The 72,089-nt window shown below is 33.0% G+C and overlaps 1 protein-coding gene and 1 long non-coding RNA gene across 2 annotated transcripts in view; both read left to right on the top strand.

Annotated features, from left to right (window-relative positions):
- Positions 1-37, top strand: part of LOC126742434 (KRAB-A domain-containing protein 2-like) — a 1,038-nt gene extending 1,001 nt beyond the window's left edge. Inside the window, exon 1 of the mRNA XM_050449084.1 lies at positions 1-37. This exon is cut by the window's left edge and continues 1,001 nt beyond it. Within this exon, the coding sequence (XP_050305041.1) occupies positions 1-37 (37 nt within the window).
- Positions 38-1,047: 1,010 nt separating this feature from the next.
- On the top strand, positions 1,048-1,889 carry LOC126742398 (uncharacterized). Its single transcript, XR_007662551.1, has 2 exons — positions 1,048-1,182; positions 1,741-1,889. It is a non-coding gene; the product is annotated as an uncharacterized LOC126742398 (long non-coding RNA).
- The last annotated feature ends 70,200 nt before the right edge of the window (positions 1,890-72,089 follow it).

The following is a 72,089-nucleotide window of genomic DNA, read 5'->3' as shown; positions in this document are numbered from 1 at the left end:
TATAAATGACTCTGGACTTTATCAGCTTGGTAGGTAATAAATACATAAAATAAGCTATTTAATATAATGTTTTATCAATTTTCACGAACGAAAGATGGAACTTTGCAATCGCTGTATAGCCGTAATGAGTTTACCTTAGCCGACTCCGACTTTATTGATATTTCAACAGTCCCGTCAACGTCTGTATCTTTTCGAACTGCTTCTGGCTTAGCATCTGGATCGAAACAAGGCTTTATACAGTGCAATTGCAAACGATATTGCATCGACAGAAAATGTGCGTGTAGGGCCAAGCAAGTAGTGTGTAACAGTAAATGTCACCGCAACAGTTCATGTAAAAATAAGTAAGCCCTTAAGGTTCCAAAAGTTTTACGTATTTTGATTTTCTCTGTTTCTTATTTATTTATTTCTTTTACAATGAGTAAAGTTTGCAAAAATTTAAAAATAGAACAAGTTCATTCCACCGCATACCATCACGAAAGCATAGGGTCATTGGAAAATTCACACAAGGCTTTAGGAGCATATTTAAGAATTCAGTCAGAAAACCATGTCGCAGCTTGGAGTTCATGGATTCCGTACTGGTGTTTTGTGTATAATACGGCAGTTCACACTGAAACTAAATATACTCCTTTTGAGCTTGTTTTTGGAAAAAAATGTCAGATACCAAGTAATTAAAAAAAAATATCGTGGAACCTATTTACAATTTTGATAGTTATCCAATTGAATTGAAATACAGGTTACAGAAAGCTCATGATGAAGCAAGAAATAATATTTTACTTTCAAAAGAAAAAAGAAAAATATCTTATGATAAAAATATAAATCCCATTGAATATAAGAAAGGAGATTTAATTTGTAAGACCCTGTTTATTTTCTAAAGAATTGAAATATTTTTCTTAGTCATTAAGATGAAATTTATCAGTCTGACCGAAAAGAGGTCCAGGATATTTACAAAACTAAAGCTAGCTCAGCGGTACCGTAAGTAACCAAATACGGTTTACACTTAGCGTTTCCCCTCGGGAATTATTTTTATGGGTTTCGATAAAAGATTGAGATAAATATTTGGTTTATAAAATTCATTTGAGTTTTGGTCACTAAAGAGTGAAGTTATTTAATAAAAACAATAAAGGGTGTTGCGACATGAAATAAGCTGTGTTGGTTTGGTGTAGTGTTTTACTACAAGAAAGGGTGAGTGTTATCACAGAGTATGCTTATTTCTATCTTATTGATTACACCGATATTTTACCTTTTTAATTAAAAATGTGCTCATTGTATTTAACAAGGCTTTGTATCTGGAGAGGACCCTCGCGTTTTGGTGTCCATTGCACCCCTCAGTACAAAGTGTGTTATCGTCAAGTGGTCTAGATTGGAGATTGCTGTCTCAATCTCATGTTTTATGATAATGTTTTTGGTAGCATTTTGGCTACGGTTTGTGAGTAATGTAGTGCTCACGTTTTGGCATATTGAACGATTGTATATCATTCAATATCAGTACGTTGTTGTTACTGGGACATTTAACAATCGGATAAAAATAATAAGTTGGTGAATAATGAATTTTGGGATATTTAAGTTAAGTGGTTAAATGTTGGTGAACATGAATTAAATGGTTATCGTAAAAGTACAATCACTGAGCAAGTTTAAAACATATTAATTCATATTTTTCATATTAATGAGTTTTGCTTAATATTTTTATTATTAATTAATTTTACGGGAATAAGTGTGCTCAGGTTACTTTTATTATTTCAGGTCTACACGTCACCATCTCTACTTTGGAGTCGCCCAAGCGCCCAGTTGTTTTACAAGGTGTTTATTCTATTTTTATGATTTATTTTGATTATTTTGGACTATTTTGAATTTATTTAACGTATTAAAAATTATAAAATTATTTAAATGACGCTCACAGGTTTTAATTATTATAAATTCTCTTTAAAAATGAATATAATGGTAATAAAATTGCCAATTCTTGTTTCCTGAGGCCGTATGTAGTCGTTCAGGATCAATCTCCTAATGTAAAAATTGTAAAAGAAAATAAAGAGATTCTAATCCATAAAAATAGAACTAAATTATATCATAAGTAAGTAATTAGTGCATAAAGGGCCCTGCGCATAGTTAGGTAATAATTAATTAATTTACTAGTTTGGTGTATTATTAGTTAACGTTTTGTAAAAAAGAAAAAAAAAAGGAAAAGAGGGGTTATTTAGGTAAAAAGTTGACATTTTCAAAATTACTGGATATTAATTGAATGTATGTATATAATTTTAGGAATATGTTAAGAAGAGTTGTTACTTTTATAGTATATATATCCGGAATTTTCAATTTAAAAGAAATATGTAAATTCCTTAAATTTCCTGGGGAGGTGTAGTATGGAAGTATCACCCAGTATAACAAATATTGTGTAAATAGGAATTTACTATATTGTAATAATACATTAATTAATTCTATATAGCAAAACATTATAATGTCTAGTAAGCATTATCATAAACCAGGTCAACGGGAAGTTCAACGATCCTTGGATGTAGCTTTTTGATATTTTATTATAAATCCTACTTAACCCTAAGAAGGTTGTTTCATTTTAACCCTACGTCTTAAATCATAATGGCTTAAATCATAATTTACTACACTAAGAAATAGATGGATCAAGCTTATAATATGATGATCAATATATCTGCAAGATGTGAGCCAGATGAAGTTGATTTATTCTGTGAACTTCTTTCAAAAAAAAAATAAAAAAGTTTAATGAAGCAAGTCAAGAAGAAATCATGGATGAAATAGTTGCACTAATGTTTAATAAAAAAAGATATGTTAGTCGCAGATAGAACTGTATACAGCACCATCTCCTCAGAGTGGATCATCTACGTCGTCAGTATATAGTCGAAATGAATTTTATGTAACACCCTCTCCTCAGAGTATGTCAGCTCCTCCGCCGGTATCAGTACCACAACCTTTGCCATCACCATCATTAACAGATTGTAGTCCATCACACACGTATCAAAACGATATTTATATTTTGCAACCAAAACCAAAAGCGCATATTATTCAAAATGACCTAGTGCGCAAAGCTTTTGATATGGCGCACACACAATGATTTAAATTCATAAACAAAATGTTCGAAATAAATGTTGTTAAAAAATTTATATCTACAGGATTTTATGTTTACGTTATTTTGGTATGTATTATGTAGCTCAGTATAAAAACTTGTAATAGATATTTAATAAACAAACCTATCTATATCAACCTACCTTTACATAACCTTTTAATGCCTTACATATAGGGCTTCGCAAACTTCGGGTACTATTATCGAAATAACTTGGCTTGAGATTTTAAAAAGAAAATGAAGGCTTTTAAAGCTATCTCCTGTCGCAAGAAATCGCAGTGTAACTGCCAATCGTACTTTTGCAGGGATAGCTTTTCTCCACAAAGTATCTTTTTTCTTTATTTCAGGTTCAATCAATCGCAGAAGATACTCAAAATCTACTGGAGACATACGGCAAAAATAATTAAATTCTCCTGAAGGTTCTTGATTTAAGTTATTTATTAAATGCCGTCCATCATATCTAAAAAAAAAAATAGAAATTAAGATACTCGTAATATGCAGTAGGTGTGTACATAGGCACTATAAAATAATTATAATTTAATCATTATTATTTTATTACTTACTGATTACGTAACCTATGAAGAGTTGTAACCCACCATCTTCTTTTACGAGGTCTTTTTTTTTGCAGGATAAAAATTTATAATATAGTCATTAGCAGTCATCCCTGCAAACGCACACCACGCAATTTCTTTTTCACGCTCAGCCCCAGACATAGTAACGTTGGCCCTGTGCACAAAGGAATAAGCTTGGTGCTAATGTGTGGCCACTCTTCATATTTCGAACGCTATTGGCCCCAATATTGGGCTCCAACATTGGCTCCAATGTGTGGAGCCGGCGTTACAACTTTAACTCATTGTCTCTGATGAAGTAAAATATTAACTTTAATAAGCACCCTATTTAAATTAAATTATGGTGTTTTACTACTGAGTGAGTGAGTGTGACTGAGACAACTGACCATACAGAGAACCCACGAAGCCGGCCTGATAGGTTCTTTTCTTTTCATCATTTAAATTTAACGGGGTTTCTGGAACCTATCAGATCTAGGGAGTTATTCTTGTTGTTTGGAACTTTTAAATTAAGACTGTCAAACAAACTCAACTCCCTAGAAATAGTCCCTGTAAACCGGTTAGTCTTGCTGGACTATTATTGATAGCATAACATCCCTTTGGCTACTCACCTTCCAAACACCCTGTATATCCTCGAGAAAAGTCATTTTGATTAACTATTTTCGACATAATTACTTTAAGTTATAACATAAATTAAAACTTTAAAATAAAAAAAGTAATGCCACGTTGTTACTAATTTTTATTCCTTATAACCATTCTAGTTTTTTTGTATTTATATTTAAAAGTCAGTAATAACTTTGATATATTTTTTGCGTTTAACAGATTTTTGTACTATTTTTAAAAGTTTTAAGTTGAATTTAATTATCTTTAAACAAAAAACATACTGTATAACAGAATGTACATTTTTGTCCCGTAGTTAATTTTTTTTAATAATTGGACTATTATAATCAATTGATTTTAAATATCCTTTAATGTAAAAGAAGTCCATGGGATTTAAATTTGAATATCGCGCCTATCAAAGCAAAATTCCTTTATGGGAAATCAATATTCTAAAAGTGAAAAATATCGTAACTACCCCTCTCTATTATTAAAACGAAAACTTTTTGATAAAAATGCACTAAAACATGACACTTTAATATCCTAAATCCATATTATAAAAGTAAATTAAAAGACGAAAAACTGGATAAAAGTTGAATATTTTATCTGAGGATAATAAGAATAGTTGCCTTTATTTTATGGTCTGTGTCGGCAGTTTTCGTATATTGACAGTTTTCTCATTTAATTTGATTCCATCTGAAATATTCTCTAGTGTGGATTTAAACAGCTCCTCCCAGAAAACATTTAAAAGGACCAGTGATATTATGCATTCCTGTCACATTCCTTTAGAGATCTCTATTTTCTTATTAATTGGATATCCTTTTCATCAATTCCGACGCTTACAAGGGAGTTTAGTAGGCCTGCATGTATAACTCTGTCAAGTGCCTTTTGGAAATCAACAAAGGCTTATGTCTCTCTTTTGCTGGTGCATGCATTTCTGAGCCAAAATTTGTAATATTATATATAAATATTAGTGTAAAAATGTTATTACTGCAAAAATATGAGAGTAATCAGAGGGCTTCCTATTAGAATATACTATATTTATGTTTGACATTTAAATACTATCTTATTATTTTGATGAAAAAATGACAATAATATTAAAATTTAGTTTTCTCAATGGTTCGTGAACGGTGCAAGCTACGTGGTCTGGAAAATAAAGCTTTATAAAGCCGAAATTCCTAATTCCCTCCAAAAAGTAATAAACTACTAAATCTTTTAAACTTTTGTTCTAACTTCCGAAGAATGGAACTGAGTAAAAGGCAAAATTTCAAATTTCATAATAATACTTACTGCCTGAATTGCCCGATATTTTAGTTTTAGACTCGACCATACGACTGTATCTTTAGTTTTGTATCCGCAGTCCGGATTTCGGTTTTGGCTGAAAACTTTCTTAACGGAAAGAACTTTGTCTGCGGGATGGCTGGAGGTTGTCTGAGGATTACTTCCGAAATGAAAATATACAAGAAACTCTGGAATTTATTGTTTTTTTATTAGAAATATTTAACTCGCCTAGAATCCCTAAAATCAAGGAGTAAATTGATGAAATTGTGGGTAATATAAACACAAATGCGTTGTTAGCAATGTGGCGGTCATCGTATAGGGACAATTTGCCCTTTGGATTTGCCAAAACCGCGGTCGACACATGTCTTTCTGCTAATACCCTGGACCCAGATCCCCAGGAATTCCGTTATGGCTCTCTAATAATGGAATTTAAATGGATGTGATCTATTTCATCATTTTATCCTCAGTTTATATCTGAGATTTGGGTTTTGTTTGTTTTAAGGTTTATAATACGAGTAAGTCTAAATTTAATAATTCGAAAAAAAAAAGATTAACATTGTAAAATTGTAAAAATGTTTTTAAATCGGTTTCTAAAAATATAAAGTTCAAAATTTAAAAAATCTATGATACCTAATACTAGAAATATCGTCAATACTTTGTGAATTTTTAATAACAAAGACTTTTATATACAGTGTGTGTCAGCCAATTGGACTAAATTAGCTAATAAATAGATGGGATCGGGTTGGAAAAAACGCTTGAACACGTCGATTGGTTTTTATAGTTGCGCATTTTTTTTCATAAAAACTTTTTATGCAGGGTGTATCAGATAACGGTCGTCAATGCCAATTTGCTTAGTTTAAACATAACACTCTGTATGTTAATTAATTTTTATTATGTTTGTGTTTTTTTTTTGATGTAATGATTTTTAGATTTTTTTTATAAAAAGTATTATTGCAGTCAAACTGCGCATGACAAAGCAGCCATATTTAGCGCGTATACTAGGTAGCCTAAGGCGGTCTTAAAAATAAAATAAAAAGAATGTAATTTCATTTAAAAAAACGCTGCTTAGTTTGCCCTACTTTTTTGAAGCACCCTGTATACTTCAAAATATTTTTCAGATATGCGCATCAGGTCTCAAAATTTTTTTAAAAGGTTAGAAAATTTTAACCTAATTTTTTTAGGCTTTATGGAAGACCGACGCACTGTTGCAGGACCCTGTTTATGTAGGGTAAAAGGAGGAGAGATGGACCACATTTTAAAAAATTAAACGTGCTTCTTTAATAAAAAAATAACAAAATTGAAAAAAAAAATATATATAACATAACATAACATTGGTATTCTTTTGGTATAATTAGGAATTTAAAATATTAATTCTAGGCACTAAAAAATATACATGACAGTATGCCATTGGTCCATCTATCCTGCTCTGTGGAGATGAGATGGACCACTAGGGGTAGGATAGAGGGACCATGCTATACTTTCTTTTTTTTGGTGGCTACAGTCTTTCCACACTTATTGCAAAGATTAACGAAGCCAGAACAAGTTTCATGTAACCAACGTTTACAAATGATACATTGCAGCCATTTGTCTTTTTTAGACGTTTGGTTATAGTCCTCCTTGCAACCGACACATTCATTTTCTAAATAACTAAAGTTTTCTTGACCACTGGAACTGTCGTCAAGAGTAACGTCATCTTCAGACACTGAAGATTCACTCACTTTTCTCTTACTTTTTAATTTTCTTACAGGTTTTACGTTCTTTTTGAGTTGTGCATCTTTCTTATTTTTTATAAATTCCTTAGCTGTTATCTCTCCTTATATTTTTTTACGAACTCTGTTCACTGCTGCAGATAAAACAGATACAGGCGTTACTTCATCAAGAGTCTTTCCGGGAGTTATATCTTCATCAGGTACTGATGACTTGTTAGGGTTGATGTGTAATGCTTTTAGATTTTGAATTCCGGAGGGGCCTGGTTGAGGAAACTCAGCTCTAACTGATAAGTTATTCGTGTGGACCGTCTGTAATGTTTCTGTTTCAGGACTTTCAAGGGGTGTCTGTATTAAAAAAACATATTCCGGGATAATTAACCGATTAAATGGATAAATCCCAGTGGATTTAATTGCAGAGGCCGCATTTTAAACAGTTGCTGAGTTTCCCCATGCTCGAGCAGCTTACCAAATTGAAGACGATTAAGGACCCTGTTTGGGTTATTTTGAACCATAAAACGGCATTCAGCGTAGAAGTTGCTTTTAAGAGATTTAAAGAAGGCGCGATCTAGAGGCTGCAGGTAGTGAGTGGTATGCGATGGTAAACAAAACAAAATTATATCATTTTGCTCAACAAATTCTAGTAGGTCCAGGTTGGTCGTATGGGACGTGTGGCCATCTACTATTAGTAATAAAAATTAGTATAAGTTTTACCCGAGGGCTTTCTTGGTAGAAAATGTATTAGTAACCATTCTAAAAAAATATCGCTATTAACGTAAGCAGATTTTTCCGACATTCTAATTTTAGAAGCCGGTGGCATACCTTCATGCCAGTCTTCTTTTTTATTTTTTTTTTTAAATACAATATGGGGGGATAAAAGTGCCTTCTGCGCTACAACATGCTATGACACTAATTGTCTCACCCTTTGCCCCAGGGCTTACGCTTGGAACACATTTTGATCCTTTTTCGGCTAGTATCTGACCAGCCCTTATGTTTAGCTGTAATCTTGTTTCATCTGTATTGAATATATGCCCGGGTTTATCATAAAAATTGTGTTCAGTCATAGTTCTCTGTAAATCCGAAAAGTAATTATTAACGGTTTCTCTTGACATTCCTAAAGCTCGCGCAATTGAGGTGTTCTCGCATTTTCTGATTGAAATTTCAGGTCTTCGCTTTAAAAACAGTTCTAACCATTTTTGGCCAGCTTTACCTAAAAAAGACGATAATAAATTAGCAATGTGGTTTTTATTTTTATTTTAATATACCTTCTTTTTTATTAAATTTATTTGGAATCCCCAATCGTTCAGCTAAATTAAACGCCATGATTCTTACTTCTGTTCTGGTGGGTGCAAAGCCTGCCTTTTGCAGTTTTTTATGTGACTGACTATTTTTGTTTCGACGTTCGAGCCCAAAGAACAATCTGGCCCCAGACGATTAAAGCTATCGATGTTATATGCTTTTAATCTGCGCTTAAAAGTTGTTTTTGGGATCCCAAATGCTTTCACGGCTTCGTTATTGCCCATACCGCCATTCTTCACAGCATCAACTGCATCACCTAAGGCTCTAGCCGTCCCAGAACCTCTTTTAGGTGCGTTTTGTTTTTGGATATATTTATTGGGCATAATCCTAAAACAAAATAGGCTGGTCCAACTCTCCTCCACTTAAGTGGGTCATCTATCCTCAAATAGGAGGATAGATGGACCAGTGTCTAGCTTCTAAAATATTCTGATTAGAGCTACGATTGGTGCTCTCTAGTACACCTTGTATATGGTATCTAAACATTAATCCAACAAAAATCGACTAAACTTACCTGATTAAAAAAAAATAAGATTCTCAAAACTGATATAAAATTTTTGCACGTGGTGATTTCAACTATCGTAAATAACATTCGCGAAGGTGCGTTATAATGCATTCCAGTCGCCGTCTCAAAGGCAACTGACGCTAAGAAACAGAACGGGACATTAGCGTCTGCCGCCTGGAAATCACTGTGCCTCTGCAGTCAGATATCTGGTACTACGTTGCCGCTATTCATATTAAAATACCGACTGCATATGTTGCGCGCCGCGCCGGCAGCTCTCAAACATAGATGTAAATAGCTCCGCACTAAAGCCTCTGACAGTTTCAAAACCTTATCAGTGTTGGGATCTTTAAATGTGCCATTTCTTTTATCAATAATACCCAATCTACATGTCTCACTTAAGTTGTACAGCATTCCCTGATGTCTATCAAAGTAACAAGGAAGCAGAGGATTAATATTAAAGTTCCTTATAGCTTCATGTAGTGTCACTTTTCTGTCAGTCGAAGGATCAAGAATTTTACCAGTATTTTCGTCATACAATCCTTGATGAATGGCTCTCTGTAATGTCAATGCAGCCTTATTATCTACTAATATCCCCAAATCAAAAGCCTTTTGCAAAAACACTTCATAACCTTCCCCTTTAGAGAAATCCTTAACTTGTCCAGTGTTACGATCAATATAGTTGTTGTGTATCGCATCAATCAGTGGCATCTTCCTCCAAATTCCCACTCTAGTATCTTTAACACTAACAGATTCTGCGTCAATCAAAGAAATCTTAATTGCCTCGATTAGTGTTAAGTATTGCCCAGTCTGCGGATCCAAGAACAGCTGAGATTCTTCGTCATAAAGTCCTTTGACTATAGCCTCACTTAAAGGTACCGGAGGTCGGATTTCTACCAACAAGCCACGCTCAAATGCCTCATTGAAATTAACTGGCTCATTGTAACTCATAATAATACCCTCGTTCGTGTCAATTATGCCATCGGAAACTGCTTGTTCAAAAGTAACAACCTCTTCATCAATTGTAACAAGAGTTCCAGAAGCATCTACGTAACCTCTGTTATTAGCACTCGAGGCTTTCAGCCGTTCTTTGTTTTTCGGATTAATGAATTTACCAGTGGCTGGATCGTTCAATCAAAAGCCTTTGAAAACTGCTTCCGGTAGAGTTATTTGAGTTTTGTAAGGTACTATCAATCCTCGTTCTTGCGCCTTAACTAGATTCATCTCTACGTTCGTCGTTGGATCATAGGCTTGCCCCTTTATAGGGTTAATCAACTTAGCTTTAATAGCCTCATTTAGAGTGATAATGTCTCCAGACTTAGGATCCTTCACTGTTAGTACATTGGGATTCACAATACCTCCCTCAATAGCTTGACTGATTGTAACATTTGAGTCATTAAATATAATTTGACCAGTGGTGGAATCATACACATTTTGCGCCAAAGTTTCTTGCAATGACCAAGGTAATACTGTACTTAGGATATAGCCTTTTAAATAAGCTTGATCTAAAGTTAACGGAGGATTAGTTAGAAGCCCCTTTTCGGGATCTATGAGTTTTTGTTCAATGGCTTCATGTATTTCAACGATTCTGCCGCGTCTATCGTCCTTGATTCTTGTTGTCACTGGATCTACCAGTTTATACTCAATAGCTTTCGCCAAGGTAATTTCATCCCCAGTAATAGGGTTCAGTATTAGGCCAGTTTGGGGAGAATAGTAATTAGCTAAGCTGATTTGGAGCAAGTTAAACACTAACAATTTAGTTCTAATCATTTGTTGATCCAGAGCTTGATCAAGAGGCACCAGCTGACCCGATGTTGTGTTCTTAATCTGCCCAGATTCTATAATATTTTTTAAAATAGCTTCCTCCAGTGTTATATAAGTATTTTCCTGAACATCTTTGATCTCACTAATCTTGTCATCTACAATATGTCTTTCAATACTTTCTTTTACTGTTAAATATTGTTTCGTTAAAGGATCTTTAATCTTAAGGGTTTCTGTATCATACATGCCTTTATGTACAACAGCTTGTAAAGATATTGGCCTTGGGGTGGCAAGCTCGTTCTTGCCACTAAGAAAAGCTTTAGTGAAAGAAATGTTTTTCTGTGTGGCAGTATTCAAAACAAGACCTCTTTGTGGATCTACAATATGTTTATCAATAGCTTCATAATAAGGTACTAGTTGTATATTTTTGGAGTCTCTAATAGTGACTGACTTGGGGTCAACTAGATTGGAATTTAAAGCTTTAATAAGAGGCACATTTTCTTTGTCAGTTTTAACCTCTACCTTAACGAGATCAAAGTTATCAGTATTGGCAATTTCTTAAAGAGTTAGAGGCTTAAATTTCTCTTTAGGTTTATCTCCGCATAGTGCGGAGCTATTTACATCTGTGCTCTGAAAGATATTTTTTAAGGTGGTAGTTGGTTAAAAATAAAATAGTTTTGTGTTAAATGGAGGATTCTTTTATTAATTATTTTTTTAAAGGTTATATCGCTACGAACAGGGTACAGTAATAGGACATTATGTACCTATTTAAGTACCTATACCTAATTTATATGGATTTTTCAGTTTTGGTTATATTAATGTTAAATAGTTGTCCTTCCTTATGTACTAAAATGGGTGACATTTAACATTAGTGCAATCGGGATTACATTACAAAATACATTACAAAATACATTACAAAATTAATTAATATGATGAGAATAACCTAATTTAAATCAATTCCAAAAAGAAAAAATGAGGAATTTTAATTTTTTATTATAATATTAATGATTTTAATCTGAAACTATTTTTCGACGCGTAGTAATAATGTCAGTGTGTTGGGACTTTCTATTGGTTATAGTGACATTAGTGACAAGCGAAGCGCAAAAATGTTTTGTTCATTCTGACGGGTTTGGGGTAAGGGGGCGCGGCGCGCCTGGGTTGGAGTGAGACTTGTTTTTAGAGTTGGATCTCAAAACGGATATCGACCGTGAGTTGGAGGCTCCCATCGGTTGGGTTAGTGTCTTTTGAACCGCGTACCGAGAATATTAACTTTATTCATTATTTTTTTTCCGTTTTCACGCAAAAAACTTAATTTTTCCGCATTTTTTTTCCTTTAAAAAATAAAAATACTATACAATGCCTTTCCTCTTTAAATTTTCTTCAAAAAACGTTTACTTTTGATTGCACTAATATTAAATGAGTTAAGAATTGATAAAGGTACCTACTACGATTTCAATGAACTCATAATGTAATAAAATCACATGCCATTATTTTATTCAACTATTAATGAGATAAATGTGTTGAAAATTGTACTTGCTATGACTAGGAAACTGTGCAGGATTCTAAAGATGGTAAAAACATATTACACTTTTCTAAATGTAACCATTAACCTTTGAATTGCTAATTTTTAGGATTTTCATTTTAACATTCTATATAGGTATTAATTAGGCACAGCTTTACACACCTTTTATGTATATGCGCAATTTGCTATTTTATTATATTAGTATTATTATATTATTAATATTAAACCGTAACCCTAATAATATTTAAGTCGTTATTCTTACTTCTATAGGCGTTTTTAAATGTTGTTTCCAACGACTTCTGATCGTAAACACTTCTTCACAATGCAAACATTTAAAATTGTCAGTTCTAATTCTTAAATGAGGAGCTATCTCTTCCCGTAACTCCGGATGAAATTTCTTGACATGCACTCGTAAATGAGTGGTTCTTGTAAACAAGCGATTACAAACTGTATACATAATTTATTGGGTTTGGAGTCCATATTATCACTGTTCTATAACCTACTTAATGTGAATAAATTAAAATCAAAAATTACCTTTATTTATCAAACCTACCCAAGCAAAAAAACTGTACCTCGACTAATAATTTTTCTTTATCGCATTCAAAAACACCCTGCGCGCGAAAATCACTTTATATCAATACTTCCTGCCTCCTGCCTCCGAAAAATCCTAACGAGAAGGAGAAGTGCGAGTCTGCGAGCGAGCACATGCATGCATAACGGCTCACCCAGAATGCGTTTTAATCATAAAATATGATATCTTTGATGAAAGCGGCAACATTAGCTATGCTCTGCCGCGAGAGCGAGCGCCGGCGGCACAAGGAACGGTGGTTCCGCAGACGCTAGTGAACGGGACAGGTTAGTCTTGCCCTGTTGCCAAACCTTGCCGGATATTTTGAGTGGACCGTCTACCCTCCTAGTCCATCTTCCATCCTTTTACCCTAAGGGACCAATAAAAAATTACTCCTATACTGGGTTGCTACTTTAATTTTATAATAGTAAGTATTACAAATCACGAGACAATTCGTTCCTATTAAGTCGAAGGGGCATATCTCAAAAAAAAACGAATTTTCAGATAAGCCTGCCAAACGTACTATTTTTTTATATATTTTGTTATGACATATTGACGTATCTCTTGGTTTTCATATAAAGAAAATAGGTCTGGGCGTAACTGCTAATAACAAATTTAAAGATTTGACGAACTGGCGAAAGTCGATTTACGCCTCTTCGTCGTATACTCCAAACGAAAATATTGAAGTTTAAAATATTTCGACGAATAGGCGTATTTCCACTCACATCCCTTAAACTTATAGCAAATTAAATAATGTTAAGTTACACCCGATGGCAATTACTTTACTGAACCATGCGTGATTTATATAATAATAATAATCTTTCCATCATCCAAAAAAGGATCAGTGCGGATTGTATTTCACATATCGAAAAGGTGATCCTGCCAAAATGCTGGAACTAGAAGAAACATACCAGCAGCATGTACTTGAAAAAGAACAACTTCGCGAAGAAAACACATTTTTTACAAATCACTAATGAGAGTAAGTTATTTTATGGACGCAGATTAGCAAATTATAACTTGACTGTATATAACATTAAGACTAAAGAATGTCATTGTTTTTTTGTGGCACGAAGGTTTAAGTTTAAGTAAGAGAGGTTTCAATAAAATTGCCACTTACTTAAATACCTAAATTTTCTTAAAGACAACGGCATGACAAATATTAACTTATTTTCAGACGGCTGTAGTGATAAAAATAAAAATTCAATAGTAATATCAATGTTCTTGCATGTGGTAAGTTTGTCTAAATATATAGACACTTTCTATTTCCTTTTTTTAAACCATATCACGATCAAAATGAAGGTGATTCTGCTCATAGTGCAATAATTAATAATGCTGTTAAAAAATCGAGCAATTTATTTTTACCATTTTAGTTGGCTCCAACTATAAAACTTGCTAGAAGGAATAATCCATACAATGTCCATATGCTAACGTCCGACGTTTTTATGAATTTTAAACAAGTTTCGAATGATCTTAAGATTCTTTCGGTAAGAAAGGATCATGCAGGGAATAATATTGACTGGAAAATATACGTAATGGTCCGTCGACATTTAGTTTGTTAACGTCCAAATAGTTTAGATTTTTTCTTTTTATAATATTTATTTGTTTTGCTCTCCAAATTAAAACTACCATTTCAATTAATTTAATTTTCTCCTTTATTACCAAGTTAATTAATATTTTCTAAGTCTTAACAACAACAAATCTACGCGTGTACGATAGCCTTTAAATTTCTGAATACCTTTGGTTTGTGCTGAACGGAGACCAGAGAGAAGACGACTTCCTTGTTAGCACTTGATCATCGCGCATTGATTCCAGTGTCGTGATCTATACATTTTTTCCGCAACTGTTGTCTTAATCTTACCGCATCACAGATCGTGACTTACTTATCAAACCCACAACTACTCTTAGTGATTAAACCCGAATTAGAAGACCCAAGAAGTCCAGAGCAGGCCTGCTGAAGCCGGATACAGACACCTCAAGGTAAGGATCTTTAAAGGCTGGTTTTTCGACCTTTCCACATTTACTTTTATTCACACAAATACAGTCCACTTTAAATCTCTCACTGAATTGTCTAAGTCCACCTTGTGCTTAAATAAAAAATATAAGTCACAATTTTAATTAAAAAAAAAAAAATTGGTTTTCTAAACGACCACACGTAAAGTAATGGTAAAAAAAAGATAGCACCGAAAATATTTATTTTAAAAATAGCCACTTGCAAGATTATTATAAAAATATTACTTTAAAATGAATAGCCTTTAAAATCTTGACTTTACCACCTATGTTAAATGATCCCATTGGCTCAAAAATATCATCTGAAAAATATAAAGATTCGATAACCTTATGTAGTGGTTCCACGCCAATAATAAAACTCAAAGAACATACTGATTTCTTTAAAAATTTACCACATTAGCAACTTCTTACTATACCTAACGTTTTTTTGATTTAGGTCTGTTTTAAAGTTTTGTATTTTCTAAAAGCCACCGTTTTCTTGAGTATGAATTAATTTACTTTTCTTTTTTTTAAGAATAAAGCTTAAATTGTGTTGAGCAAAATAAGTTTAGTTAAAGTTTTTTTATGTAATATGTTTATTTCTTTTTCATGAAATATAAATTCACTCAATTTTAAATGTCAACCTAATACGATTTTCATAAACAAACTTGAATTTAGTTTTTGCTCTTGTGTGTTTATGTTATTGGTTATATCTAAAAATTAGTATTCTATTTATATCTTTCAATTTATTTATTTTTCCCTTTTGTTATAACTAAAATTTGAGTTGTTTAAAGCAAATGATTTATATTTTTTATGGGGTCTTACTATGTATTTTCATTAAGACACAAAATTTTAGCATACGACCAATAGGCGTATCTCTTTTAAGGGATGATTTCACCCTATCATATAAAGGTTAAAGGTCTGTAACTTAAAATAACAATTCTGTAAACACATAATCTACTTTATATAGGGAGTATAAAATGTTAATACGCATCTTTAATTTTTACCACTAACCCAAACCCTTTATTTTACTCTCGAAACGGTAACGATGTTAGCATCTTCGGCAGCAAATTAAAACTAAACTAATACTATTTACAAGTGACCTTATATACTGAAGATGTAACCAATAGAGCAAAAAATGTAATGAATCTTGGCCGAAAAAATCTTAAATACTAAACTACAGAATTGACTATGAGGCATTGGACCGTTATCTGTGTTAAGAATAGTCTTTTGATTTTTGAAAATTGCCAAATTTTGTATGCATCTAATTTTCTATTCTTATTAATGGATTTAAATAATTTTAAGTTATCTATCCCTACAAAGGGACCGAACTTTAATAAATCATTCCTAGACCTATCAGACCTTTACAAACCCTATCAAAACCTTTTGTCAAGATAGGATTATATGATATACATATATATGCAACGAAAGTTTGCTTATTTTTACCTTTTTGAAATGTTGTGACTGTTTAAGATTAACTTTGTTTCGGGCCTGTTTATAATATATGTTTAATTACTTAAATTAAGGTTATTTCGATCTTAATTATTTATCAAGTTATCAAGGCCAAACTGTAAAAAAATAGGGACGCTGCTCCAGTCACACTGAAATAAGGTGATCCCTCTGATTTCGACGCACACCCCTAGTGACTATGTAATGAGCAAAATAAAATAGAAACAAAATAAGAAGAGACACAATTTAACGTAAAAGGAAAAAAATGACTCGACTTACCCTAGTAATAAATAAAGTAAAGGATGTTGATATAAGGAATGATCAAGATCAGCTTTCATTAAATCGACAAAGACGTGATGCACTTCGGTGTTATCTCGCATGAGATTTAGGTACCGATTTAATAGTTGCCGGTATCGCACACCTGTTACGTATTTTAAGTTTTTGGCGGATGACCTCGGTCAAATAGCTTACTCCTCTCGCCCCGAGGAGTCCATAAGGTACAGTAGGATAAAAGAGCAAGGCTTTATGGAAGGAACATTGGAGTAAGAGAGTGAGGAAATGTAAGATAGGTCGAGTTTAAATATCAAGAGTTTACCAAGAAACGCGTGTGTTATACCGGATGAACTTTTATATGCAAAATCAATGTAAATAAACCAAAATAAACAAAGTATTACCGCACTAATTATCAAATATCTTAAACTTTAAAGAAAACTTATGTTAACTAAAAATAAGTAAAATTAGTAAAAGTAACAAAAGGAGAGAGAACGAAACAGATTTGTATTATGTATATATTTTTGAATATGTTGTAACAATTTTCGGCAAATAAATATATTTCTTTTCTAAATGTTATTTTTTTAATTTTACTCAATATTTCCGAAACAGTCAAAGATAGGTATAGAACATTTCGAAAGAAGTTCGAAACATTTCTTTTGTTATACAGTGTAATTGTTGGTTAAGACTGCGAATGTTAATCAAGGGATTAAGAATAGGAAGCTTAGTGATATTTTATTAATTGATCTTAGCAAGGCGTTTGACAGTGTATCTTTTGATCTTATTCCGACAAAAGTTTCATAGACTTTCCCTTTGCTATAAGTGCTCATTTATCACAGTCACATCTTAAGTAATTAGCTTAAATTAGCATAATAACAATTGGTTTTATTTTATTTAAAAAATTGAAAAATAGTTTTCCAAACGTGGATTATTTTTAATCTAAATTATAGGTACGTTCATATGACATCAAAGTCACGCGTGCACAATATTTTAGAATGGTTAAGCCGTGCTTCTCTGCATAAATTATTTTAAAGGGTTAGAGGCGTCTTTTCTGGGGGTGCACCAGTTGGCACATCCGCGCCCGAATTACGAACGAGGTTTAATTGCCGCTTATCGGCTATGGAAATGTTCCATTTCAATGTATGAGAATCGTCCTTTTTTTCTCATATATTTAGAGCTAACATCGTACCAATTTTGTTTTCAAAAATCAAGCTTTTTTGGAGTAGATTTATTTTAAGAGAGTAAGTTTTGTTTATTTAGACATTTGATATTAAGATTTTGACCATATTTACATAAGGAGAATTGCTGGGAATTGATTATGATGGTCAAAATCGAGAGACATGGAGGAACTTTGAGGAGAGCTATTTCCAGTAATTCTAGCAAAATAATAATGATGATTTCTCTAAATCTTGTATAAATTGACACTATTCTTATGTCAAATATCTTTTGTTTATACTACTATGTATTTTATTAAAACGTAAAAAAATAAGAACAAGAAGAAGAAATTATCAAATGATTTTATGAAAGCAATCCATCAGTACATTGTAGGGATTTGTTTCTAATTACATTTGAAAATAGATTATGAAAAAGCAATTTTAAATATGGTTTTGGATTTCAAGATATCCTTTTGACTTTAAGATTATCATAAATGCCACACTAGTGTAAAAAGTGTGTGAAATGATTTGTAGTGCCCTAAAATTAGATTCAACAGGATCAAGTGGAAGTATTGCAGAGGAACTACCGGTATTCAGAAAAAAAAATGGTTCCAACTATGTCAAATATTTCAAAACTCAAGAGATATTTCTCAGAAACCAGTGGCGAAGAAATGGAAGTTAGTGAAACCGTGATGAAAAAAGCAAATAACAGTGAAAATTTTTTACGAAATATTCTGTTTTTAGATAATATTCTTTTACACTACGCGAAAAACATAATTTTTAACATTGGTCTCGAGAAAATGAGAACCGAGGTTATCAATTCCATACTTACTATCCTCAAAAATTAAATGTTAAATGGACTGACATTTTGAAAAACTATTTACAGACACGAATAAAATAGACCAACAAACTTTGCTGAATGTGCCAATTTAATTTCAGCAGAAATTCTTTAAGAAGTACAAAATGGTGGCTTAATTAAATTTCAGAATATACTGCAAAGTAGTTCTGTACTGATCGTTGGAGATTTTAACATGTCAACAGTGAGTTCGAATTCAATTACACTGGGTAAAAAAAATACTTTTTTTATGCCACGTGAACTTTGTTGCTAGTTTTTTTTTTTTATATTAGGCAAAATATGAAGGACAGCGGAAAGTGGCGCAATGTTCACTTAGGACAAGGCCATATGACGATTGCTCTCAGGATGTGTAAGAACATACCAATTCTGACATCCAGATGCACTACAGGGAGTGGCAAACTAAGGTTAAAGAAGGAGTTTCAAGTCGAAATCCTGACAAGAGAAGAATGGTCGACGAACCAAATTAAAGAGCCAAGTGGTTTCCAGGTCTGGTACACAGATAGATCATGGATGAAAAGCACCAATTCAACCGGAGCCGAAGTGTACAGGATGGAAACGATCCCAGGGGAATCCTTTCCGCTAGGAAAACATACCACAGTTTTCCAAGCGGTCTTTGCTATACAATTTTTGATGGGAATCCAGAGAATGGATTTTAAGTGATATATTGCAATACAAATCTTTATAGACCAATAAAAGCTTGTTAATCAACTCTTTGCAGATATCACTTCTATAATTTCGAAAAAAATTCGCAGCTTTTTAAAGCAAAGCCAAGCTGATGTTTTCAAAACGTTTAATTTTTATTCATTTTATGATTTGAGGTCCCACAAAACTACCTTCTTTGATTTTAGCATTACTTATTCTGGGAAGTTTTTCTTTAAAATCTTTCTTTTCCATCGCGATCCAACGCTTTTACAAAGTTTTTCATAAGGCCTAATTTAATGTGAAGTCGCGAAAGGAACTCATCAGAAGACTTTACAAGCGGTAAATGCTTCACACGTTTCTGTCCTGGTAAAAAGAATGTACCTGAAGGTTTTTTTTATTATAGTGATGTTTTTGTCTTTACTGTCCCATTTGCATAATACGCAGCAGAATTTAGTAAACCTTGCATATTTTGGTTCCAGAATCTAACAAATTCCATCCTTTTAGACGAGGCCCTAACAGTTCTGCTTGCTTTTTTGATAAATCCAAATCACGAACGAGATCATTTAAATATCTTTAGATTATCAAATCCTTATCTAAAATTTATTCTCGTTCAAAACTATCAGTAGCATCACAATTAACGCTCGAAGTGGAGGATTGTTTATCATCAAACAACGTAGATTGAACGGCTGGAATCGACAAACTTACACTATGAGGATCTGGTTTTGTCACTGAAGATATATTATTATTAGACGCTGAAGATTTAATAATATGCTTTGACTTTGGATTTATGCCTTTTACTTAGTAAGATAAAAATAGCAGTCCAAAATCTGGTCTCGAGGTTCTCTTTAAATCATAAGAATAGTAAACGGCATATTATGTGATCCTTTTATCCAATTAATTACATTTTTCACACATTTTATACAACAAATATCTGAGGCCCAACCTTTGTCTTAATGAGCCACCGCAAATCCGAAATACTCAATATAAGTTCAGTAAAATTTCTTTTGTTTTTAAAAAGTTTGTTCCTCGCAAATGTAGTAAAATGAGTTAGGATCGTTAACACACCTTCACATTTTCGAAGATGTGCGAAGACCAATAAAAAGAAATGCAATTTAAATTATTATCGTAGACAATTTCGTTATTTTTATTTTTTGCTTAGGAACACTAAAAGGCTAGGATTAGCATCGTCGTGGAACTATAAGTAATTGGCTTGCAACATCTCTGATGCAATGATGCCAACTGCTTATGTAGAAATAGTAAAAATACATCATAAAAATTTGACAGGTGCAAAACAATAGTATTTCTCTATAGTAAGGTCTCTTCTTTTTCAGGAAATATGATAAGATACTCTATAAAGAAGTCAACTTGCAAAGTTAAATTAATGTAGATAACGTATATTAGGGAAAAAGACAACAACATTGCAACGCTGCTCGATCGCATTGTTAATTCCACCGACACAAGTAATCTTTACCAGTGACATCGTCAAAAAATATTTACATGATAAATATTTATTATTAATAGATTGTACTATAAATTGTAAACAATATTACCGTTTATGAACTCTTTATGCGTTTTTTTAACGTACTTTATTAGAGTAACGGCATTTATCAAATACAAAGCATTTTTATGGAAATTAAATATTTTATAATTATTATAGATTTCATAATAAGTTTTTATTGTTCTTTGTTTATGACGACGGTTATCCCGTTGTTGTGATATGATGTTATGACAATATCAGTATTTACTAACTTACTACTTGTAATCGCTATAATATTAAAAATAAACAACTCCTTATAACAAAAAAAATGAATGTGACTGAAATAAATTAAATCCGATTTTATAGTTGGAATAGCTGGTCCAAATACAATTACCCATTAAAGTCCATGTGGCATAACTTTTGTTAACCAATGTTATAAGTGAGTCATTTCTTGAGTCAGTCCAATCTAAAAGCAAGTTTTCGGACATAATTGCCACGTTTTCGTATCTTGAATTTGAGCAGTATAATTTTTTAAATAATTATAACAATAAAATATTAGACTCAGTTCTTTGAAATAAATACTTAGTGACTGATCTGCAAATCTCAAATTAATTGAACTTTCGTTGTTAGCTTCTGGCACAAGGCCGTTTAAGCCATCCAATCAAAAAATGTACGACTTTAAAAGAGCTAATTTTGATAATATAAATTAATGTCTATCCAAAATAAATTGGAGTCCATGTTTAACAGACTCTTATATGGATGTTTTAGTTGGATGGCTTTGCTAGCAAGAAAAAAAACAATTTGTCTATTTCACAAGCATGTAAACTAGCCAATATTTCTGCAAAATGGAGAAGGGATGTTGTTAATTGATTTGCTCAATCATTTAAAAGCGTTTACAATAAATCAAATCTAGTTTTTCATAACAAAAGTAATATTAAATTATATAAGATTTAGGCAATGAAATTTTTATATTATTATATACGAGGGAGGCTCAGACATGATGTAGACAAATGCTGTAGATGGCGCGCATGTATGTTTTGAAGGTCATCTCAACTATAAATCGTTCAGATCAGAAATTTTCCCTCAAAAATAAAAATTAAGCAAAATTTTGCAAATTTTGATAAATGGTGATTAAGAGCACGTATCAAACTATCTGCCCATTAGTAAATTATGCATTATTGATAAAATTTTTGAAAGAATTATGTACGACACTATTTTTCCGAGTGTAAAACACAAAATTATTTAAGAACAACCTACCTACTTTTTTTACCCTAAAAGATCTCTTGAAACAAATTTATTAAGTTTTTTAGAATTTGTCTCTAAGACAATAGATAATAAAGGCCAGGTGGATGACATATTCACAGACTTTAGTAAAGCATTCGACAAAATTAATCCTGAAATATTAAATAAAAGGCTTGAAGAAATCGATATAGATCCTCACATGATTAGATTATCTTGTTCCTATAATACAGGTAAAAGAGGTAGAGTAATAATTGATAGCTATAAATCTGAATGGTTTCATATAACATCAGGTGTGCCACAACATCAGGTAGTCATCTGGGTCCATTATTTTTTATAGATTATATTAATTTTATAAAGACATGTTATATATACTCTAAAATACTATTTTTTGCAGATGATCTGAAAATATACTTAAACATCGAGACCCTGCATCACTGGAATTAAATGCAACCTTTTAAAAGTCCTCAATTAAAGACCTCTTGCGCTTGGAGCATTATTGCCAGAAAAATCGACTTTTCGTAAATTTTGCAAAGTATTTTTGTATTGTTTTTACTAAGAAGATTAATAAAATATTATCAACCTACTCTACAAATAACTATAATTTGAGAAGAGTTGTAGAAATCAGAGAGTTGGGAGTAATCCTGGATGAAAAATAGTCTTTTAAAGCACGCATTGAAAAAGTGATAAACAAAACAAATACAATTGTTAGCAGATCAAATCAAAACAACTCATTGGTTTACTTAATTATCTAAAAATTAATATTTAACTGTCTATAATAAAGATATCTGCTTAAATCAATTATTTTAATATCTATGCTTATAATACTGATTTACTTTATTTATTTTTACATATCTACTACCTAATATGAAAAAATAGGACTTTTGAAAATTTTAGACAGGGTCACTCGCTGCTCGCAGTCCAAGCAAGGCATTGTTTTAATTTAAGACAATACAGAGTGACTCGGATAGGTAGAAAAATAACACTAGGAAAAACATAGGTAGTGTAATGTGTATAGTGTCTTTAACTAGCTTATATTTTACAACCTATCTCTAATTTTATCTATCTTATCCTAAACTAACATAGTATACTATTCATTATTGTCTAGTTATTAAGTCTAGTTTTTATGTGAATTATATTCTATTTTTACAAAGCTTTATAAATTTAACAAAAATTGCTTCTAGTTTTTTATTTGTGGTAACTTCTACCATAAGGGTTGCGTGGCAAATTGGAAGTAAGGATAGTTTTCCAAGTTCCATGTTTAACAATTAAATGGCTTTAGAATTGTTTTTACAAGCAATAAGTCTATGATTCAGATCATCAATTGACTGATTATCACAATCGCAAAAATGTCTGTGTCTTTCATGTTTATATAGTTTATATAGGTATTGATTGAAATTACCGTGTCCTACCAAAAACCTAAAATAGGATATTGACAAGTATTTTGGAAAATTATGGCTAAAGTGTTTGGATATTCTAAAGTATAGGTATTTTTTGTGTTTGATACATATTTAAAAAATGTGTTTTTCCAACATTCAAAGGCTTTTAAGTAGATAAAAGGGAATAAGTCCCTGTAGTGTACTGTAGATATAAAGTTGTTGAAAGTAATAACTTTCTTTACTTCCTTATCTACTAAATCATTACCCGATTATCCTGAGTGAGCTTTTATCTAAACAAAGACTATTTCTTTTGTTATATAGGCTAAGATTTACCAGAACAGCTCTAATTTTGAAAATCATTGGATGGTTTAAGTTATTTCCATTACCTAGAGTTTGTATAACTGATCTAGAGTGTGACAGAATTAAAATATCAAAGGGAGTATTGGCATTATTTACATATTCTAAAGCCTTTAATATAGCCAATGCTTCTGCCGTAAAAATGGAAGTATTTTCTTCACATCTAAAACCCATTAACTCTTTAATTTAGGGATAGTAATGCACATCCTGTGCCCTCTGCAGTTTAGAACCACCTGTGTAAACTGGGGTCAATGAATTTTAAAAACCTTAGGTCAATTATCTCTTTATATAATGCCTTTGTTCTAACTAAATTTTCTTTTGCCTCGGTAATTTGGAATAAAATGTAGATATTGTGCGGCCGGCCCCGGCAGCGCGGTGGGTATATACCTGCCTAGCAGTCGTGTGGCCCTGGGTTCGAGTCCCAGACTTCGCATGGTCGTTTGTGATGTCCGATTTAGTTTAAATACTAAAAAATTATTATTTTTCTTATGGTAAACACAAGCACAAGAGGAAAGTCCTATGTCACTCTAGGAGTGGTGCTGGCGCGAAGATATTTGTGGGCATTTATCTTGAATCGCTGTAGGTTGTATGCGTCGGGAAATATGTGAGGTGGAAGCCCGTTCCACAAAGAAGATGTTCTCCAGATGAATGAGTCCCGATACAGCGATGTCCTTGGAGTAGGCAGGTGGACTCGATGTTGATGAGCCGCAACTGCTAGACGCGTCCTTCTTGCCGGAACAGCCCTGGGTGAAATCAGGCCTGCCAGCTCAGAGGAGCACTTACCGTGATAATAACGGTAGAATAAACAGAGATCAGCCACCTTTCTCCTGTGCTCCAGACTATCCAGATTCTTTGTCAGTTCTGGTTTGTCGATAAGACGAATAGCTCTCTTCTGTATAGAATCCAGCAGGTTTTAACTATGCTTGGGTGCAGAGCTCCAGACATGCGAGCAATACTCGAGGGAAGGGCGTTTTTGAGCCTTATAATAAGTCAGCAGCTGTTCTGGTGTATAGAGTTTTTTCGTTTTGGCAATGTTTTCCCTGATATAACCAGCTCCGGGCCACCAAGGTTAGTCTTCATCGTAAATACTGCAGCCTGCGTTTTTTTAGCGTTAAAATTGACCAAATTGTTATCGCCCCACTCCAAGATTGTTCTAATAACGTTGTTGGTTGAAGCTACTTGTTGCTGCCTAAGATTCTGAGAACTTGCGGGTGTCGTTGGTTAGGCGGACTTAAATGTGGAAATAAGTGTGCTATCATTCGCAAAGCTGTAGATTGGATTGACAGTGGTTCCTAGCAAATCGTTGATATATATCAAGAAAAGGGTGGGGGATAGAATGCATCCTTGAGGAACTCCAGCGTTAATATTAAATTTGTCGGAGAGGTATCCATCGACGGCTACTTGGATTGTTTGTTGTTCAAGAAAACTTTTGATCCAATTTAATAATGAGTTTTGTGTGCCGATTGAGGAGAGCTTGGTTAGTAGTCCCTCATGCCACACTCTGTCAAATGCCTTGAAAATGTCAAGAGCGACTGAAGGCCATCTCCATGGCATCTCCGTCCACAAGTGTGTGACGTAGGCCAGAAGATCGCCGGTGGATCTAAGCTTTCGGAAGCCGTATTGATGATGGCTGATTAGTCCATATGATTCCAGATATCTTAACAGTTGTTGGTTGACTGCTTTCTCCATAATCTTCGATATTACTGGAACTAGTGCAATCGGGCGGTAATTGGAGCGCATCGTCTTCTTACCCTTTTTGGGTACAGCTTCCACTCGAGCAGTTTTCCAGCTTGTTGGAAATTGGCCCTGCTTATACGATGCCGTGAACAGTCTACATAAGGGAGGAGTCAATTCGTCTGCACAACGTTTTAGTATTATGGCTGGAATTCCATCGGGTCCAGAAGCTTTGTTGGTGTCTACGCTTTTAAGAATTTTATTTATAATTCGTTGGGGAAACGAAATTTCTCCCATCAATGAATGCACCCTTGGCAAATATGGCGGTGTTTTGCCTTGCGAGTGCAGAGTAGAATTGGACGCGAAGAGTTTACCCAGTAAGTTGGCTTTTTCCCTTGCTGTTACCGCGATAGAATCATCATCTGCTGTTAGGGGTGGCAAGGCCGACTTAGCAAATCCTTGACTAACGGCTTTCGATACCGACCAAAAAGATCTTGTTCCATTTGGGCAGTTTAGTAGTTTGTTTTTGATCCTGTTGTTGTGACTCTCTTTGCATTCATCAATAATTCGCTTGCAGCTATTTCTGGAGGCTAAAAAGTTCCTCCGATTTTCGATGGAAGGTTCTTGACGCCATTTGCGATATGCTGCGTTTTTAGTGTTTACTGCCTTTTTGCAATTCAGGTTGAACCATTGCTTGTTGTTTGATCCGCATTTAGTAGAAAAAGGGATATAAGCTTCCATTCCTGCCAAGATCGTCTCTGTAATTTGGTTTGCACATTCTGAGATGTTATTGGTTCTAAAACAGACTTCTTTCCAAGGGAATGAGCGATTAAATTCCCGAAGATGGTTCCACTCTGCTGATTTATAGCTCCATACCTTCCGCGGCATCGGAGGATCCTGCGTTTTAACCTCCAACTGGCAAGAGACAGACTATTATCAATTTGTGGTCCGGTCTAGGGGGGCATGTACAGATACAGTGTACGAGTCAGGGTCTGAAGCCAAGACCAGATCTAGGAGACTCGCGAACTCGCCGTCTCGATCGGGGATTCTGGTTATTCTAATTATTCTAATTCTAATTATAGAGGCTTTTCGTGACTAAATGTGCTCAGCACAAGGTCAATAAATGAAAAAAAAAGATATTGTGCGCCTAGAGCGGGTACAAATAGGTACAACTAAATTACCTGATTTAAAACAAATACACCAAGAGATAACCATACTTATTCCACAATACGATCTAAATTTAAATTTTAACTCTTAAAAATAAAAGGAATGTCATTGATCTCTTTACGTATTATATAAAACACATTCTCTCCTATCTGATATTAATATATGGATATCAAGATAAAATGCAAGGGCCAGAGACTTGTTTGTAGCTGATTTCCATCGAACCAACATGGGACGAAACTCTTGAAATTGTAGATTTTAAAATATATTTAATTATCATAACAATTTTCTGAAATCGGATATTTTTAATACGCCAATAGGTATGTACTTATAAATGCCAACTAAAGAACTACTTTTTAAAAAAATAAAAAATTAAAAATAATCTTATCTTTGCTTATTTAACTCCAATCTCATATTGTATCCTACTTTTCTATATTACCTTCTAATCAATATATTATTATGAAAATGTAAATACGTTAATTATTCTGCTAGTTTTTGTACAATTTTATTAGTATTCTGTAGTTAAAGTTGATTCGTAGGGTTTCTTTAGGGTTCTACTTACGTTTGGTTTATTATTTTCATCTATAGTGTTTAGTTTTTAAGTAGTTCATCTTGTTTGAGAGCCCCATTTTGGCCCCAATTTAGGTTATTTAGGTTATATTATTGTAAATCCCTGTAGTTCTAATTTTCTAGAATTTGTATACTTGCTTGCTTTGACTGTCAGTATTCTCCTAAAATTATTGGTCTCTTTGGGCAAAAACAATGAAGATTAAATATTTCGAAACTGTTCCATCGGGTTTTAAAAAGGACGGGCTTCGTGACAAATCATTCAGCTTTAATTGTTTAGTCAGTTTTTACCTTGGAAACAATTAAACGACAGTCAAGGCGAGTTAGGTTAGTGTTTTTGACGTTGACAATAAAAGTGTGTTCCCGAATTTCGTTACAATATTATAGTATCTTTCATTTCATTTTTAGTATCTTTTTTTAGTAAACCTATCATAGGTTTATTATATATGCAGAATAGATGCTCTTTTGGTAATCGTGTACTGTATACAACCTGAATGTGTATTAAATAAATATATAATAATAATAATAACGTTTATTTTCAAATACAATATAATAAAAAAAATACAAGTAAATTAATTAAACATTGGTTCGGCAATAAATACATAATGCCCCAAGCCCTCAAGCCCTCTACACTGTGCGAGGACTTAGGATGAGGCTAAACAAAACAAACAACCTAAACTATATCTATTGCGATTGCAATACTATTTGCAACATAATAATAAACATGATAATAAATTTTTTGATCCTACTTTTAACCAATCCCAATGAGTTTCTACCTAGAATAACACTATTAACATTTTTATTTCTTTAGGAGTCTCAGCTTTTATTTGGTCAAACCCAGGCGCTTTATTTGCTTTTAATAGAGTTGTTTCTTTTTAAATTTTTGTCTTATTTGTTTCCTCAAGAAAGAATGAATTAGCCATGTTTTTTTAGTTTTTTATTGCTTGGTAAACTAAGGGTATTTTCTCTACTAAACTTGTCCAACGGCAACAAACTAATTATTAAATACATTCGATATTTCTTTTGGATATGAGGTTATTTGGTTTCTATCATTCTTTATCTTTAGAATTAACACACCTTTTTTAAATTATTTCTTAGAGTATTTATGGCATTCCAGATAGATTTGGTATGGGACTGACTATTTTCGATTTTTTTATTTATACAGGGTGTCCCATTAGTGCGATAACGGACGATAGCTCCTTATACAGTGATACAAAAAAAAATTATTTTATACAAAGTTACTTTACTGTCTAAGGTGCATAACATAAAAATATTTTTGGATATATAGGGTGATCCATAAAGGTGATATGATACACAACTTTTTAAATTTAAATGGAACACCCTATATTTTACTGCATTTTTGGATTGCTTTAAAAATTCTGCATACCTTTTATCAAGCATCGTCTATACCAAAACTTACCCGTTTGTGAGATATTTAATATTTTATCAAAAAATCGACGTTTGCACGTCTCCACAAAAACAAAAATAATTCACTCATTTAGGATCCTACAAGCCAAATCTTTTGTAGGTTGTTAGAGCATACTTACACTTATTTTATGGTCCTATGAGAATTTGATAATATTCTACAGGGTGTTCGCAATACTCTATCCAAAACCAAAAAATGTAAACAACCATATCTTATTTTTTTCAAATGGAATGACCCATATTCTTTTATCTTAAAATGTTCACAATGTGATAAGCTTTCTTTTTTGTTAAGCATGTCCTATACTTATATGTAATAGTTATCGAGTTTTACACTTTTTCCTAATTTCGTCCTTAAAATCCACAATAGTCACGTTTTAATTTAAAAGAAGTTTGCTTAGTTGGCCATGAAAATAACAATTGCACAAAAATCAAGCAATTACTTTCACAGAAGATTTAGTGTTGTCAGTTTTCGAAAGAGGATATGGCGAAAATGATTTACTGTTTGGGTGCAAGTGAGAAAAATTGTTTACTGGCAAGCAGAGTTTATATTATTATAACTGGAAATTTAAATTATGAAATGTCACATTATGAAATGTCACAAAGACAAAAAACAGGGGCAAATCCACAAAATGAAATGCTTGTTATGCAAGCCCTAGTAGAAAATCCGCATGTCTCTTGTAGGCAGTTGGACATAAAAAAATCCACTGTTAATAGAATCATCCGGATACATAAATTTCATCCATATCACGTACAGCTTGTACAAGAATTAAGCGATCAAGATTTTGCTAATTGCCGAAACCTTTTCCGCTGGGCTTTGCATCAAATCCAACAGGACTTTTTTGATTTTGTATTGTTCACTGATGAAGCGACATTTCATAAAAGTGAATTTGTAAACCGACACAACTTCCATTATTACAACGATGTAAATCCAAGGCATGTGATACCACTGGATCATCAACATAGATGGTCACTTAATGTATGGGCTAGTATCATTGGGACAAAGCTTCTTGGATCATATTTCTTTGATGGGGCAGTGAACGGTCAGAACTTTCTACATTTTTTGCAGAATGAATTCGAAGAAGAGCTGGATGATTTACCGTTACAAACAGTAAGACGAATGTGGCTACAATTAGATGGAGCGCCTCCTCATTTTAGCCGTCTTGAGGGGACCAGTTGCTTGGCTGGCCAGATCTCCTGACCTCACAAAACTCGATTTTTTCTTATGGGGGTTTGTGAAAAATCGGGTTCAAAGGCCTGTTACCACCAAAAACGACATGAAGCAAAGAATTCGGAATGTTTTTTAAGAAGTAACTAGAGAAATGTTACAAAAAGTAAGCAGTTCTTTTGTTAAACGAATTCGCTTGTGTGATCAACACCAGGGTGGACATGTAGAACATTATTTATAGTTTATTATACATACCTTTTTGGTTTAGTCATTTGTTGTTGTTATTGTTCACAATTTAAATTTTTTTTATTTAAGGAATATTTTTTTGTTGATTTTTCGATTAGTTTTAAGATTTTATTATTTGGTAAATTTTAAACAAAATTTATTTTTTGTACATTTTGGTATCATTAAATTTGTTGTAATTTAATAAAATGCCACATTTAAAAATGCTTTTCAATCCGTTCCGTTTACTATTTTTAAAGTTTAAGGTTTAATAAATTGTCTTTAAACGTTTAGCAAAATCTTTATCAGAAAATTCTTGCATAATCTGTAGGTACCTACATAAAAACATGTGATTGTGATTAAGTGGGTTTTTGAATTATCTAACTGTGCTTGCCAATAAACAGTAAAGTTACCTCAATTGCATCCAAACAGTTGAAACAGTAAATCATTTTCAACATATCCTCTTTCGAAAATTTCATTTTTAATGCAAAAATGTTTCGCTTTAGCGATAAACTGACAACACTAAATCTTCTGTCAAAGTAATTGCTTGATTTTTGTGCAATTGTTATTTCCATGGCCAACTAAGCAAACTTCTTTTAAATTAAAACGCGACTATTGTGGATTTTAAAGACGAAATTAGGAAAAAGTGTAAAAAACTCGATAACTATTAGAGATAGGTATAGGACATGCTTAACAAAAAAGAAAGCTTATCACATTGTGAACATTTTAAGATAAAAGAATATGGGTCATTCCATTTGAAAAAAATAAGATATGGTTGTTTACATTTTTTGGTTTTGGATAGAGTATTGCGAACACCCTATAGAATATTATCAAAATCTCATAGGACCATAAAGTAAGTGTAACTATGCACTAACAACCTACAAAAGATTTGGCTTGTAGGATCCTAAATGAGTGAATTATTTTTGTTTTTGTGGAGACGTGCAAACGTCGATTTTTTGATAAAATATTAAATATCTCACAAACGGGTAAGTTTTGGTATAGACGATGCTTGATAAAAGGTATGTAGAATTTTTAAAGCAATTCAAAAATGCAATAAAATATAGAGTGTTCCATTTAAATTAAAAAAGTTGTGTATCATATCACATTTATGAATCACCCTGTATATCCAAAAATATTTTTATGTTATGCACCTTAGACAGTAAAGTAACTTTGTATAAAATTTTTTTTTGTATCACTGTATAAGGAGTTATCGTCCGTTATCGCACTAATGGGACACCCTGTATAATCTTGTTCTGCTTTCTTTTATCATATTATTACAATAATTTTTGTATTGATTGTATTTAGCTTTATACCTATCGAGATTCGATTTAAATTTCTTATACAATGACTCTTTTGTTGTTGTTGTTGAACCGACCTTATACGTCATGGGGTAATCCATCATCAGATATTTCTGGGTATATCCTTTTTTTTAAAGCATTTCGTTTGTGCTGTCCATAATAATTAAAAAAAAAACAATAAAATATTTTATTGTTAAAAAAAAATACATTCTTGTACATTAGTTATTTCATACATAGAGGTCAAATTCATATTACCTAAATAAGTCATTAAGTTTATTATAATCTAAATTTTATATAAGTTTTTACATTATTTGGTGATGAATAGTTAGCCTTAGGAATTGAAGTTGTAAAAATAAGTTGTAATACTATTGTATAATGACCTGCAATATGCGTGTTTATAACACTAGAATGACTATCAAAAATGTCTTTTAATGTTTTTATAAAGAAGTCGTCGATACAGGTGGCAGAACTATCAAAAACTCTGGTATTTTTATTTATTAGATATAAAAAGCTATATTTAGACAGAATATTTAGATAGTTATTACACTGAACATCATTTAATTTTTTTATATTTATATTTATATACCACGCTATAATATGACTATACCCGAAACAATTTCAACTTTCTAGATAGTAATCTAGTTCTGTAAAAAAATATCAGTATTTGTTGATGGTGGTCTATATATTTCAGTTATGATAAGTGGTTATGATAAATGTCGGGACATTTACACTCCCCTATTTGTACAATATTGTACGTAAAATTTATTGACTGTTTTATGTATTGTAAGACCCCATCATTTTTATTGATAGTTCCAAAACTATACACCAATTGATAACCTGGTATTGCAAAAAGATTCATGTCATCGGTTAAATGCCAAGTTTCGGTTAAAATTAAAATATCTAAGTTATTAAACATTTTATTTAAGTTTATACGCATTTGGTCAACATTTTTAGATATACTCCTTAGATTTTGGTGCAGCACAGTGAAATTCCTTCCATTTGAAAAGTCTTCAAAAAAGTAATGTATACTATTACATTCACATGTATCTATAGGTACATAGTTATAATCCCTTACATATGTATCCATTGTAATGTGTTTTTATTAAATTAAAACTAGGAACCTACTTAAATAATAAAAATAAAATAAACAATACTGCTTTAACTATATTAATATTTTTTTTCCTTTTTTTAATATTTATTTATTCTTTAATTTTTTTTAAAAGTTACAACACTAAAAGAACTAACATACATTCATACGTACATATGGATATACATAAAAAATGAAATAAAACATTTAAAATATCTTGAATAAAATTAAACTAAACTAATATAAATTTTTTTTCTCAATTATAATAAAACTATAGATTAATTTATTGCTAATCCTGGAGGTATATTTCAGCCTTTTATTTAAAAAAAATATTTTTGTTAAGTTTATTTTTAGGAGTTTTAATTTTATATTTGTAGTTTTTAAACTTTTCTACTTTGTGAGTTGTACACTCACTTTGCCACCCATACATTTAACCATAGGTCAACATAAAATGCAATATAAAAGGGTGGACAAGAAAAGAGTGGCGGGCTAGCCTATCTCGCGGAGAGTGGTCGTGCAAGTTCTTTAAAACAAAGGAAGTAAATAAATAAAGCTCAGGGGCGCCAATGACCAAATTACCCTTAAAACACCCCTATAGAATTTAAGTAAAGGGCCACACAATACTTGGGAGAAGAACCGTAAGGTTATGAAAATATCAACACTACTAAAAAACGAGCTATTATACCATGGTATCACTTAATAAAGCTTATAAAGAAAACACAACGAATATAAACCCACCTTATTGTGATCACAATTTGGTTTACACTTCTGCCTATATAAAAAAAATTAAAAAAACTGTATTATCACACTTTTGGTGTCGATAAGTAATATTTTAAGCACTACTTTTTAATAAAATAAATACTTGCAAAAATTACACTTTGGACAAGGTAAGTAAAAATAGGTAAGTTTTCAATTTAGCCTTAATTTAAATTACAAAAAAAATATATATTAATCTTTTGTTTTCAGCATTCAGGCTGCACCAAATTTACAAAAAAACGACTTATCTAGGAGCCTGGGATACCACAACAGACTCTAGGAATCGAGGACATCATCAAACAACTGGACATATCTGGAACTTCATCATACCAAAGTAACTTTCATCCAATCTGGAAACCGGAGACCAACGAGGAAGAATAGAACTGCTTTGGATCTTTCTTTTCACCCTGTTCTTCAGCCCTAAAAGACCCCAGTACCCATGTAAATTTGTCATAAATTTAAGAATAAATATTTAATTTAAATTTAAATTATTTATTTTATTTAAAGTACTTATTTAATTATTTAATTTGTTGTAATAAAATTTTAGAAGTAATCTATTATGTAATAAAATTATTCTTTAATGTCAATAAAATGTACATTTAATATCAAACTTTAAGATGAATAAAGAACTTATTTTTAATATTTTTGGCTTATTATTTATGGCTTAATATTAATAAAATTATTTAAAAAAATAGGTTTATCTTTTACTTACACAATGGTGGAATTTTGTGGCTTTTATATACCTTTTTTTTACGCTTTCAGAATTCAGAATTCAGCAACGGGAAAGCAACAGAATTAATAAAATTGTTCTAGCTTTCGAGTCGTCCAATATAAATTGATTTATTTAAGCTAAAAAGAAATTTAAACCTATTATAGTCACCCAAAAAACCCAATCAAGCTGGAATAAAGTCTCAGAAACTTACCGAAAGATTTTCTATGCTACTATAAGACTAAAACCATTTATCCTGACCAAAAAATAGTTTAAGCAAAAATCAACCGTTACAACTTATGTCAAGACTCATCAGAAAAATACTTTATAAATGCCGGAACTTTCGCATAATATTTTTAGAAATATTATTGCAAGTTATACAGTAACCTACATCAAAGTCAGACGTTGACTCACGTCGTATTGAAAAACAATGACGTAGTAGGCGAGTAGCACAGCGCATAAAATGCATGCGTGCGAATTGCTATATTTCGCCTTTATTCACATTTCTATGCATAATAATCGATTCCCCAACCTGTATACTAACCTACTATACAGAGACCGCTTAAAGTTCCGCATAAATTCGATAAAAATTAAAGACATGATTTTTTGAGAAGACACTCTGACCCTTCGATTTTTATTTCAAGTTGTACATTATTTTACATAAATTTTTGTATACAGGGTGGCACAAAAAAAAGACATGACGTCATCGGTCATTTTTTTAAATAGAATGCTATATTTTTTATTGCGCTTATGAAATATAGGCGAAATTCCAAGCAAGTTTCGTATAACACACCTTATCTCAGAACTCATCTGTTTCAGAAATATTTACATTTAACCAACAAGAAAGCAAGTAAGTACGTCTATTTACAAATTAAGATAAAATGGAGGATAAAATGTTATAAACTGTGAAAACTCTTATTAAGGTACCAAGTATTCAAACTGATCCCCATTTACTTCTTAACAGAAAGCAAGACGGTTTACAAAGTCATGTAAAACACTATCAATTATTTCGGTTGATATACGTCTAATTTCATATCTAATTCTATTTTTTAAATCTTTTACGTTGTTTGGCTTCTCAATATAAACTTAACTTTTTAGGTACCCCCATAGAAAATAGTCGCAGGGATTTAGGTCTGGTGACCTGGTCGGCCACTCTATTGGCCCTCTTCAAGTAATTACGGACATCTCGAAAGAAATGTGGCGGTGCGCCGTCTTGCTGAAACCACAAATTATCTGTCGGGACAGCAGAGTCTTGTTCGTCTGGGTATAGGGCAGCCAAAGCAGGCATAAGATCTTCTTGAAGAAAATTCAAATAGCGTTGTCCTGTTAAGTTTTCTTCTAAAAAGTATGGCCCTATTACTTTATTTTCCACGATATCAGCCCAAACATTAATAGATTCACGGTACTGTGTATGAGCCTCAGTTGCCCAGTGTGGATTTGACACTGACCAGTACCGACAATTATGCCGATTTACGATACCGCTTAAACATAAAGTTGCTTCATCCGAAAACAAAACTCGTAACACAAAATGACGGTTATTATTCCAAATATTCATCATTCGCTTGCAAAATTGGTTTCTTCGATTAGGTTCGTCCTCGTTTAATTCGTGTATTAGTCTAATTTTATAAGGGTGGTATTCATTTGCTTTTAAGATGCGCCTTACTGACATTCCGGCTATATTATTATCAACTGAAATTTGTGAAGTTCCATTGTTTGGATTTTCTTCGACGTAGAGCAGAACGTTTAATTTTGTTTCTTCACAAATTCTTGGACGACCTGATCTTGGGAAATCCCTAACATGACCTGAAGTTATGAATTTGTGCTCTATTCTTCTAACTGTTGACTGAGAAATAGGATGGTTTGGGTATTTGGCATTAAATAGTTTACTTACTTCTTTTTACGCGCGCACTCGATCCCCGTACTCTAGCATCATCAAAATTTTAATTCGTTGGGTTTCCGTTAAATTAGCCATAATTGAATCTGATAAAAACTATTAATTTTCGAACTGACAGTGACATTTAAAAATGGAGATTCTTGAAGTGCAACCATGGAAATAGAAACAATTGGCAGTGTTTATAACATTATTTTTATCCTCAATTTTACCTTAATTTGTAAATAGACGTACTTATTTGTTTTCTTATTATTTAAATGTAAATATTTCGGAAACAGTTGAGTTTTAAGATAAGGTGTGTTATACGAAACTTGCTTGGAATTTCGCCTATATTTCATAAATGCAATAAAGATAGCATTCCATATTAAAAAATGACCGATGACCTCATATCTTTTTTTTGTTCCACCCTGTATACAAAAATTTATGTGAAATAATGCTTATAATAACTTAAAATAAAAATCGACGAGTCTGAGCGATTTCTCAAAAAATCATGTCTCTAATTTTTATCGAATTTATGCGAAACTTTACGCGTCACTGTATATACCACATTACTACATAATATACAAATAAATTCTACCCAAAAACCGTTAAATGCACTTATTTTATAATTACTTTTAATTATTATATTATAACACAGAATTTGCTAATACTTACCTGCAACTGAAATTTCATACTTAATCAATATGTGGCTTGAATGACAACAAAATTATTTCAGGTATGCAAAGTACCCATCCGGTAATGCATAGGTCAAAGTTCAGTTATCCGGCAGCCTGAGCAGCGATGCTCTTTTAATACTTAATGATCAACCCCGAAGTTCACGTTGTATAATTTAATGTGCTTTTCGGATGACGTTTTCGCTATAATGTGTAGGTTTTTAAAGAAAAGCAAAGAGGGGGAAAATATTTATTTAAAAGGAAATCAGAATTCCTATATTTCATTAACTCTATATTGCCAATATTCTTAAAAGCCTGAAAGATTTTGATATGGAAGGATTCCTGAGACTAGCAAACAGCTAGAGACTATTTTCTCTATTATACAGTGCATCCCAAAAGTTATATCTAAATTCATTTAAAATTCAGGGGTGTGTTCGAAAAAAAAAACGCTTGGACCCGTCGATTTTTATTTCAAGTTGCGCATTTTGTAAGTGAAGTTTGTATATACAGGGTTGCTCAAAAATAAATTACGACCATTAACTTAATTTTTTCAACTGAAAGCACCTTTTTTTTATTTCATTTTTGAATTTCGCGTGGAATTCTACGTATGTTTCATGCATCATGTCCTATACCTAAAGTCAACAGTTATCGAAAAAAAGACGACCAAACATTATTATTGAAGTTCACCTTACGAGGTTAGAGTTGGTTGCCTTTGTTGGGGCATTGATTTTTGTGGGTTCGGCGGTTGAAAAATGGGTTTGACCTGGGTGGGCATGAATGAACGAGCTTTGATTTGTTGTTCAAGTATAGAGTGGTTTGAAACGATTGAATTTGCATCTTCGAGGTTTTGTGGATTTCTAAACATTAAAATAGTTCTTAGATCCATGGGCGAGTTAGACATTAAAACGCTTACGGATGTGATTTCTGTTTGTTCGATAAGAGCATTCTTAGTTTCTTGACCAATTGTTTGGTCACTGTTATCTTAAGGCAAACAATAAGTCAATAATTTTTGAACATATGGACGTAAAGACAAATTCTTTTAAAGATTCTTCAGCAGTATTGTTGCAATATCTATTATAGAACTTATCTACGCTAGCAATAAAGAACTCTAATGTTCACTTTTTCCTGAAAAACATTTAATTGTACGTGCAATTTCTTTAGCTGCTGTGATAGTGGCCATATTATCTAATTCAGGCGTTCGAGATAATGAGATGTTTGCAATAGTATGAGCTAAATTATCGATATCAGACTGTGACATCAAAATAACAATTAATATTAATTGTGAAATAATTTGGAAATATTAAAATAAAATGCTTAAATAGTGAAACTAAAATTAAAAAGGGGTCCTACACAATTTTACGAAAATAAAAGCAGGTAAATGGTAAAAATAAAGAATGAGATGTCTAAAGTAAAGAAAAATACTTTGTTATTTCGCACCATTAAGAAAAATAAAAATGTTCACAATAATTATTAAAATAAGGAAGGAATAAAGGATCACTTACGATAATGCTGCTTCAAGACGCAACGGTGACTTCTTCTAGGTTCTTTACTCAGTAAATAGTAAAAACTCACGATTTTTGGTTTTTGTGGTTTTGGGAATCTCGCACACAGTTTCCGTGTACAGGTGTCCAAAAGATCTTCTGAGTTACGACCGACTGCGCCAGTTATGTGTTTTATATTGAAAATACACTAATATCGATTAATCGTAAGCTAATTAGTATAACAAAATAGTAAAAAATAGGCATAACAATAATATAAAATAAGCACTTTCATCAGAATCTTGAGGTCGATGTCCGGGTTGTACTGGAACTGGGTCACATAACTCGAGTCACCTTATCTCTGAGAATTTTTATACAGAACAAAATTCCATTCATTCGTATCTAAAGGAATATAATTCCAAAAGGGCTATAAAAAAGGCCGTACAAAAAAATCCGGAAACAAGAGTCAATATTACGGACAATTTAGTAGAGTTATTCAATGAAACGACAGCCTTTATTAAGGATATTTGGGTGCAATTAGATAATCAGCAAAAGAATCAAACTAAGGACGTATTCCTTTTTATTAGAGATAAAGTAGTTAGGGCATTTGAGATATTAAAAGTTCCATATAAAGTACCATTAAGTTGTATAGAAAAAATTGATCCGTTAATTTTGGACGAGTATTATATATCATCGAGCGACGAGGAGGAAATAAATATGCCTTTGTCAAATTTACAGTTCTTTAATTTAGCTGGGAAAATAGTACCTCAGGAGTTTGATGGCTCACATGACAGGCTACAATCATTTTTAGATGCTCTTACATTACTTAATGAAAATTCGGGCGATCATGGAGCAAACGCAGTAGCCTACGTTAAAACACGACTTACAAGTAAGGCTCGAGGTTTAATAACTACCGAAGCATCCCTTGCAGAAATTATAAACACTTTGCGTTTAAAAATTAAAGGAGAGAGTTCACAGCTGTTAACAACAAAGCTATTAAATTTTAGGCAACATGCTAGAGATACCGTAAGTTATGCTTCGGATATTAAATCTCTAGCTGAAAAATTAAAAACGGTATATATTAGCGAGGGTGTCCCCGCCGATGTCGCAGCAAAGTATTCTACTGATCAAACAGTAAGAGCCTTAGCTCAAAATGCTAATTCCGAAAGGGCTAGGGTAGCTATAGAGGCAGGTACATTTACCACAGTGCAGGAGGTTGTCAATAAATTTATAAATATAAATTATAATGAACAGGCTTCAACTTCGAACATTTTTTATGCTAATTCAGGTCAAAATAATTTTAGAAATAATAACAGATTTTTTTATAATAATAGAGGTAGGCGACCTAATAACAATAATAATAATAATTATTACAATAACACTCAACGCAGCCAAAATTTCAATAGGCACAATAATGAACGCGGTAGAAATAATCGCGGTTTTAATAATATTACAAGTAACAGGTATAATAATGACAGACAAACTAATATCAATAGAGCCAACAACTCATTTCACAGGTCAGTTAGGGCAGTTAGCACAATACCTGACCAGGGAAACGAAATGGACCCCCAAACCGGGAGGTTGGGGGATATCTCGTAAATAATGTGTTTAACATGAACCTTTCCTTCTCCAACTTTGTTATATTTTTTACAAAAATGACTGGTCAGGAAAACACTTTTTTAATCGATAATGGTGCAGATATTTCTATATTTAAAAATGACACAATTAGTCCAAACAAAATTATAAATTCACACACCCCTAGTCAAATTAAAGGAGTAACAGATGAAGTTATCACAACTTTAGGTATTGCAAGAACGGTCATTTCTGTTAATGGACACGAAGTCAAACATTCCTTTCACGTAGTAGATTCCTCATTTCTGATCCCGACAGATGCAATATTGGGTCGAGATTTTATCGCTAAATTCAAATGTAATTTAAACTATTCGGATTGGACTATGACTATTAGGCCGAATGACAATAATATTATTATACCGATTCGAAATAGTATTTCTGAAGACTCTATAGTTATTCCAACTAGGTGTGAGGTACTACGAAAGATAAAAAGCCTACAATTTGTTGAAGAAGATTCAGTAGTAGAAAATGCGGAACTAAGGTCTGGTATCTTTGTTGCGAGAACTATTGTCACAAAAAATTCCCCTATTGTTAAGATTATTCATACAACAAGCGAAAACGTTACTCTTAATAATATTCAGCTAAAAACGACAAGCCTAGCAGAATTTATAATATCTATAAAATCGATACAGAATATAACGATAGAAATTCTAATCTCATGACGCAGCTTAATGTTAAAGATGTTTGTCAAAGAAAAATTAGTTTAATTATGCAACGAATTTTCAGATATTTTTGCCGTTAAGTCAGATAAAATAACAGTTAACAACTTTTATCAACAAGAACTCCGACTAACTGATAGGTCACCAGTGTATATTAAAAATTATAGAATTCCGCATACTCAAAAAAAAGAAATAAACAAACAAGTCAATAAATTACTGGAACAAAATATTATAGAGCCATCAATCTCCAACTATAATAACCCAGTTTTGCTGGTACCCAAAAAATCTCCTAATGGTCAAAAAGCATGGAGGTTAGTCATTGATTTTCGCCAGCTGAATAAAAAACTCATTGCTGACAAGTTTCCACTTCCTCGTATCGATGATATATTAGATCAGCTAGGAAGAGCTCGGTGGTTTTCAGTAACTGATCTTATTAGTGGTTTTCACCACCTGGTGAAACACAGGTTGCGGGTACCTACCCTTATGTGAAAACTCTCGAGACGTAACTCAGTTTAGTGTTGATGCGGGATCTTTCAGATTTACACGTTTACCTTTTGGACTATCAGTTAGCCCAAACAGCTTTCAGCGGATGATGTCAATGGCATTCGCCGGCATTACCCCTGAAAGAGCTTTTTTGTATATAGATGATCTTATCGTGATCGGTTGTTCTGAAAATCATCATTTTGAAAACCTGTATAAAGTTTTTGAAACATGCAGAAAATTTAACTTAAAATTAAATCCTGAAAAGTGCAAATTTTTTAACCCAAATAAAGCTAATGTCCTTTAAAAAGCCATTTTCAAGGTAACTGTAATTTATCGATTTAGCTTAGCTTTTACAACTCATCTGTAGATGGCAGCACTGAAGTCGTTATTAAGAAGGACAAGCGTGTCAGAATTTTGAGGTTAGCTGTCTGTTTTTTGTTTTGCAAGCATAGTTTAGCTGTTATTGTTGTTTAAAATAATTTTAAATGCATACATGGCGAATTGGAAGTAAGTACATCTAGTGTTAATAAATTTTGTGTAATATAGTATTTAAAATCTTAATATTTATAATCTTTTGTTATGATTTTTTAATTCGAAGTGAAAAATTATTATTTTTGGAAAAAAATATTTTGAATTTTGGGTTGTTCTTTTTAAAGGACTTTAGCCTAATGTAATGCCCAATTTTTATGTTATTGTTTATATTTACAAATTTATTTATTTGTATCTTTTTAGTGATAGGCGACCATTAAAATTGCACGAGCTGATAACAGAATTGGAAGATATGGATGATATCCTATCTCAGGGGGCTACTATAACAATCTTTCCACCGGAAAATGCTAACGGCGAAGTTACTGATGAGGATTCCGGAGACGAAGACAACACAGTCATCGATAATCTTCCTGGTAGCCAACTCAGAGTTTCTGCAGAGATTAGTTTTGATGGAGCACCACCGGCTGAAAGTCTAAATGAAGATGAAAATGAAGATTCTTTCGATGAAGAAGACAATTTGCCACTTTTTCACTTTGTGCCGCTAAAGAAATTACAAAAATTTAATTGGATTGCTGACCGTGATATTCCAGAATCAACATTTGCCTGGAATGCGCCCCATAAAGTTGAAAATCATCAAAGTCCTATTGAGATTTTAAAATTGTTTTTTGACGATTCTCTTATATCCAAAGTATGCCAATTTTCAAACATATATGCCGCACAAAATAATCGGCCGGCAGATATATCGGAGTCTGAAATATGGTGTTTTTTGGGCATGCTGATTTTGAGCGGATATTCTGAACTTCCTAGAAGGCACATGTATTGGGAAAACTCAAGTGACACAAAAAATGAACTTGTGAGGAATGCCATATCACGTGATAGATTTAGGTACGTAATGCAAAATATCCACCTTTGCAATAACAATGATTTGAATGCCAATGACAAGTTTGCAAAGATCCTTCATAAAAACCCTAAATGAGAAATTTATGGAGTTTGCGCCTACTGAAGAAGTCCACAGCTTAGATGAATTGATGGTTCCATACTAAGGACGACATGGAACAAAGCAATTCATTAGAGGGAAACCTATACGCTGGGGGTACAAATTTTGGACAGCTACTACCCGACTTGGATATATTGAATGGTTTGACCCTTACCAGGGATCCTCGTGTATGATTCCAGAAAAATATAAACTATTAGGTCTTGGATCTAGCGTCGTATTGCAGTTTGCTGATGAACTTCAAAAGATTTATCCCAACTTGGCATTCCATATCTACTTTGACAACTTTTTTACATCTCTTTCGCTTCTCCATCAACTTAGCCAAAGGCAATTATATGGCACTGGGACGATAAGAGAAAACCGTATTCCTGAGAGTAAGCTGGGTCCATCAAAAGACCACAAGACGAAAAATAGAGGCTCTTACGAATATATGTATGATCCTGATAACCATATAGTTGTGTGCAGATGGAATGACAATAGCCTAGTTACTTTGGCATCTAACAGTACCACTGTGAATCCAATTTTACAAGCCAAAAGATATTCTCAAAGGGAAAAGAAACGGATAATGGTAGATCAACCTTATATTGTAAAAAAATATAATGAAAATATGGGCGGGGTCGATAGAGCGGACCAAAACATCAGCCTTTACCGAGTATCCATAAGAGGCAAAAAGTGGTATTTTCCAATTTTTTGTCACTTCTTGGACATGGTAGTTCAGAATTCTTGGCAATTGAACAGAAATAGTGGGGATAAAATGGACCAATTAGCATTTAGAAGAGCAATAGCCCAAAGCATATTGGAGACACACAAGAAACCATCAGCTTATCAAACTGGAAAGACAAGTAAATATTTGCATCAATCATCGCGTTATGACCGCACGGACCATCTTATTTTATATAGTGAAACACAAATCAGATGCAAATATTGCACAAAAAAAGTTAATTTTACATGTAGCAAATGCAAAATTGGGCTCCATCCAAAAGAATGTTTTTATCTTTACCACACTCAGCATTAACTTATATTATCGTTTTTGTTTTAATTTAGCACTAAACATGGCAATAAAAAAATTTTCTTGGTACGATATTGATTATAATTTTTTTTTTCAATCGTATAGCAATAAAGCTAAAGTCCTTTTAAAAGGACAGTGACTTACCATAAATCTACCACTTACTAATTTTTTCAAATATTTTTTTAGGGCTTCTAGGTACACTAGCATTAAATATTTAGTGGTAAAAATAAACTTTTCAATTATTTTTTTTGTCAGCCTTATTTGGGTTAAAAATGAAGTAACATATCTAGGTCACAAAATAACAAACAAAGGTATATTACCCGACGATAGTAAATATGACATCATAAATAAGTATCCGGTACCCAAAACTGCTGACGAGGTCAAGCGGTTCATTGCCTTTACAAACTACTATCGCCGATTTATAGCCTAGGTTTGCAGAAATATCAGCTCATCTTAATAAATTAACTAGAAAAAATGTTACTTTTACATGGACGCCAGATTGTCAAAAATCCTTTGATGAATTAAAAAATTCTTTAATTTCACCTAAAATATTGCAATACCCTGACTTTACGAAACCATTTATAATAGCAACAGATGCCTCAAAAATTGCATGCGCTGCAGTTCTTTCACAAAATTTTAATAGCAACGATTTGCCAGTGGCGTATGCCTCCCGGTCATTTACCAAGGGAGAATCCAATAAACCAGCCATTTTACAAGAATTAACAGCAGTTCATTGGGCAATTAAACATTTTCATTGCTATATTTACGGTACAAAATTTTTAGTGCCTACAGATCATAGACCGCTGGTATATTTATTTTCCATGAAAGATCCTTCATCTTAGCTTACGAGAATCAGACTAGACTTAGAAGAATATAATTTCGATATTGAATACGTAAAAGGTACGCAAAACGTTTGCGCAGATGCTCTTAGTAGAATTAGTATTCATGAACTTCAAGATGTTCATAGAGGCATTACTCAGGTATTGGCTATACCTCGATCTATGTCTAGAACTACCGAATCAATTAATAAACCAGTGTTGCAACAACCAATATTAAAACCATCTGTGTACGAAGCAGTGCGTAATGTTGACATTATTAAATTACCTTCAATGCATTTTCAAGTTAGACCTAATCATCTTAGGATGCTTATTAGGTACAAAAACAAGTTATATGCACAAAAAACTTTTAAAATCTCAAATGGCAACATTGCATTAGAGTATATGTTGTCTCAGTTGGATAATATAGCTGGAGATTTAAATATAAACAAAATAAAACTAAGCTTAGGAGATTCAATTTTTAATTTATGCGCAATTAATAAGTTTAAAGAGATAGGCCTTAAAATTTTAAAAAATACTAGTATTGCTCTTTCGCAAGTAAAGAAATTAGTTACAAATCAAAATGAAAAAATAAAATTAATTGAGGATTACCATGCTAACCCTATATTGGGCGGACATTGTGGCCAAAAACGACTTTTAAAAAAGTTGAAGGCTAGTTTTACTTGGAAAAATATGTCACGCGACGTCGCCAATTTTATGAAAAAGTGTCATAAATGCCAAGTAAACAAAATTAAAATTAAACTCAATGAACCACTAGTAATTACCCCAACCCCCCAAAAGCCTTTTGATATTAACTGTATAGATACAATCGGCAGATTTCCCAAATCTGACGACGGTTTCGAATATGCGGTAACCATACAATGCGAACTAACAAAAGACGTAGTAATTATTCCAATATCAGACAAACAAGCTTCAACTGTTGCAAAAGCTATTGTTAAAAATTTCATTCTTATTTATGGTCCTATGCGAGAAATTAGGACAGATATGGGAACCGAATATAAAAACCAGGTACTTGAAAATGTAACTAAATTCCTAAAAATAGATCATAAAATCTCAACAGCTTATCACAGCCAAACAGTTGGAGGCTGTGAACGAAATCATCGCGTTTTAAATGAATATCTAAGGATGTACATTAACGATTCAAAAACAGACTGGTCTACAGTCCATGTAGACTCAATACTACGCATTTTGTTACAACACGACACTAAATTCTTATCATGATTTTACCCCGTTCGAGCTGGTATTTGGGAAAAAAGCTGATTTTCAAGACTCATTGAATAACTCTCAAGTTGATCCATTGTACAATATAGATGCTTACGATCAAGAATTTCATTATAGGCAACAAATCGACTAAAATGCCAGGGGAGTTTCTTAAACGAGCAAAGCTGGACAGAAAAGCCCAACTTGACATAAACGCAAAAGTATCCAATTTGAGTCCAGATGATTTAGTTACGGTTACAAATGAAAGTCGGCATAAATTTGACTCGTGGTACAATGATCCTTTTTCAGTTATCGTCACAGAAGGCCCAAACTGCACTATAAAGGACGATAAAGGAAAATCAATTACTTTACACAAAAACCGCGTGAGAAAATATTTTCTATAAATAACATTAATTTGATGTTTTTGTAGTTACATTATATTCATGTACTTATAATTTATTGTTTATGTACTTATGGGAGTATTTTTAAGTAAGAAATTTAATCATATATACTGACTTTGCAAAGTCGCTTATGGGTATTTTAAGGTTTAGGATTAAGTTTTTTATAGGTTTTTCAAGTCTTTTTTTATTAAGTTAAGCTTAACTTTAAGAATCGGTAGGTTAAGTAATAAATGTAATTCAACATTTAAAAAATGTTTAATGTTTTATATTTTCCCGAAGAATGACCTTCACAAGTGGCCATAGTGAAGGTCCTTCTCCAAAAGGGGATGATGTAAAGGAATTATTTATAATATTAGGCAAATTCTTTAAAAGCAAAGTAGGTTACATTTTATTTATTATAAACATTAATAGTTAGTTGCAATAATTAGTCGACCTAGTATAGCAGCTATTTGCAAAATAAGCTATATCGCGGCTCGTGTCTAATTAGGTAACTGTGACGCTGTTCAATTGCTTTTGTATGGAAATATTTTTCAATTCATTCAATAAACAGTTTTAGATGGGGAATCTTCTTTGTTTTACTTGCCCTAAGTACCCAGCTATTACACGTATTTTTTTATTGTTGGCTGGTGACCGTGTATTTTCATAGAAACTATATGACAGTTGTACGCCAAACAGATTGGATGATGGAGGTAAACATCCATTCCCCTCAAAAACTAAATGTGTGGTGTGGAATAGTGAGTGAAAAAGTAATAGGTTCCTTTTTCTTTGAACAGACTTTAACGAGACAAGTGTATCTCGATTTTCTCCAATTTGAATTAGTTCCAGCATTACTAGCTTTATTTCCAAATTCATTGGACCCAGACTATCCTGACGAAGAACTAATTTTCCAGCAAGGTGGCGCTCTTCCGCACTATGCTGCCACTGTGCGTACATTTTTGGATTAAACCTTTCCCAATCGGTGGATAGGAAGGAGAGAACCCATCGAATGGCCTGCTAGGTCGCCTGACTTAACACCAATGGACTTTTTTTTGTGGGGATACCTGAAGACGAAGGTATTTGTTAATAGGCCAAATAATCTAGATGACTTGAAAGAGAGAATTCGCAGAGAAGTGCGCACCATAACTTCGGAAATGATTGAAAATGTGCAACTAGACTTTCAACCCGTGAATGGCAACCATTTTGAACATTTAACTTAATTTTTGTTCTTTTTTTATTTGTTACATGAATCGTCTTTTTTTCGATAACTGTTGACTTTAGGTATAGGACATGATGCATTAAACATACGTAGAATTCCACGCGAAATTCAAAGATGAAATCAAAAAGGTGCTTTCATTTGAAAAAATGAAGTTAATGGTCGTAATCTATTTTTGAGCAACCCTGTATATACAAACTTCACGTATAAAAATGCGCAACTTGAAATAAAAATTGACGGGTCCGAGCGCTTTTTTTTCGAACACACCCCTGAATTTTAAATGAATTTAGACATAAATTTTGGGATGCACTGTATGTTAAGAACAGTTTCACCATTGGGGGCGTCATCGGGTACATATAAAGCCCATCATGATTTTTCGTACTTTGTTACGCAAATGTTACTCACACATAGAACTTACTTGCAACTATAGTTTTCTTGTCAGAAGAAATCTAAACAAATATGGCCTTATCATTACCTTATTGGTCACGGTGCTGTGATTTGAGTTTGAGATTCTAGCTGTTGCTTTTTAAGAGGTCAAAGCTGAATATACATGTAGTTTAGGATTTATACCAGTGCTGATACCGTATAGATACTATTATATCATGGCAGACCAAAGAGAGTTCTCTTAAAAAGAGAATCTCTCTATTTGTAAGTTTTGTTTCTTTGTTTCTTAGTTGTATTTTTGTGAAAAAATATCTAAAAAAGTGGCTAGAAAGTTTAGTGAAAATAAAACTTTAAAGCTTGTTTAAGTGTATAGAGAGCAAGCTCCCAACGAACATTCAATGCGACGAATATAAAAATAAACAAACCCGAATATCGACTACTTATGAAATTCTGAACGAAATTAGCTTTTAAGATTTTACGATTGATAACATAAAAAGTAAAAGCAATTCTTTCTCTAAAATACTGATTATCCTGGAAGAGCATACTGTTGGGCCCTTTTTTATTAATATAAATCTTATTGCTGAAAAATACTTACGAGATAACCTTCTAAAAAATGATCTGATGTTTCAGAAAAATGGGACACCACCACATTATGTTGTTGCCGTACGTTATTTTTTGTGTGTCGTATTTTCTGGACTATAGATTGGCCCGAGAGGTACCGTAGAAAGACCTGCTCGTTCTTCCGATCTGACCCCTTTGGATTTTTTTATTAGGTCATCTAAGAAAGTCTTTGCCACAAAGCCTGACTCCCTTGAAAACCTTCGAAATAGAATTATTAACGAATGTAAGTTAATAATTCCCGAAATGTTCTATGCTAATGTACGCAGGCGTTTTAAATGTCAATTATATTTTATATGGATGTTAATGGAGATCACTTTCAACATTTAATAAAATAGGTGTTAGATACTTTTTTTTTTAATTTAAAATACTTAAGCAACACACGATGGTTTTTGTTTTACACCTGATGTAAATTTTTGGTTGTACTTTAACTATAAATATCGGATAAAATGTGCGCGTGATATACGTTGTGGAGTTTAACATTATGTTTATGTTTTATTCACGATTAACAAGAAGGTTTATTACACGTTAATAATATCCAATTAATATTTCATAAAAGTTAAATGTTTAAGTATGCTATATTGTATACTATTTAAAGGCGTTTATAAAATGCATTTAATGGAATGATATTTCGTTTTTAAATAATTTTACTACCAATATTGAGATTTTTTTTTGTTGATTTACAGATGTGTTTTATGCATTAGGAGGCGCTTTTTAACGCACAATGAAAAAATTAATTTTTACCAATGGCGTCAATAAAAGATTCATCGTAAATATTATTTAAAAAAAAAAAGTACACCAATGCATTTTTGTAAAATAAATTTTAAGTTTTAAATTAGTAGTAGGTAAAATAGTAAAATAGTAGGTCTAACAATAAAACAAACTTAATTTTCTTTGCTCCTCCTTAAGTAATAAATTTGCTAAGTTCTAATAAAAATTAAAACATAAAAGTTAGTGATATTAATTCGTTGCATACCAGACAACCAACTCTATAAAAATCTGTAAGTTTAATAAATGTTTTCATTTATAAATAAGAGGTTTAAAAAATCAAAATAATATAAACTATCACCTCTAATTTGTAAAAAGTTCCAAGTCATTGTTATCTTAAGGAATCTGATACTAGCATACCGGTCAGCGAGACCTACTATACAAGCAAATCGGCCAGTACTTTTAAAGCAAAATGTCTCCCATAACTAATGAACAGATCTTTCAACTATTGCAAGAGGTGAAACTGCAAAGTAATGCTATTAAGATAGATGTGCAGACTATAAAGGATGATTTAAAGAATTTTAAAGAAAAAATAGAATCTTTGGAAGATAGGATCTTGGAACTGGAAGTGGAAAAATTGGAAGTTAGTAAAAAATTGGAGGATTGAACAATCCAGTAAGAGGAATCAAGTTATCGTTTTTGGACTGCAAGAAAATGAAGATAATTTGGAAGACATAATTTATCAACTGTTAAGTGACACGTTGTCAGTCCAAATAAATCTGCAAAGTATTGACAATATTTACAGAGTTGGCAAAAAAGAAAAGGCCAATAGACCAGTTATTATTAGGTTTACTCGTTTCCTAGATAAGAAATCAATACTGAAGAACTTATATAAATTAAAGGGTACTGGGATTACAATTGCCAATGATCTAACTGCCCAACAACAGCAAGAGCAAAAAATTATTTACAAATTTTTTAAATTAGCCAAAAGTAAAGGTTTCACGGCAAAAATATCACAGAACCAACTAATAGTTAACGAAGAAGTGTTTAGTGTAACCGATCTGATAGAGGCTGACGAGGTATCCTTTTCAGAATTCTTTATAAATAAGAAACAGCTAACTCGTAACAATAGTGCACCTTCAACGCCATCCCGTGTCAATACTGAAAAGGAAAAATCACCACTTAAGATCTCCCAGGTAGCTCCACCAATCAGGGTTAATCAGAATCAAAATAAATCAGGAAAGAGCCAGGAAATCGTCATAAACAGCACTCCTACGGTTTTAAATCGTATTCTTACCAGAACTGTTGCCGCTAGAACCATTTCTACCTCCAGTTTAGAAAAAGGAACAAAAAGCAAAAAAACAAAATAAAGCTATACATTATTTTTTGCATGTGAACAGAATAAGCCTTAGTTTAGTAAACCTTAGTTTTAAGATAAGTTTTTAGTTTTTTTTTCTGGTTTCCTTTTGTCTCACTTCAAATAATTGTTTAGGGTAGGTACAATATGTCTTTACGTATTTCTCAAATTAATGTTAGATCACTAGTTCCGCATTTGGACGAGTTTAAGACTACCATTTTCAAAAATAATTTCGACATTGTTGGTGTGACTGAAACTTGGCTAGGTCCAGATATACCAAACAATAATATAAAACTAAATAATTATACCTTAAAAAGATGCGATAGGGCGTATGGCCGCGGGGACGGCGTGGCTCTTTATATTAGAAATCAATTTAAAACTGAAATTCTCTTTTCTGAGAGTCATGAGTTTTTAGAATGTATCTGGGCAAAAATTACAATAAAGAAAGAACATTTTGTTATTGGAATAATTTATAGACCACCTAGATCGAATATTCAGCAGTTTTTAAACAGAATGGAGGACCTTGTTTCTAACTTGTTTTCTTTGTATAACAACATATTTTGTATAGGAGACTTTAATATTGATATGTTACAATGCGATAATCTTTTCACAAAAAAGTTAGTTTCGATGTTTGAGCCCTTTAATTTGAAACAAGTTATAATGGAGCCAACCAGAGTCACGAAGTCTTCTAGTTCCCTAATTGATTTAATAGTCACTAATTATGATCAAATTAAAAGCACTGGTGTTATCTGTTCTGATTTTTCCGACCACTTCGTAGTCTATTGTGAGATACAAATAGCCAAATTAAATTATAAACCAAGAACTATCATTTCTAGAAATCTAAAAAATATAAACTATAACCTATTTAAAAATGACCTTCAATTGATACCGTTTAATAATGTTTACAATATCGTTGATGTTAATCAAAAAGTCGTATTTATTAACAATGCTATAACTAGCCTATTTGATATTCACGCTCCTCTTAAAACAATTACATTGCCTAAAAAACCCTTCCTACCCTGGATTACAGAGAATATTAAGAAAATGCAGAAATTAAGAGATGCAGCTCTTCAGCAGTTTAAACGCACTAAACGTCCAGAAAAATGGGAATATTATAAATCATTAAGAAACTTAACAACAGCTTCAATAAAAATGGAACGCAAAGCCTATTATAAGCATAAATTTAAAAATTGCAGTACTCGAGAAAAATTGGAGGAACTTAATAAACTAACTCCGTCTAAGAAAAAAGATATTCCGGTGCAGTTTAATGATGTTGATCAATTTAACAATTTTTTTATAAACTCTACTATCTCAAACCAGCCTTTAGGTCAGGAACTTTTAAATTTTTATTCAACCAATAAAAAAAGTGACATAGATTTCTCTTTGCAGTTCAGAGCAGTGGAAAATTATGAGGTATTTAACATAATTAAAAAAATAAAAAGTAAAGCCTTTGGATCAGACGGTCTTAACATAACTCTTCTTGAGCTTTGCTGTCCTCATATTTGCGAATATATTACACACATAATAAATAAATGCTTAGAAACTAACTATTTTCCCAATTGTTGGAAGGAAGCCATTGTCTTACCCCTTTCAAAAATAAGTAACCCTACTGACTATACACATTTTCGATCCATTAGTGTGCTACCAACTATGTCTAAAATATTAGAACGCGTATTGGATGTACAAATAAGGAACCATATTAATAGATTTTCAATATTACCCATTAAGCAATCTGGATTTCGCAGTGGATATAGTTGCGCAACAGCAATGGCAGATATTACCGATGACATTTTTCGTGCCCGAGATAATAACAAAGTCACCGCTCTAGTATTGCTAGATTTTACTAAAGCCTTCGATTTTTTAAATCATCAAATATTGGTAGCCTTACTGCACTACATAGGATTCTCAAATCATGCTATAGCTTTAATAAAATCATTTCTAAGTAATAGGTCTCAAATGGTAAAAATTGATGCAACCTTTTCAAGCCGTCTTTCAGTTCTTAATGGGGTGCCTCAAGGTAGTATATTGGGGCCACTACTATTTAGTATTTATACAACATGCTTTCCTCAATATCTTGAATACTGTAAGTATCACTTCTATGCAGATGATACGCAGTTGTATCACTCCTTTGCACCTTCTGATTATTTAACTGTTTTGAACCATATAAATGCTGATCTTGACGCACTTGTTAAAGTCTCTAGTAAGCATATGTTAAAATTAAACTCTAAAAAATGTGTAGTTATTCTCTTTGGAAGTAACGTTCAAATAAGGACTATTTATGAAGAATTTTCTTTGTTTGTTGGACATCAAAAACTTCAAGTAGTTGAGAGCACCAAGAGCTTGGGTTTAACACTCGATTCACAGCTAAAGTTTAGTGGACACATATCAAATAATCTTAAAAAGTCGTATTGTGCTCTAAAAACCATGTACCCTCATCGACATTACTTAGATCTGAATATTAAACGTGAGCTATGCGACTCTCTTGTGTTGTCAAATTTTAATCATTGTGATGTGGTTTATGGACCTTGCCTAAATGGTCAAGACTCCTATAGAGTTCCAAAAATGCAAAACTCTTGGATTTGTTTTATTTATGGCATTAATAGGCGAGGTCATGTATCACATAAGCTTAATGATCTTAAGTGGCTTAATATGTTTAATAGACGTAAGCTATATTCCAGTGTGCTATTTTATAAAATTATTAAATACCGCAGTCCTCCCTACCTATACTATAAAATTACATTTCGGACAGACATTCATCACTTAAATTTAAGAAGTAAATCTTTAACTATTCCTAAACACAAAAATCAATTTTTCAAAAAATCATTCTCTTATAATATTTCTCACATCATTAATGCGCTACCACCCGATATAACTGATATTTCGAATTCCATTTATAGATTCAAAACAAAAGTAAGGCAAATCTTATTGGATAATCAGTGACATGCATATTAGAACTAGAAGATTTATTTTTCATTTTTCTTGTTTATAAATTGTAATTGAATGTCTAGTATTAGATATATTCTTCCGTATTTAATTGTTGTATTGTTGTAATCTGTACCAAATCATCAACTACCTAGATGTAATGTATGTACATTATATCTAGTAGTTAGTTTAATTTATTAGTTGTTAGTTTAATTCGTTAGTTTTATTTAAAAAGTAGTTTAGTTTAAAAAGTTTTTTATGTTGTACCTATGTAGGTAGAACAGAACCTGCATTTTCAATGCAGGAGTCTGATACATTAGCTTTTATTTACCTCAATTATTGAATACACCTGTAAGTTTATATTCTATGTAATTTCCATGGTAAATAATAAACGTTATTATTATTATTATATATATATTATAAATTATTGTTTAGTTGTGAGCAAATTTGTATCCTTAATTTTTTTTTATTTTTATATCTTATTTGATATAATTATTTTTTTATACACGTTAATGCATTTCCTATTTTTTCTAGATTTCTTTGTATATGATATTCTATTATTATACTATAAGATATATACGTGCATGAAAGGTATATCGTATCCTACACAGTGTCATATATGTAAAATCATAGTAGTGACCGACTGTAAAGACTATCTATGTAAATCCCTGGCCAATTTTTTAAATGCCAACATTTTCTTTTTTCTGTAAACAGAATCGTATATGATATACGTATATTCTGCTGTTTAATAAACATACCCTGACCATATACGGTTGATGAATATACCAATAGTTTTAATTTAAAAACTGTATTTTTGAACCTATATAATAAAAAAAGTTGTCTAGACCAAAAAAACTGAAATTCTTTCAAAACTTAATGACTTATCTTTAAAAAAAAACAAAATTTCCAATTATTTGCGACAAAAAGTGGTACAACTACTGCAATTTTCATAGCAATACGCCTTGTTTTTGAGAAATAAAATAGGGTTTTTCATGTTTTACTCGCAAACCTTAAGGTTATGTTTAAAAGTTTTTCTTTAAAGTATAAATACAAAAATTATAGATTTTGTTATCACCTACACTTTTCTTAAAAAGCTTTTATTTGTTAGGCAATTATTTTCGGCAAAAAAACAGCTTTTCATTAAACCTACCCTTAACCTCCCACCCACCCCACACAACTTACCAGTAAGAAATTGTTTTCCAAAATAAAACGCATAAATAACAGCTGGTTTCGTCGTTAATATCTAATCTAATAACACAGTTTATTTATTTAAATTTGATATAATAATATATACGAGTATGTATATTAATAAATACTTAATATAAAAACAGTGCTATTAGATTGGATATTATGGACGTAAAGTGGTGATTTTTCAAAAGAATTTCTTACTAGGAAAATGTTTGGGGTGGGTGGGGAGTTAAGGGTTGTGTTGATAAAAAACAATATTTTTGCGGAAAAATATATATTCAATATTTAATTTAATAACGCTCTTTATTTCAATTTGTTATACAGTGAATCCTCCCGATACGGATACCTCCAATAGACGCACAACTCCCTTGAGCGGCAATTTTTTTTGGTCCCATTGAAAATTCCCATATGCTTTAACGGACACTCTCTCGGGCGGACGCGGACACCTAAAAGTGGTCCGAAGAACCACTAAACCTTCTCTTGAGCGGACACAGAAAAAATTTAAACACGCAATCGGGGGTTGCATTGGCGCCAGAGCCTGGGTTTTCCCCGATACGACGGTAAGTTTCGTATAGACCTGAGGGGACGTGCCCGCGACACGCGCGCGACGGGCCAAATTCGTGCAGTATGTACGGGCTCGAAGGAGGCGCGAGTTATATGCCTAAGAAGAGCTGACTCTCCAGTGTAAATCTACCCACTTGCGTGGTTGGCTACATCAGTACTTTTTGCATTATATTAACCTTAGATTTTAAGTCGCTTTATCTCATTGTTTCTGTTGCTGCATGTTATACTATCAGTTTGTACTTTTAGAAATAAAATTATTTTTAAAAAGTCTCCGTGTCGTTCAACGTTCGTATTTGGCGCAGTCGGTAGGATTGTGCCCTAGACGTCCGGAAAGTCGGTCTACAAAATTTTCGTACCGTACGGAAATCGTGCCGAAAAACAAAGACTTCTAGGAGTGTTTTCCAACACTAATAGTGCAATCCAGAAGAACCAGCGACACCTGACACCTCTGTAGGCAGATTCAAGAGATCACAGGAAGAAGAAGTCACGCAGTAAGTGCCTTTTCCTTTCACCTCTATAAACCCTCTGTTCTTAAGGAATTTATAGGGATATTTAGGGATTTTCGCGAATTAAACGCATATAGATTTTATTTCCAGCATATTGAATGCAATTTTAGTCGATAGTTTCAACGAATTGATCGTATTTAATTTTAATCTCAAGCGCATGGATCGCATTTAGTTTTAGAACATTTTTATCATTTTTATGAACGATATAGAAGAACTAAGTACTTCACTCAGTGATTTATCTTTAATAGAAAAACTTATAGAAATGACTCCACCATCCACTACCCCCAAAGTAAATTGGGATCTTTTCAGATCTAAATTGAGCAATATTAAGCCTTACGATGGTGATTGCAATAAGTTTAATAAATTTATTAGTAGGTGCGAAAGCTTTATTGATAGTTATAGGAACCTCAACGACGAGGAATTAAATAAACATATATTCGAATGTATCCAAGAAAAATTAATTATTAAAGCTGAAAGTTTAGTCGGTAACCGTGCCGAAATAACTGATTGGTTTACTTTACGTGATGCTTTAATACAATGCTTTTCAGACCGTAGAGATCTGGATTGTCTAACTCAAGAGTTAGTTAGAACCAGACCTGACAAAAATGAACATTTATTAAGTTTTGGTAATAGGCTTCAACTTTTAAGAAACGATATTGCTCAAAAAATAAGTAATGATTCTAGCTATAGTACTAATGAAAAACTTTGACACATTAAACATTATGAAAAAACTGCCCTAAACACTTTTATTGCAGGCTGTACAGGCATTCAAAAAAATAATATGCATCTAAAAAGACCCGCCGGTCTTGAAGACGCAATGGCCTATATTAAAGAGTTCGAAAATTTCGAAAGGCTTTATGGCAGTTTCGAAACAAATAAGTTTGAAAAATCTAGTCACAATGCTAATAATAATGCATATAATAACTTTAGGAATAGTAATCCCCCGAGTAACCCTCAGTCATATAATAGGCAAAATTACAATAACTCCTTTAATTCACAACCCAATCAACAACAGTACTATCAAACACCACAGTTCACTAATCAACCTAACTCTTTCACTCCACAAATGCAAACGTCCCAATTTTCAACTGGCCCTGTTAACATGCTACTCCCAAGACAGTTACCACCCCAAAAATACTTCACTAACAGTCAAGTTTTTGGAAAACCAAAGAATGTTTTCAAACCCGGTCAAATAAATCCGCGGGACTTACCAAAACCAGAACCAATGTCCACCACTTCTAGAACTCCTTCTATGAGAAGTTTCAGACCACCCCCACAGTATGGAAATCGCAACTATTTCCAAACAAATCCAAATATAAAACCCAACTTCACATTCCAGGAATTAAATCACCAGGAATATCCTGATGAATCCTCTGGAGAATATTCTGATAATTATGAAGGCGCATATTGCACCAATTATGCTGATAATTGGGAAACAGAATATGCTCAAGACTATTTTGATGAAATTGATCAAAATGTCGAATTAAACAAACAATAGAAAAATCCCCAACATTCAAATGAAATTTATAATACTGACTCTCTAAATTTTCAAAACCTATCCATATCAACCTTTACAAGAACTTTTTGTAAACTCCTTCTTTAAGTTTGTTCAAAGTACGATATTCCTAGAAGATATCGAAACTCAGGACGATCAGCAAGACAAACTTAGACTCTATCACACTACTAAGACTTGCCATAGAGGAATTTCAGAAATGAAATGTGCTCTAACTGCTAGATTTTATTGGCCCAAAATGGTTGAAGATATCAAACAATATGTTAATCTTTGCGAGATATGTCAAAAGAATAAATATGACAGGAATCCACCCGCCATAAAATTCAATCTGACCCCTTCTACCTCGAAACCGTTCCAACAAATTCATATCGACTCGTTCAAAATCAATAATGAATCATTCTTGACAATAATCGACGCTTTTTCTAGATATGAACAAGCTTATCATCTTAAAAGCCTAACAGGCCCAAGCATCATAGAGTGTTTCCTAAACTTCATCTCCCATCATGGTTTACCTCTTAAAATCACATGTGATCGTGGAACCGAATTCAAAAACAAGGATTTCGAAGACTTTTGTCAATTATATAAAATAGAATTGCATTACACTACTGCTAAAAATAGCAACTCTAACTCTCCTGTGGAACGATTCCATTCTTCCATAATCCAAGGTTATCGTTGTCTTAAAGAGGAACAAAATCGCCTCACAACTGAGCAACTTATGAAACGTGCTATCCTAGGTTAGAATAATTCCATTCATAGCGTAACCAAATTTACTCCTTTCGAAATCATCAAAGGTCACATAAATGATACTAACCCTTTCGATCTTAACGACCACATAATTGTCTCCGACTATGTTCAAAATCATAAAGAAAAATGACAAAAGATTTACGATAAAATAGCAGAAAACAACCAAGCTATTAAAGAAAGGATCATATCTAAAAGAAATGAAAGTCGTGAAGAACCCCCTAAATTCGACGTGTCTAAGCCCGCTTACATTAGAACTAAGTTACGAAGTAAAGCCCTTCCTAAATTCAGGAAAACTATAATAAAAGATCAGTCCTCGATAAAGTTAAAAACAAACTCGGGAACTTATCATAAAAACTTCGCACGAAGACCACCAAGATCTTTCCATGAAGATCTTACCATGAAGATCTTTCCACTGACACTTTACTGACACTACTAATAACGCAGGTACTTCAACTGACACACAGCGACGACGTTAAATTAACCCCTATCAAAAACCCCATTCTTCCTATTTCATTAGGACCATCTAAGATAATTTACACTAAACACACTTTTCTCCATTTTATTGACACACACTTGCTAAAACAACAACTAAATAATATACAAGTATATTTTAACAAATTAAAGCCTCAAACCTCTGAAGGAAAATCGAATCATCCCTTAAATTTTATTGGCCTAACCCATGGCTTAATACTCAGAACCGAGTATTTAATTAATATTACTCAAAGTAAATTGCTAAATCTTGAACCCACAGGCAGGACTAAAAGAGGTCTGCTCAACATAGTAGGGAAAATAAACAAATGGTTATTTGGCACCCTTGATGCCGACGATGAAAAATACTATACTGACGCGATAATAAGTTTGCAAAAAGATAAAGACAATTTAGTCAAGACGGTAAACTCGCAAATGTCATTGTCAAAGAAACTTATTGATAACTATAACTCCACAATATCTAGTCTTATAAATAACCAAATTAAGTTAGAAAAAGGGATCAACATGCTACAAATGACATGCTACAAATGTATATAGAAAATGAAATAAATAATACGTATGTTTATATTTCTTTCGAAGGTGTAATTTCTCAAATTAATTTAGATTGCCAAAACTTAATAAACTTTTTGAATAACCTAGAAAACGCCATCACCTTCGCAAAGCTTAATGCTGTACACAATTCTGTAATTTCGGTAAACGAAATCAGAGAAATGATGGAATGCTTGGAAACTATTTACGATCCTAGAGCTTTGCCAAATTTTAAGAACATTCTTTCGTACTATCAATTCCTTGGAACACAAGTAAGTTTTTCAAGTAATAAAATAATTTTCGCAATTTATGTCCCTATATTAAAACTTAAACAAGCCACTTTCCACCACCTACTTCCTATCATACAAAACAATTCCATCATTATTCCAAAACACCCCTACCTGGCACAAGAAGAAGTCGACATCCAATTTGAAGACAGCTTATGCCCAGAAATCGAGAAAACATTCTACTGCCTAGAGAACTTTTACCCTCAGGATAGTTGCACTATTGAGTTGTTGGAAAAACGTCCACCAACAAGTTGCACACCCCTGCAAACCCATCTTGTTCAACCCCTAGCTGAACAAGTTACTCAAGGACAATTCTTAATCATCCCAACCAAAAACACACAAGTCCTTACCAAATGTACGACGGACCAATATATAACTCTGGAAGAACCTACCCTTATCCAAATTCCTGCAAACTGCGGAATAAAGCTTGATGGAAAAACATATTCCAACGATATCAAACTAGTAAAAGGGAAACCTTTGGTACTACCAGAAATCCAGGACTACAAACCCCAAATATCCAGACATTACAAGTTACCCAATATAAGTCAAGTCAACATACAAGACTTATATGAACTTAGGAGCCTAGCGAACCAGCTACATCCCATTGACGACGTTTCACCGATCCAGACTTCAACAATAATCAACAGTACCCTGATTATTGTCATTATTATAATCATAACTTTACTAGTGGTTGCCCAGAAGAAGCTGCTTCCAAGATGCCAGAAGCTAAAACCTGGACCTGCCACTTCCAACCCTGAAGAGCCAGGAGAGCAAACACACTCCATTATGTTTGCCTCTTAAGGAGGGAGGAGTTATATGCCTAAGAAGAGCTGACTCTCCAGTGTAAATCTACCCACTTGCGTGGTTGGCTACATCAGTACTTTTTGCATTATATAAACCTTAGATTTTAAGTCGCTTTATCTCATTGTTTCTGTTGCTGCATGTTATACTGTCAGTTTGTACTTTTAGAAATAAAACTGTTTTTAAAAAGTCTCCGTGTCGTTCAACGTTCGTATTTCGCGCGAGCTGCCCGTTGTGGGCGCGCTGCGATCCATTTTCTGTCGGTATTTTCGACGCGCTCAAAGGGGCCCGTCGGAGGCGCGTTGGTACAAGTTGGTACGGTTTGTGGCAGCTTCCGCGCGTATTAAGGTCACGCGTATGACTACGCGTCGTTTTTAATTTCACATGGGGCGTACCGACTAGCGCTGACGGCAGTACAAAAATGAACATGCAAGAGGAAACATCTAGCGTTGTTGCCATTGCTGCATATTACCTTTTAAAAAAACGTAAACAAAAGAAAAAGATATGGGTACACCCCATTGTTGAAAAGCGATTACTTAAAGGTGCATTCGTTACAATGTATTCGGAATTACGTGAACATCCAAAAAAGTTCTTTAATTATTTTCGTATGTCAATAACAACGTTTGATGAATTACATAGTAAAATAATTTGAAGCATCCAAATGTGGTTCGACTGTCAATTTCAACAAGGGAAAGGCTATGTGTGACTCTAAGGCAAGTAAAAATTTACTATACATTTATTTTTCTATATTTATTAGTATCATGTCATTCGCAAAAGTATGATAAATAGTGTGATAAAGTGGTGTTGATTAAAATAAGAAAAGCATATGGGTTTTGCGTATTTACACAAATATATTTGTACTTATTGTATTATTACAAGTAGTTTTTAACAAAATTTTAATAGGAAATAGAAAATCAGAGATGCAGACTACAACTGTCTATATTCAATCATGTCATTAAATTGATTCTCATTATCACCAAGAACAGTATTTTGATAGGGAGGCGCAGGAGAACGTGGAATCGATGTATAACTTCCAGATGAGGGTGAAACCGCGGGCGTTGATATTGTTGTTGTGGATCTGGATCCGGAAGCCTGTTGCCAATTGCCGTAGTTGTTATAAGGTTGTTGATAATTATATGTATATTCCCATTGTGGTATCGTTGGCAAAGGTTTTGTAATTTTTTTAATTAGATTTAGAACTCCTATTCGAAACTCTTTTGTTTTTGGTTGTCGTTAAATTTTTTTAGTGACGGTAACAAAGACTCTAGAAACGACTTATCTTCATCAAATTGTTGATATTGACTCCTCTCCAAAAATCGCATTAGGCAGTCTTCAAGCTTATCTGATTTTTTTTCGCTTCGTTGTTTCAGCGCGTTCCACTTGCTCAACTCTGTCAGTTTCTTCTAGATCTGCATCAACCTCATCGTTCTCAACTTCATTTGCCTCCTCATCTTCAGAATTTTCCAAATTTGTCTGAGTGCTAAAACAATACACGTATTAAAGTTCACAACAAAATAACAATGAGAAAATATCTTACTTATTTAGATCTAAACCTTTCTCCAAAAATTTCAAATTCTCGTAATAGATATATTTACTCAGCTTCTTGGCCGCTGAACCACTCTTTAAAGTCTTGCCTTTATTGCGGCATCGTATAAATGCATCTCTGGATGTTTTCCATCGTTTTTGCAGCTTTTCCACTTAAAGGAAAAAGGAGATATTTTACAATAAAATATTTATTTCAGGTACTTAGCAAGTGGGAATACTTTCACGGATTTACACTATTCATATAGACTGGGTATATCAACCATAAGTACAATTGTTAATGAAGTTTGTACTGTTATCTGGAAACAACTGAAAAACGAGTTTATGGGAATGCCATCTGAAGAAAAATGGGAGAAAATGTCTATGGAGTTTGAAATACGTGCCAATTTTCCCAATTGCATCGGAGCCGTTGATGGGAAGCATGTAAGAATAATCAAGCCAATAAAAAGTGGGTCACTGTGTTTCAATTACAGACACTTTTTTTCTATTCTTTTGTTGGCAATTTGTGATGCAAACTATTGTTTTACTTTTATTGATGTTGGGGCATATGGCAAGTTTTCGGATTCGACAGTATTCAAAAGTGGATCTTTCATGAAAAAACTTAACGATAATTCTTTAAATATTCCTAGTAGAAAATCATTACCTGGTTCTGACGACACTAAATTGCCATACATTATAGTAGGTGATAAAGCCTTTCCGTTAACAAAACAATTATTACGTCCATATACAAGAAAGAATATTAATTATAAAAAAAAGATATTTAACTATAGATTAACCCGTGCTAGAAGGTATATCGAATGCTCATTTGGAATACTTTCAAATAAGTGGAGAATATTTCACAGGCCACTAAACGTTAAAGTTTCTCTTGCAGTGAAAATAGTAAAGGCTTGTTGTATTTTACACAATGTGGTTCGATTAAGAGACGGTTTTAAATTTGAAGATACATTAACAGTGAGCGGATTTCTGGATACTGCACAACCAGTATTATCTCAAAATCCTGTTATTAGCAATACAGTTAGAGACGTGTTTGCTAATTATGTCATAGGTGATGAAAAGGTTTCTTGGCAAGATAGTAAAACACATTAAATCTGAGCATATAAGTTTTTGTATTTGAATACCAAAAGCTATGTTAATAAAAATATTTTATACTTACATATCTGTTTTTTTTCTGCATGTGATAAGTTATTGAAACCATCAATTAAACTTGTTCCTATATCTTCCCAAGATTTTTGCCTTAGGTCTCTGTTTTTGTACCCTTCGTTCGAAACATCCCACAAATTAGATCTCTGTTCGACTTCTCCAATAAGAAGTTCAGTATCCATATTATTATGAGCCATTTTCTGTTTTCCAGAAACGAAATATTTGTCGGTATCGGCAACTATGAACACAGATAAAAGACAGTACGCGTCGTACCGTCTGAAAGCAACTGATTGAATCCGAGCAATTTGAGCCTCGCGTTCCTACGCGGGGCGCACGGGCAGTGTCGACTCCCGCGCGCAAGAATAAACGCGCGCTCACAGCCATACGCTCTACGCGTCCATGTGAAAACTTACATTTGAATTATAATACTCGACGTCACGCGTACGGTACGCGCGCGTACCATACGCGTCCATCTGAAACGAGATTTAGGTCTGTACCCGGCTGTACTCCTCGCATGGAACCGGTTTGTCGGGATGTTTTTGTGTTTTGACTGTTTTGTTAATGCATTTGGCTTTAGTTTATTGTCGTATCTTTTAGCGTTATTAGCGTAACAACCGATATATCGTCGAAACGTAAAGTGCTAACTGACAGACAGTGCTATGAGTGGTTCATTAGAGCTCGAATCAAAAATATTCCATTATCAGGTAACATACTTCAATTATTACACATATTACTATATATTTTACATGTGCCTATTATCTTTTTAGGTACAATTGTTAAAACGAAAGCCAAAGAAATCGCTGATGGTTTGGGGTATAGAACTTTCAGTGCATCAGAAGGTTGGCTGCAAAAGTTTCGTACCCGGCACAACATTGCTTTTAGAACTATCAGTGGGGAGGCCGCAAGTGTGAACTCTGCCGATGCCACGACATTTTGGAAGAAAGTACCATCTATAATTAAGAACTATGTTCCCAAAAATATGCTATAATGCTGATCAGACTCGGCTATTTTTCCGAGCAGTGCCAAACAGGACTCTACATTTGAAGCGAGAAAGATGTATTGGAGGTAAATTTTCAAAAGAAAGACTGACTATACTTTTTTGTGTAAATATGGAGGGACAAAAAGAAAAACCTCTAGTGATCGAAAAAACGGCCAAACCAAGAGCATTTAAAAAAATTAATGTGAAAGAATTGCGAGTTACTTATAGGTGGAATAAAAAAGCTTGGATGACCGATGAACTAATGGCCGAATGGTTAAATCAATTTGATAAAAAAATGATGCGTGAAAAACGAGAAATCAAGGGATTAAGATTGAAAAATATTAAATTGATTTTTTTGCCTCCAAACTGCACCTCTATTGTACAGCCTTTAGATCAGGGCATTCTTAAGAGTTTTAAAACATTTTATTGGAGAATCATTATTAAAAATTTTTTATTAGCCATAAATACTGCTGAATCAGCCCAAGAATTAGCCAGAAAAACACACGTCCTAAATGCAATTTACTTTATAAACATTGCATGGGACCAAGTGACAAAGAAAAGGGTTCAAAATTGCTTTATTAAGTCTGGCATTACACAATCTAATAGTTCAGAAAATAGAGCAGAAAACATGGAAATCTGGGAAAATGAAGACGATATTCCATTGTCACTTTTAGCTCAAATGTTGAGGAATAAAAATAATTTTGGAGTGATAAACAATAATGATATCAACGAATTTTTTATTGTAGACAATGATTTAATATTGGAGCAAATTGATGACCTTCCTCTGGAGGTTTCGAATCAAGAGTGGTATCATCCGATGAGTCAGAAGAGGAACACGTTGAGGAAGAAGAGGAATTGACTACCTATCAACAGGCTTTTAATATGACGCAACAGTTAAAACGCTTCACTCAGGCTAGGGGTGACCCATCTGCTCTAGATTTACTATCTAAGCTTGATCTTCATTTCCAAGATATTTTGCTCAACAAAAAAAATCGACAAATGTCTTTATTATAATATTTTAAACATAAAAAATGATCTTAATTTGTACATGTGTTTCAAAATATTTACATATTATTTCTTACAAAAATCTTTATATATATGTATGTACTAGTTTAGTTTATTTTCGGTTTGTTATTTCATAAGTTTTTGTTTTGGTTTGTTTTTTAAATTTATTTTTTTTGCATAATTATAATTATTTTGAAACCCTAATTATATACTTATTGTCATTAAATAATTAATATTAAACTTGTTTAAAAAAATAACATGCTGTTTAATTTTGCTTCTGTGTGGCCTTTTTGCCTTGGACGGACACCTCCGTTGAGCGGATACTTTTTGAAGGTCCCATGAGTGTCCGCTCAAGAGAGGTTTCACCGTAATTTTATATATAAACATTTAGTATAAAAATAGGGTTATTAAATTAGATAATATGGATGAGTGATTGGTATGGCGAAGTGATTTTTTAAAATTTGAATTTCTTCAAATATTTCAGGTGTAATAATCGAGTTTAAAAACTAGTCTCAAGTTTTTTTAAATGCCGAACGTTTCTCACTTTTGTAGTAACAGAATATTATACAGGGTTTTTGGCGAAGGGTTAGCCAAACTTGGTGGGCATATAGATAGGCTCAGATAGAAGATATTTTCTTAATAAACTTGTGTTCTAAAAGTCTCGGGTTTTTTTATATCATTGATTTTGTGTTATTTTCAGGATTTTCAAAAAATTATGTCTTTTGACATATCAATTTTTTCAACATATTTTTCACGTTTTTTTTTACATTTGTATTTAGTCTGTAATGTATCCTGATTCTAAAAAAATCAATATCAAGTATAAATAATACCGAAATAATTCGTTTTGAGCTCAAAAAGTTAATACAAGTAGCAAAAAAAGTTATGAAAGGTAACTTTAACTTGACGCAAAAAAAAACTAAAATCTATCAAGATGTTCAGGTAGTTTTAAAAACATCTCCAGTTAATACTCTTTTCAATGATATACAATGGGTAACACAAAGCCGACTAACTTGCCACAATTCATGACTTTAAAGGAACATAATGTAAAAAAAAAATATTTTTTAAATTTTATGTATTTGTTTCAAAATTACAAATTTTTTTAAAACTGCGCTCCCCTGGCTCTTATACATGCCCTACATCGCCGTCGCATTTCTACTGTCGTAAGGCGAAGTCGCATCTCTTCTCTGACAGTTAGAAAAGCGGCATTGATTCTTTGAATTAAGTGGTCTAGATTGTCAATTTCCACCTCGTACACGAGTTCTTTCGCACGTCCTCATACGTAAAAATCGAGAGGGGTTAAATCAGAGGACCGTGGAGGCCATGCGATGGGACCTGCTCTTCCAATCCACGAATTGGGAAAAGTATTGTCCAGAAATTTTCTAACGGCGACCCGATAGTGTGCAGGAGATCCGTCATTCTGGAAGACGATTGGCCCGTCTTCATTAAATATGGGTATATCAGCCAATAATGTATTTATTTATTTATAATACGAGAAAACCCCATTAACTGTAAATTTTACAAAGCAATAATATTTACATATTAACAACTGTCATAATCTAAGGCTACTTAAAAAATTAATACTAAAGTAAAAAACACATATACTACATATACTAGAAACAACCTTAATAATTTATATGCAAGAATGTAAATACAAAATTTTATGCACAATTATGAAGTAAGTGACCTCTTTAGATACATTAAGGAACTTATGTTTAACACATCAATATTCGAATTGTTTAATAAATTCATATACCTATCCATAGGATTATTAATTCCATAGGATGTTCTGTGGAATGGAATGTTAAAGGTTACATTATGGCGCAACCCGTGATGAGGAACATTAAATCGTATGCGACCGAACAGATCAGGGCAATCAATAAGCCTATTAACGATCTTATATATAAAACTAGCACCAGAAATATTACGGCGTTGCGACAGTGTCGGAATAGATAATTGACTTTCAATATAAGAATAGTCATGGTTCTCGATAACAGTTAAAGTTCTATGAGCACAATATCTCAGGAATTTATGTTGAACTCTTTCTAAAGCATCGATATGAATCTGGTGGTATGGAGACCAAACTACAGAGCAGTACTTCAATATAGTTCTTACTAGGGAGCAATAAACCCTTCTCGTTGAAGAGATTGAGAAATATGAACAGTTTCTCATAACAAACCCTAGCAATTTTGATGCTTTTACAGAAATTGAAATAATATGATCAATAAATGTGAGTTTCTCATCAAAAAGAACTCCCAAATCCCTAATAGATAGCAACATAATTCAGTGGCTCATTATTAATGAAGTAATTGGATTGAAACCGGTTGATCCTGCGAGTGAAACTAATAACACAACATTTCTTAACATTTAAATGAAGATTGTTTTGTTCACACCAATTATTTAAGAGATCCATATCTGCTTGTAGTAATTCTTGATCCACAATACTACCAACCACCTTCCAAAATTTTAAGTGGTCTGCAAACATCAAACACTGACTATACAGGAAACAGTTAACTATATCATTAATAAATAAATTAAATAATAAGGGTGATGTATGCCCTCCCTGAGGGAGACCTGATGCTACGCTGATAGGATCAGAAAGATGTCCACCTACCCTGACCCTTTGAATACGGCCAGTTAAAGAATTTTTAATCCAACTCACAAAATCAACATGAAACCCTACGGAGATCAGTTTTGACAGAGGAATTTGATGATCAATACGATGAAACGCCTTACTAAAATCGGTGTATATAGAATCAATTTGTTTATGATCCTCTAATTTACTCATAAGATCAGATTGGTAACAGATCAAGTTAGTGACAGTAGACTTATTCTTGCAAAACCCATGCTGTGAATCTGATATTAAGCCTTTGCATAACCAAGAAAGTTGATTAGCTATATAGTACAGTCAATCTGTAATTAAAAAAGGCCAGAACTTTTAAAAACTATCCAAGTCGCTAATTTTTTGTGGGTCGATTGTATTCCCGAAGAAAAGCTTAAGTCCTCGGAATTGAGAGTCAACCCCCCCCCCTTTTTTGGGAAACTCAAAAACAAAAAGTTTTTCAAATCGATTTTGCGGCCAAACAGTGAGTCATGCAGAAAAACTTATTTAACATAAAATGTACAGCTTTTTGTGCTCTACAATTCATCTCATGGGCCCAAAGCTGTAGAACCAAAATTCGAAAAGTTAGAGGGCGCCAAAGTCACCAAAAATTACTTTTTTCATTTTTTCACTGAGAAACAATTTTTTTTTTACCATCGCAAGGATTGCAAAAATGTAGAGGACAAAAATACCTACAAAATGCATGTCTTACTTTTTTTTTCGATTTACCGTTTTTGAGATATAATGCATTTAATACCGAAATGTTTACTTTCGTGTATGTAGCCTGCCTCAGATGTTTGGCGCAAGCTGTTTTTCGTCGCCTAACGTTTGCGCATCATGAAATTAAAGTAGAACCTGAACAAAATTTCTTTTATCCTTCTTGACAAATTGAAAAAAGCCATGCAGATGGCACTGTAAGTCCACGAAAATGAAATTTGCATAGATTAAATGTTCTTTTACTTGCACAAAATGAATAATTGAAGTGATTTAGTAGAAAGGGATAAAAGAAATTGGTACATGGTTTACGGAGCACCAATTACAACAAAAGCAGAGGGCGTTGCAGTTGTGAAAGTGACGTGCCTCAATAATTATGGTTGCGTAATGCATGTAATGATAATTGATTACTGAATAATTGCATAGCACATGTTGATAGCATTACTTTTGCAAAATTCCATTCCCCGCTTTTTTACTGCTATTCCATCATTAACATATTACTATATATTTATTTGAACACTTACCTGAATGTGAATATTTATCTTGAAACATCGTTTATGGTCGCCTGGAATGTACGTGTTTAGGTCAAAACTGTAAATTAGCCACTGTTGGATCAGCTGATGGAGAAGAGTAGATGCGGGAAGAGTGGGAGTGGAAAGGGGAACAGCGGTCCAGCGAGCAGCTGCTTTTTTTTCATCCTCGCGAAGCACTACACGATATTTTAATCCTTGTATCTCGAAAACGGTAAATCGAAAAAAAAAAAGTAAGACATGCATTTTGTAGGTATTTTTGTCCTCTACATTTTTGCCTTGCGATAGTAAAAAAAAAATTGTTTCTCAGTGAAAAAATGAAAAAAGTCATTTTTGGTGACTTTGGCGCCCTCTAAGTTTTCGAATTTTGGTTCTACAGCTTCGGGCTCATGAGATGAATTGTAGAGCACAAAAAGCTCTACATTTTATGTTCAATAAGTTTTTCTGTATGACTCGCTGTTTAGCTGGAAAATCAATTTGAAAAACTTTTTGAGTTTCCAAAAAAAGGGGGGGAGGTGAGACTCTCAATTTCGAGGACTTAAGCTTTTCTTCGGAAATAGAATCGACCCTCAAAAAATTAGCGACTTGGATAGTTTAAAAAAAAAAAATTACAGATTGACTGTACTAATAAGGCTATCAAAAAGTTTAGGTATTGAAGATTGAATGCAAATACTTTTATAATTATCTATGACATCCCGACGGCCAGCTTTAAACAATGGTACAATAAAACTTTCCCTCCAGGCAATTGGAAATGTAGATGTTTGTAAGAAAGCATTAAATAACAAAGATAAAGGAATAGCAAGAGTACATACACATTTCCTCAAGAGAAAATTCGGAATCCCATCTGGGCCTGCAGTAATCTTATTAGGAAGTGAGCTAATACCTTCAAATATATCATATGTTAAGATCTTAGTAATGTTTAAATTTAAACCATTAGCGGGACCATTTTGCAGCTGATTATTATCAATACCAGGAGAATAAACAGTTTGGAAAAATTCTTTAAACATGTTTGCAATATCCAAATTACTGGACGCTTGCTTATCACCATAAAAGAGGGTATTGGGAAGAGTATAATTGGACCTCTTATCATTGATATATTTCCAAAATAATTTAGGGTCATTCTGTAAGCCGGAATCTATCCCTTCAATATATTGTCGGAAGCACAAATCAGACATACATTTGCATTCAGACCTAAGGCGAGAAAATTTTATATTGTTTTCGTCTGTATTATCTCTCATATATAATGAATGAGCCCTCCTTTTGTTCCTAGTTAACTTTCTAAGTTCAGGGGAGAACCACTTAGGAAATGAGGATATCTCCCACAATAATAATTGTGGGAGATCATTTTGTAAAAAACGTAAGTAATTGTCCCCGTTGAGGTTTCTCGGCAAGTAGTGTGGACCGATGAGGTGTCTCCCAATCACACCTGCCCAAACATTAATACTGAATCTTGTTTGGAAAGACTTGGCTCTGGTCCAATGCGGATTTACGTTTTTGTTTTCCCAATAATGTAAATTATGTTGGTCAAATATCCCCGCACGTATAAATGTTGATTCATCTGTCCATAAGATGCTTTTTAAAAAATGTCAATTTTCAACGTCTGCGCGAAACAAAAAGCGGCAAAATTATACCCGTCGCTCATAGTCGGCTTGGAGAAGACCTAGAATAGAGTATCACGATGCCAGTAAAAATTGCGGAATTAAGTTGTTGATGTAGTATGAAATTATCTTGCACTGGGGTGTAATAAAAAGGATGCCTTCCTTCTGCCTTGACAACTGACCATGCTTTCCATGTAGAAATGTTGAGATCTGTAGCTACTTTCCTTGTACTAGTGGTGGGATCCTCATCGAATGCGCGAATTACGTTTTCATCTACAGCAACATCATACTGCCTCCGATTAATCCTCGGTTCTTGAAAATTTAGATTGCCTGTTTCCCTTAATCGACAAAAAGTGGTAGCAAAAGTGTTGTGGTGGGGCACACGCCTATTGGGGTATTGCTACTCATAAATTCTTTGTGCTTCTCACGTATTACCATTGGCTCTTCCATAAGCAAAGACAATATCGGCGTATTCTTCAGTAGTATATGCAGCCATTGTGGCGATAATGATACGAAAATAAGGAAAGTCACAAAAACAATATAAAAACTCAAATAACAGCAACAATAACAACAGTATTAACAATAACAATAACAACTACAGAAACGATACAATACTAAATTAACGACTTGGGTACGTAAGAAAGCTAAAAAGTTACACCACAACAAATGTCAAATGGCAACAACAATATGTAGCACATATTGTTGTTATCACAACAACAATCCCATAGCATGTTCCACGATCTCCTCATTTGACCATTCAAAGAATCGATGCCGCTTTTCAAACTATCAGAAAAGAGATGCGGCTTCGTCTTACGACAGTGGAAATACGACGGCGACGTAGGGCATGTATAAGAGCCAGGGGAGCGCAGTTTTAATGAAATTTGTAATTTTGAAATAAATGCATAAAATTAAAAAAATATTTTTTTTTACTTAAGGTTGTTAAGGGCAAGTTAGTCGGCTTTGTGTTACATATCGTATATCATTGAAAAGAGTATTAACTGGAGATGTTTTTAAAACTACTTGAACATCTTGATAGATTTTAGTTTTTTTTTTGCGTCAAGTTAGAGTTACCTTTCATTGCACTTTTTTTGCCACTGGTATTAACTTTTTGAGCTCAAAACGAATTATTTCGGTATTATTAATATAATATTTGATATTGATTTTTTTAGAATCAGGATACATTACAGAAAATACAAATGTAAAAAAAACGTGAAAAATATGTTGAAAAAATTGATATGTTGAAAGATGTCAAAATGCATAATTTTTTGAAAATCCTGAAAATAACACAAAATCAATGATATAAAAAAACCCGAGACTTTTAGAACAGAAGTTTATTAAGAAAATATCTTCTATCTGAGCCTCCCTATATGCCCACCAAGTTTGGCTAACCCTCCGCCAAACACCCTGTATAATATATGTATATGTCGGTAGAATTATATTATATTTGCTTTGTTTTGTTAATTTAACGCATCTAGTTAAAAAAAGTTTAAGAATTTTGAATGAGTAATGCATAAATCCCTTTTTATGCAAACGTAGTCACAAGCCCGGTATTTTTGACCTGAGAGAAGAACACGACGAGTTTAGTTTAGTTTAGTTGGTACGGTCGAGGCGCTCGGAGAATGGGCTTGTGAATTCGTTCTGCTCATTACGGATTTGTTTATTAAATTTAATATTTTCTTTCTTGTGAATTTATTTAATAGAAATAAATCATAATGCCTGAAAGTGAAAGTGAGTTTATTCCGACATCAGAAGTGAGATCTAATTCACACCCACAAGACGAAGGACAATGGACTAAAATTTTGGAGGTGCAAAATCGTAATTTGCTTGAGTTAATTAAAGCCGTTCAAATACCAGGACCAAGCAATAAAAATGTTACACCTCTTTTCCTCCCTAAGTTTAATCCGGATGACGACACTGATCCCATTTCCTGGTGTTCTACAGTTGAGCTTTGTCTGGCAGATAATCCATTAGAAGGTAGTGCCCTTATAATTGCACTAAGCAAAGCTTTAGAAGGAAGCGCCTCCCAGTGGCTGTCGCAAGTGTGCTTCCCTGGAATAACATGGAACCAATTTAAGGACTTGCTTATTGAACGTTTTCGTGGTGTTGAAACAACAGCTGGTATGTTAATTAACTTACAGAATGATTCTCCAAAAAACGTCGAATGCCTTAGTTCATATGGCAGTAGGCTAATGACAACCATAATGTCAAGGTGGAAACAAATAAACATTGAAGAAATTGCTGTTTCAACTGTTTTAGCTCATTTAGCAAAGTTTGACAGTAGATTACATCGTTTATCTTTTATCACGAAAATCACAACAAGGGCTGAATTGCAGCAAGAATTAAAGGCCATATCATACAGTAAACGAAAAGTTTAATCTTCTCTTGAGATAACAGAGAAAAAAAAGATGAAATTTATGACTAGCATCAAATGTCATTTTTGTGGAAAAATGGGACACAAGGCCATTGATTGTCGATTGAAACGGGAAAAGAAGCAGCTATTTTTTAAAGGAGACCAATCCACGTCAAGAGTGCCGCCGCCAAAAGTCAAGCCAAGAGTCATATTCATTTTGTTTTGATTCTGGTGCCGAGTGTTCTTTGATAAAAGAAATTATATCTGTAAAATTTTCTGGGAAACGAATAAATAAACTTGTTGTTTTAAAAGGCATTGGAAATAGTACGGTAAATTGTACCTT

This window comes from Anthonomus grandis, chromosome 11 (assembly GCF_022605725.1).
Source record: "Anthonomus grandis grandis chromosome 11, icAntGran1.3, whole genome shotgun sequence".
Classification (NCBI taxonomy): domain Eukaryota; kingdom Metazoa; phylum Arthropoda; class Insecta; order Coleoptera; family Curculionidae; genus Anthonomus; species Anthonomus grandis.
Note: the sequence above shows the minus strand (reverse complement) of the source record. Positions and strands in the feature narration are given on the sequence as shown.